Source organism: Ranitomeya imitator, chromosome 4 (assembly GCF_032444005.1).
Source record: "Ranitomeya imitator isolate aRanImi1 chromosome 4, aRanImi1.pri, whole genome shotgun sequence".
In the NCBI taxonomy this organism is placed as follows: domain Eukaryota; kingdom Metazoa; phylum Chordata; class Amphibia; order Anura; family Dendrobatidae; genus Ranitomeya; species Ranitomeya imitator.
The window spans coordinates 284088478-284160566 of NC_091285.1; the positions used below are offsets into that span (position 1 = coordinate 284088478).

Genomic DNA, 72089 nt, shown 5'->3' on the forward strand with positions numbered 1-72089 from the left:
ATCGCTGGTCGGATCTAGAAGTCCAGAACTTTATTTGGTCGTCAGGTCGGCGTGTATCGTCATGTTTGACATCAAAAGCAACGATGCCTGCAATGTTTTACATGGAGCTAACAACCAGTGAGAACGATAAGCGAGTTGCTGTTAAGTCACTGGATCGCTCCTGCATCGTTCTGGAGTTGCTGTGTTTGACGTCTCTGAAGCGACCTAAACAGCGACGCTCCAGCGATCGGCTCGTTGTCTATATCGCTGCAGCGTCGCTGAGTGTGACGGTACCTTAACTTTAAAGGCTGTGTGACACCTGAGAAGCCTCTTGTGCTGCAGGAGATCTGATATCAGTGTTTTGGCTTCTCAGGCTCATTGCCCCTGAACGTGTCACACCTTTGACGATTAGTATTTGCTGTTTTATTCCTCCCAATTGTTTTTTTTAGCTTGTTTTATGAATAGCTAGTGCTACATTTGTGGATTTGTCATAGAAGGCTTTGTTAGAAATAAGAGTGTGCTTCACAGGCACATTGCGCCCCCTAAATCTTGAAATGGCGAGGAGAATATTTGACTTGTCCAATGCCCTTCATGTTGAGCAAGTGCAAAATATACTGCTTGATGATGAGACAGACCCCTTACAGCTAGAAGATTTAGGGGAAGAAAGTGACATTGATTCAGAAGATGATGTGGAAGAATGTCCAGATGTGTCTGATACAGATCAAGATGGAGAGAGTGAAGAGGATGCTCAAAGACATAGAAACATTACTTTTCTGGTTATTATAATTTTTTTTTTTTTTTTTTTTAACACCTGATTATGTATATTCTCGTTTATTACATTCCTATTAAGGTAACTGATCACTTTTAGAGCATTGAAAATCTAGCCAATTTTCTAGCCTGTGCCGGACAGGCGCAATGCCCCTAAACTTGTTATGAAACATATTGCCCCAGATGGAGGGTTAATCTAGGCAGTATGGATTCCTGTACTGTTTTTGGTTTTGGTTTTTTATACCCTTTAACTATTTTTCAATGAAACATGTTCACTTCTGCTTTAATGTATTACCTTAGAAATGCTTCCCATGATGGGGTCTTGATGAAATTCTGCATGTGGATAGATAATCGTCTAAAACACTAAATATATAGTTTGCATTGAAAAAGAAGAAAAAACACAAATCAATGTTCATGATGACAAGTTATTTATTTGGCTTCTAGTATACCCCAACTTTTTACATTCAACCAACGGATCACATTTCTCTAAATACACAGTGTCAAATACTAGCCAATGGTTCAGCTGTCAGATGCAATACAGACAAAGAAATCCAGCAAGGTTTAGATACATTCAATCTTTCTTAGCTCAACCTGTTTGCGTCTGCAGTATTAAGGTTATTCATTGGGCAGTTTCATCCGTGCACTAAATTATCTAACATATCTACAGAGAGACCGCGTATCAGCTGATCATTGTAACTGGTCTGTACGTCTTGAAGCTATGGCGGTAGTTCCACACTTGTTATAGGGCAAAAATTCTTTCGTTCTCGTAAACAATTTTGCCTTTAACAACCACATATTCAATTAATTCTTGGTGTCCTCCAAACTGGTAAATCACATGTTCCCATCTACAAATAAGCATGTTACGATCAATATTAGCATGGACCGTCATTCATTTTATCTGAAGACATTTGGCATCACAATATTTCACTTGTACTTTAGAAGCAATGTAGTGTGTTCAATTAAAAAAAATAAAAAAGTTGAAAAAACCTTTCAATACCACCTAAAGAAAAACTTATTTACGTTTTTGGAGTACATATACCTTTTGTTACACTCCTCCCCCCCCCTCTATTGATTACCTATTCTAAAATATAGGTTCTCAAAGTTGGCACTAATCAAAATTTCCATTTCATGTTGTCTATGGCAGTGATCTGTGACTGCTGAAATGGGAGGAGGCATACGAACTCTTCCCAGATTGCATTAGTGACTGATGTCATTGTTGTGGCAAGGCTCATGGGACGACGTCACTTCAGGTCAGCTGTTCAAAAGAAGAGCCATCAGGCAAGGGGCGGTTCTCCCCCTTTGATTTCAATGGCCAGACCCCAGTCAAGGCTGATGAAAAACCAGGAGTGGAACAATCAGAGGAAAAGTACAGGTCCTTCTCAAAAAATTAGCATATAGTGTTAAATTTCATTATTTACCATAATGTAATGATTACAATTAAACTTTCATATATTATAGATTCATTATCCACCAACTGAAATTTGTCAGGTCTTTTATTGTTTTAATACTGATGATTTTGGCATACAACTCCTGATAACCCAAAAAACCTGTCTCAATAAATTAGCATATTTCACCCATCCAATCAAATAAAAGGGTTTTTTAATAACAAACAAAAAACCCAACAAATAATAATGTTCAGTTATGCACTCAATACTTGGTCGGGAATCCTTTGGCAGAAATACGTACGCTACTCACCTGGTAGCAGTGTTTTTTCAGGAGCCATGACAGCACAACGAGAGAGGGGATCCGCCCTTCAGGGACAGGAAACCTCAGACATAAAAGGGCGGCACCTCACTCCCCCGCCAGTTGGTTTACAGAGTATGAAAGGACCTTCTAGGTTAGTAGCACATAAACAATATTAATATATGGTACAATTCACCCAGTGAATAAACTTAGGAATTTCTCTAAAGGAAGTGTTAAACCCATAAACAAAGAGGGTAGGGAATATAAGGGTGCTGTCATGGCTCCTGAAAAAACACTGCTACCAGGTGAGTAGCGTACGTATTTATTCAGTCGCCATGACAGCACAACGAGAGACTTTCAGAGAAGTGAAAAGGTGACTAGGGAGGGATAATAGCTTCCAGCACCCTTCTCCCAAACGTGAGGTCGGAGGAGCCACCTAGATCTAATCTATAGTGTCTAAGAAAGGTGGATGGAGAAGACCATGTGGCCGCCTTACAGATGTCCTCAATCGATACTTCTGCTCTCTCAGCCCAGGATGTGGCCACCGCACGAGTAGAGTGAGCCTTTATACCTTCTGGGATTTCCACGCCACCTGCGGTATAAGCAAGAGATATCGCCTCCCTAATCCATCTGGCTAGGGTATTTTTTGATACTTTAAGTCCCTTCCTAACCCCCTGGTAGGATAAAAATAAAGCGTGGTCTTTTTTCCAGGTGTCTGTTACTGAAATGTATTTGAGAAGGCACCTACGTACGTCCAAACAATGAAATCTCTGCTCCTTATTGTTAGAGGGATTAGGACAAAATGAAGGTAGGATCACCTCCTGGGATCTATGAAATTTTGAGGCAACCTTTGGAAGATAAAGAGGGTCAGGTCTCATCACCACTCTATCTTCCAAAAATTGCATATACGGACGCTGCCTGGATAATGCCTGAAGATCACTAACCCTTCTTGCCGATGTAAGGGCAACTAAGAGGGCTGTTTTGACCGACAGGATCTTGATCGGGACAGAGTCAATGGGCTCGAACGGAGCTTGTGTTAGAGCCGAGAGCACAAGATTTAGGTCCCATGGAACTATTCTCGGTTTAATAACCGGCCTGGATCTGGTGACCGCTTTGAAAAACCTTGTTATCCAGTGATTATTGGCTATGTTGGAATTATATAGTGCCCCTAGAGCTGAAACCTGAACTCTAAGGGTGCTGGTGGCTAAGCCTAACTCTAGGCCCTTCTGTAAAAACTCTAGGATTTGAGCAATATCAGGTTTTTGATCGATCTGTGCTCCTGAACTTGATAGGAACTTCCTCCATACCCTAACATAAATGTTAGTCGTGGAGGCTTTCCTACTTTTAAGTAGAGTATCTACAAGATTCTGGGAGAATCCTTTTCTTTTCAGAAGTGACCTCTCAAGTTCCACGCTGTCAGGTGCAAGTTGGTTACTCGCGGATGGAAGACTGGACCCTGGGAAAGGAGGTCCGGTATTTCTGGGAGGATCCATGGCTGGGAAATGGACATGCTTCTCAACCATGGGAACCAAGACCTTCTGGGCCAGAATGGGGCTATTAAAACCACTCGGGCTCCGTCTTCCCGAATTTTTCTCAGAACTAGAGGAATGAGATTCAGAGGAGGGAAAGCGTAGGCGAGATTGAAATTCCAGGGGATCAGAAGAGCGTCGACTGCGTATGGATTGTCCCTTGGGTCTAGGGAACAGAATTGATGGAGTTTCTTGTTTTCTCGACTGGCAAACAGATCTATCTCTGGATATCCCCACAACCGCACGATCTGGTTGAAGACAGCCGGTTTTAGAGACCAGTCCCCTTGTTTGAGCTCGTTGCGGCTTAAGTAATCGGCCATGGTATTTAGATTTCCCTTTATATGAAGGGCCGTAAGGGAGAGCAGGTGATTCTCGGCCATCTGAAAGATATGATTCGTAACGTTCATTAATGACCTAGATCGTGTACCTCCTTGGTGGTTCACATAAGCAACGGTCACCTGGTTGTCAGAGAGTAGCCTAACATGTCTACCCTGCAGAGGTATAAGAAACCTATCTAAGGCGCGTTCCACCGCCATCAATTCCTTCAGATTGGAGGACGTGTCTCGCTCAGAATGGGACCACAGACCCTGAACGCAATTGCCTTCCCAGTGTGCTCCCCACCCCGTGGGGCTAGCATCCGTTGTTATTACCCGTGATATTTGATATGTCCAAGGTACCCCTCTACGCAGATTAGGGATGTGTGTCCACCACCTTAGTGAACCCGTGGCCTCTACAGATAGGGAAAACTTTTTGTCAAGGTTAGCGCCCAGACGCCGAAAATTATGCAGAACATCCCATTGCAGAGCCCTGGAGTGAAACTGAGCCCACATCACCGCCGGAAAACAAGAGGTAAGTGAACCTAAGAGTGACATAGCACTTCTTAAGGAAACTACGGGATTACTAATTGCTCTGGAGGCCAGCCGGTGAATAGTATCAACTTTTGAGTCTGGCAGGCGACATTCCTGCTGAGCTGAATCCACAGTAAGACCCAAGAACTGCTGTGATGTCGAGGGCTGAAGACGCGACTTTTTGAGATTGATAATCCATCCTAAGTTGTGTAACGCCGCCATCACTTTCCCCAACTGTTCCTTACAGTGTATCTCTGAGCGCCCAACGATCAATAAATCATCTAGATAGGGAATTACTAGTATATTTTGCTCATGAAGGTGTGCCATAACCTCCACCATAATCTTAGTGAACACCCGAGGTGCGACTGCAACACCAAAGGGGAGTGCCCGGTATTGAAAGTGCTCCACTGTGCCGGCAAGAGAAATTGCTACCCTGAGAAAGCGCTGATGAGTTGCATGTATCGGGACATGATAATAGGCGTCTTTCAGATCCAAGACAACCATGAAGCAATTGTGAAAAAGAAGCTTTATTGCCGATTTCACAGATTCCATTTTAAAGGATGGGACCAGCAGGAATACATTCAGACCCTTCAGATTGATGATGGTACGATAAGATCCATCTGGCTTCTTTACCAGGAATAAAGGGGAGTAAAACCCCGTACCTTGTTCCTCCGTAGGTACTTTAACGAGAACCCCCTTTTTTTGGAGATCTCGAACCTCTGACTCCAACGCCAACTGTTCTGCGGGAGAAGAACGGATAGGAGTTAATTTGAATTTGTCCAGGGGGGTATGGTGAAATTGGAACTTTAGCCCCTCTTTAATGATACTGAGTATCCATGGACTATTGGTGATTTTTACCCAGGCTGGGTAGAAGGCCAAAAGCCTACCGCCCACCTGGGCCGCCAGTCATTGATGCTTTTTAAAGTCTGTAGAAGAGTTAAACATGTAACCTCTACCTCTTCTCCTGTAAGAGTTGTATCTGGTCGATTCTCTATTTGAATCCCTGTCCGATCTTCGGCGATATGGCCCTCCTCTGTTATAGTCCCGTCTATAGAAGGGTCTTGTTAGGAGAGGGAAACGCTTTTTACTGTCGCCTGCTTTCTCTAGAAGCTCATCCAGTACCGGGCCAAACAAATGAACCCCCTCACAGGGGATGCCACATAGTTTTGATCTGGCCTGCAAGTCTCCTGGCCAGCATTTTATCCAAAGAGCCCTACGGGCCGCATTGGACAGTGCTGATGACCTTGCCGCTAGCCTAACGGAATCGGCTGACGCATCCGAGAGGAAGGCTGCTGCATCCTGAATCATAGACATGGATGATAGGATCTCGGCCCTAGGAACCTTATCCTTGAGCTGGTCTTCTAGATTACCCAGCCATACCATCAACGACCGGGCAGTGCAGGTGGCCGCAATCGCCGGTCTCAGGGAACCCGCTGATGTTTCCCAAGCTCCTTTAAGGAATACCTCAGCCTTCCTATCAAGCGGGTCTTTTAGGCTCCCCAGATCCTCAAACGGGAGAGACGTCTTTTTACACGCTTTAGCCACTGCCGCATCTAATTTCGGAACCTTGTCCCAGGATGAAGAAGCTTCCTCCTCAAAGGGGTATCTTCTTTTGAACGCTGGTGGGAGAGACCCCTTCCTTTCGGGTTTTTTCCATTCTTTCGTAATCAGAGACTTAACTTTATCGACTACGGGAAATACTCTTCTGGATTTGCGATCTATGCCTTTAAACATTATATCCTGGATGGAACTTTCCGCCTGGGTCTCCTCAATGCCCATAGTACTGTTGACAGCTTTGACTAAGCGGTTAACCCTGTCCAGTGATAGACAGGTTCGACTAGTTTCCGCGTCCTCTGATGATGATGACGGATGGGAATCTGAACTCACACCACCCGTGTCTGAATCCACATCCGAGGCTGGGGATAATATTTCCCTCCTGTTTTTTGAGACTGTCTTCTGAGACCTTATGGAATCTCTGACCTCCTGTCTAACCAGATCCCTAAGAGTAGACGTAAGGTCAGGGGTCTCGTCCTTAATTAATTGTTGAATGCAGATGCTGCACAATTTCTTTTTATGTCCATCCGGAAGAGGTTCCGTACAGATGGCACACTCTCTATGTTTGGATTTGGACACAGATTTCCTCCCCTAATAAGGAGAGAGGGAATACAAGGAGGGACAGCTATCAGAAATGTACTTTCACGAAGCTCACTTACCCATCCCTGCAGCGAAAGGTACCGTGATCGGGGGGTCCTTCTTAGCCGGAGATTCCTTACGGCCAGAGGACTTAGTTGACTTCTGAGTTTCTTTGGCTCTACCAGCGCGACTACTGCCACTAGAACGCCGCTGGGAACTGCTCAAAGGTTGTTCAGGTGACTGCTGCTGCTCACCGCCCAGCTGCGGTGTTCCTTCCAGAGACTCCATTCCAAAATGGTGGACAGGAACAATGTTGAGCCTCAGTGCAGCGTTTAAATGTATCCCCCTGGGTACCACCCCCGGATGGGGGGTCAGCAGGGACATCCCTCGGTGCACCGCTCATTGGTACTGCCCCCGCTAGCGCCCGTAGAGCGCCAGACACCCTGAGGCCGAAATCCCCCCCCCTGCGACGCCGGGCGCCGCCATTAGCCAGAATAAGACGCTACTGCGCATGCGCGGCCGCGTCATCGCCCCGCGCCGCACCCGCGTCATCAGGACACGCCCCTTCTGGACGCGGCCGCGGCGCTGAGAGCAGACGCGCCGACAAGGACGGCAGCGCTCACCTAGCCACCGCAGACGCCAGCACCAGCGGCGGACCGACCCCAAAGGCTCCGGCAGATGCGCATATGGGCCCCATGTACCAGGTGACTAGCGGCATCACAGAAGTCAAGCCCTCCGCTTAGGGCTGCTTCCTCCTGCTGTCACCTACACAGACAGTCCCCCTGCCGTGTGGTGCTTCCATCCCCCTGATCAGGCCGAGGTAGGGGACCCCCGCTACCTGCATCGGCCTGTCAGGAGTGGGATAGCTTCTATCTTCGACCCTCTTCTCTGGGCCTGTCTGAAGAGGTTCCGCTGTCAGGGACAGGAAACCAACTGGCGGGGGAGTGAGGTGCCGCCCTTTTATGTCTGAGGTTTCCTGTCCCTGAAGGGCGGATCCCCTCTCTCGTTGTGCTGTCATGGCGACTGAATAAATGACTGCTTCAATGCGGCGTGGCATGGAGGCAATCAGCCTGTGACACTGCTGAGATGTTATGGAGGCCCAGGATGCTTCAATAGCGGCCTTAAGCTCATCCAGAGTGTTGGGTCTTGCGTCTCTCAACTTTCTCTTCACAATATCCCACAGATTCTCTATGGGGTTCAGGTCAGGAGAGTTGGCAGGCCAATTGAGCACAGTAATACCATGGTCAGTAAACCATTTACCAGTGGTTTTGGCACTGTGAGCAGGTGCCAGGTCGTGCTGAAAAATGAAATCTTCATCTCCATAAAGCATTTCAGCCGATGGAAGCATGAAGTGCTCCAAAATCTCCTGATAGCTAGCTGCATTGACCCTGCCCTTGATGAAACACAGTGGACCAACACCAGCAGCTGACATGGCACCCCACACCATCACTGACTGTGGGTACTTGACACTGGACTTCAGGCATTTTGGCATTTCCTTCTCCCCAGTCTTCCTCCAGACTCTGGCACCTTGATTTCCGAATGACATGCAAAATTTGCTTTCATCAGAAAAAAGTACTTGGGACCACTTAGCAACAGTCCAGTGCTGCTTCTCTGTAGCTCAAAAGTGGCTTTACCTGGGGAATGCGGCACCTGTAGCCCATTTCCTGCACACGCCTGTGCACGGTGGCTCTGGATGTTTCCACACCAGACGCAGTCCACTGCTTCCTCAGGTTCCCCAAGGTCTGGAATCGGTCCTTCTCCACAATCTTCCTCAAGGTCCGGTCTCCTCTTCTCGTTGTACAGCGTTTTCTGCCACATTGTTTCCTTCCAACAGACTTACCATTGAGGTGCCTTGATACAGCACTCTGGGAACAGCCTATTTGTTGAGAAATTTCTTTCTGGGTCTTACCCTCTTGCTTGAGGGTGTCAATGATGGCCTTCTTGACATCTGTCAGGTCGCTAGTCTTACCCATGATGGGGGTTTTGAGTAATGAACCAGGCAGGGAGTTTATAAAAGCCTCAGGTATCTTTTGCATGCGTTTAGAGTTAATTAGTTGATTCAGAAGATTAGGGTAATAGGTCGTTTAGAGAACCTTTTCTTGATATGCTAATTTATTGAGACAGGTTTTTTGGGTTATCAGGAGTTGTATGCCAAAATCATCAGTATTAAAACAATAAAAGACCTGACAAATTTCAGTTGGTGGATAATGAATCTATAATATATGAAAGTTTAATTGTAATCATTACATTATGGTAAATAATGAAATTTAACACTATATGCTAATTTTTTGAGAAGGACCTGTATAATAGAAACATATGCACCACTTCTGCATTTATCACCCACTCCTGGTTTTGGCTGAGAAATACTGATGTAAATACTGACCAAATACTGATAGTGTGACGCCAGCCTAAAAGACTGATTGTTTAGTTACAATTTTTTGCACTTATTTGGAGACTAATTGAAGTATCAATGATGTTGGAAGTGACTGTACTAGCAGGATGGAGCATACGGAAAGGTTTCTCCATACATTCCAATTTTTGACCATTTGTAAAAATGATGTGTGGAGAGTGGGGGAAGCAAAGGTGAACAGAATCCAATGGTAAGAACTAATGCACTTTTACACACTGTGCATGTTATAGTGGACCTTCTTATATTTTTCGTTTTAGTTATCCAAAACATATTTTAGCTACTGAATTTAAAGAGGGAAATTTAATATTTAACATCATTTAAAAAAAAAAAAAAAAAAAAAAAAAAAAAAAGTGTATGAGAAAGGATCAACTTTGTCCTGCGCTTTGTTTTTGTGAGGAGATGCAGCTGCCAAGTCACTCAAACAAAAAAAAAAAATGTTACCATAAAATCAAGTTCTAGATTGAAGATGCTAATACAAACCGTGGGGCATTGATGATAACCACATCTCCTTGTTTTCCAACCTCTAATGAGCCATGTGTATGAGATCTTCCCAAAGAGTAAGCAGCATTGATGGTGGCAGCAGCCAGAGCCTCATTCAGAGACATCTTCAAATTGACACAGGCAAGGTGCATGACCATGGGCTGCAAACCAAATATCCAATGACATGTTAAAGTTGGAGAAGCATGTCGTCTACAAACAAATTACCAAGTATAAAGTAAGGAAAGTAAAGATAAAACTTGCATAAAGATGACAATTGGTCTCCATGGAGAAAGGCCACATACGGTAATTCACATTAAAAGGGAAGAAAATATAAAAGAAAAGGATATAAAACTGTTGCCTACCTCCACGTTGGTCAAAGAAAAAAAAAAAAAAAAAAAAAAAAAAAGCAATAAAGACCAATAGGTAAAATATTCAATAAAACAATTTTATTAATACTGATTAAAACAAATTAATAAAAGCTGAAGCAGGTATTGGAGCACGTAACAATGGATATAGTAAAAATATCACTTGACCCTGGTAGGTTTTTAAAGTATTGCATAATGCCCCAAAATTAATCAATATATAAGATTACATGATAGCACCTTAACACTACAACTTAGGTCAAAGAAACCAGTGAAAATAAATACAGTGACAGCTTATTAATATATGATACAAGTTTAAAAATAAATGTGCAAGAATAAGTGCATCTCGACATGCCCCCTGGAAGAAGGCACAGCGCCGAAACGTGCATAGGAGACCTGGCAGAACGTTTCCCTTAGGTAAATTACGCCCTACTGAGATGTTTTAACCCCAGGAGCTTTTTTTTGTTTTTTTTCACTCCATTTCTTACAAGAGCCACAACTTTTTTTTTTATTTTCTCATCAATATGGCCATGTGAGGGCTTATTTTTTGAGGGACAAGTTGTACTTTTGAACGATACCATTGGTTTTACCATGTCGTGTAACAGGATGGGAAAAAAAAAAAAAAAGCAATCCCACACTTGTTTTTTGTTTGGCTTTCTTGCTAGGTTCACCAAATGCTAAAACTAACCTGCTATTGTGATTCTACAGGTCTTTATGAGTTCATAGACACCAAACATGTCTAGGTTCTCTTAGCTAACTGGTTTAAAAAAAAAAAAAAAATTGCGTAATTTCCCAAGACCGGTAGCGTATCCATTTATCATTATCTGGGGTTGGGTGAGAGCTTATTTTTTGCTTGCTGAACTGACATTTTTAATTCTACCACTTTTGGGCAGATATGCGCTTTCGATTGCCTGTTATTGCATTTTAATGCAATGTTGCGGTGAAAAAAAAAAAAAAAAAAAAAGTAAAAAAGTAAAGTCATTTTGGAGTTGATTTTTTTTCTCGCTACGCCGTTTAGTGATCAGGGTAATTTTTTTTTTTTATTGATAGATCAGGCGATTCTGAATGCAGCGATACCAATATGTGTAGGTTGATTTTTTTTTGTTTTATTTTGATTGGGGCGAGTTTATATTTTTTTTATATTTTTAAACACTTTAATTTTGGCATGCTTCAGTAGTCTCCATAGGAGGCTAGAAGCATGCACTACTCGATCGCCTTTGCTACATAAGGTGATGCACAGATCACCTCTATGTAGCCGAATTACATCATTGCTATGACTGCCGACCACAGGGTGGCGCTCATAGCAATCTGCCATCAACAACCATAGAGTTCTTGAGAAGACCACTGGTTATGATGGCAACGCACCGATGACCCCCAATCACATGACGGGGGGGTATTCAGCAGTGCGATTACTTCAGGCAGCGCTTCTTAAATGCTGCCGTCAGAGTTTGACAGCGGCATTCAACTAGTTCATGGGTGCAAAAACAGCTGACATGTTGCGGCTTTGAGGTGGGCTCACGGCCGGAGCCACCTCAAATACTATTCCGTCAGCTGGCAGAAAGGGGTTAATATATTCTTATGACACTAGCGTAGCGCATTTGCTGTTTACATTGTCATACCAAACCATTCAGCACCGTTTGCACTTTATATTTTACTTCATCTGATCACACTAGCAGTATTTGGTCAGTATTTTACATCAGTATTTGTAAGCCAAAACCAGGAGTGGAACAAATAGAGGAAAAGTATAATAGAAACATTTGCACCACTTCTGTATTTATCACCCACTCCTGGTTTTGGCTTACAAATAATGATGTAAAATACTGACCAAATACTGATAGTGTGACGGCAGCCTATGACTTTCAGGAAAAACTTTTGCACATTTTTAACCCCTTTCAGATCCCCTGCTTTGAAGTGGGCTCCGGCGGTGAGCCCATAAAGCCGCGACATGTCAGCTGTTCAAAACAGCTGACATGTGCCCACATTAGCGGCAGGTGAAATCATGATCCACCCGCCGCTATTAACTAGTTAAATGCCGCTGTCAACGTGGACAGCAGCATTTAACTATTGCTTCCGGACACGCTGCTGGAAATGCGCTCATCGCTGACCCCCATCACATGATTGGGGGGTCAGCTGATGCTGGCTTGCTGTGAGCGCCACCTTGTGGTCAGCGCTCATAGCAAGCCTATAATTAAGCTTCCCAGAGCCATACCTTTCAATTTTCCGGCAATATGGCCATGTGAGGTTTTTTTTTTTTTTTTGAGGGACAAGTTGTACTTTTGACCACCATTACCTGTAGTGTCTCCATTTTTCACAATCTCTGGTTTAATGAGGTCTTACCTTTTGCACGCTGAGCTGACATTTTTAATGATACCATTTTGGTGCAGATACGATCTTTTGATCACCGTTATTGCATTTTAATGCAATGTTGCGGTGACCAAAAACAACGTAATTCTGGTGTTATGCATTTCTCTTGTTACGCCGTTTAGTGATCAGGTTAATTTTTATTTTTTTATTTATTTTTTTATATTGATCGGGCGATTCTGCATGTGGTGATACCAAATATGTGCATGTTTGATATTGAATAGGGCGAAGGGGGGAGATTTGATTTTTTTTTTTTTTTTTTTTAATTAAACACTTGACATGCTTCAATAGAGACTAGAAGCTGCCATAACCTGATCGGTTCTGCTACATACAGGCGATAAGATCAGCTCTATGTAGCAGAATTGTCTGCTTGCTATGAGCGCAACTCCGCAATCCAGTATTCACAACCATAGAGGTCTGCAGGAGAACTCTGGTTGTCATGCCGGTTGTCATGCCGATCCATCGGTGACCCGTGACATGGGTTATGGATTGGCGGATTTCTGTAGCCATTGCCGGAAGCACGTTTTAAATGCCGCTGACAGTTTGATAAAAGCATTTAAACAGGTTAACATTCACAGGTGGATCGCGATTTCACCTGCGGTTGTTCCAGGCACGTCAGCTGTTTTAAACAGCTGACATGTGGGCTCAGCGCCGGAGCCCACATGGGGGAGACACGACATGCGCTGAACATAAATAAAATGTACATTAAATATGTTTATTGTTCAGGTTGATTAAAAATGCAACAACCTACATTTTTTATGGCTTTTACAAAATAAGTAATGGAAAAATGCTTTACTACATTTTCTCTTCTAGGGGAGTTTTAATACTATTCAGAAATTTGATCTAATACAATGCCTGTGACTTGGCATTTGGGTTAGGGGTTATGTATTGCAATGTGTAAAAATTTAAACTCGTGTTGTGTCCTGTAGACTTACCATAGAGTAGCAGTATGCATTGGGATTGAAGTCACTGCCTAGAGAGACTATGACTCCAGCATTAAGCATGTCCCTTGCGCGAGGCTGCTTAAGTCTAAGAATGAAAAATAGACATGATGAGCACCAAAATGATTAATATACATTTCACAATTAGAAAAGTATGCCTAGAAGTCAGTACTACCAAGCCCAATGTCTTATTTTGCATGATCTTCAATAACTCCTAATACTCTGATACTATAGGCAGAGGCTCTCAAACTCTGCAAAGCATGTGCTTGATTTAAAAAGTGTACCAAAAATTACTTCAGATGATTCAGGACAAAACTACATGGTTGTTACCTCAGGATGTAGGCAGTTGTAGGCAAAAGAACGGCCGAACATCTTGCAGCAGCCAGTGCAGTGATCCCTTCATCACTTATTTCTTCTAAATGACTAACCGCAAGTGCTTCCAGCTCTGCACCCAACTGGAAAACATACATGAAGTGTCACAGTATGTGGAAGGAGAGAAGGAAAAAAAAAACAAAAAACAAAAACCCTACCTTTATTTCATTAAAAGTGAGTCGGTCAGTAGGATCAATTTATAAATTTATTAAAATGATACCTCGATTCCTGTCATGTCTTATGCCAAAGAAATACGTACGCTACTCACCTGTTAGCAGTGTTTTTCAGGAGCCATGACAGCACAACGAGAGAGGGGATCCGCCCTTCAGGGACAGGAAACCTACAGACATAAAAAGGGCGGTACCTCTCTCCCACGTCAGTTGTTTCCAGAGCATGAGAGGACCACCTTGGTTAGTAACACAGATGCAGCATATACATAAATATATTTTATTATGTCAGTGAACATGGAATTTAACGCAAAACCAACAGGGTGTTGAAACATCCAAAACTTAGGGTAGGGAATCTAAGGGTGCTGTCATGGCTCCTGAAAAAACACTGCTACCAGGTGAGTAGCGTACGTATTTATTCAGTCGCCATGACAGCACAATGAGAGACTTTCAGAGACGAAAGATTTAGGGGGGGGATAATAGCTTCCAGCACTCTTCTCCCAAACGTAAGGTCTGAGGAACTACCCAGATCTAATCTGTAGTGTCTAAGAAAGGTAGAAGGAGAAGACCATGTGGCCGCTTTACATATGTCTTCGATCGATACTTCTGACCTCTCCGCCCAGGAAGATGCTACGGCTCACGTGGAGTGTGCCTTTATACCATCTGAAACTTCGTTGCCACCTGCGGTATAAGCGAGAGAGATCGCCTCCCTAATCCACCTGGCTAGAGTGTTTTTAGATAGGCTACAAACAGGGAGTTGTCTTTTTTCCCGGCATCTGTCACTGCAATATATTTAAGGAGGCATCTTCTTACATCTAAGGAATGAAAACTACGTTCCTTATCATTAGCAGGATAAGAGCAAAATGAGGGTAGGACTACCTCCTGTACTCTGTGGAATTTTGACGCAACTTTAGGAAGATATAGGGGATCGGGCTTCAATATTACCCTATCCTCCCTGACCTGCATGTATGGTGGATGTCTGGAGAGTGCCTGCAGATCACTAACCCTTCTAGCCGATGTGAGTGCAACCAACAGGGCTGTTTTAACTGAAAGGATTTTTACAGGGATGGAATCAATGGGTTCGAATGGGGCTTGCATTAGGGCAGAGAGTACCAGATTTAGGTCCCATGGGACTAACCTTTGTTTAATAATCGGTCTAGATCTAGTGACTGCTTTAAAAAAAAAAACCTAGAAATCCAGTGATTACTGGCTAAGTTAAGGTTATATAATGCCCCCAGCGCTGACACCTGAACTCTAAGAGTACTTGTGGCCAAGCCCATCTCTAGGCCTTTTTGTAAAAATTCGAGAATCTGGTTTATACATGGTTTTTGGTCAATTTGAGCCCCTGAATATGATAGAAATTTTCTCCACACTCTAACATAAATGCTCATTGTAGAGGGTTTCCTACTTTTAAGGAGTGTATTTACCAGATTCTGAGAGAATCCTTTTCCCCTCAGTAAGGACCTCTCAAGTTCCATGCCGCTAGGTGTAAGTTGGCTACTTGAGGATGGAGGATTGGCCCTTGGGAGAGCAGATCTGGTAGCTCTGGCAGGATCCATGGTTGGCAGACAGACATCTTCCTCAGCCAAGGAAACCAAGCCCTCTTGGGCCAAAATGGAGCTATCAAGATTACCTGGGCCCTGTCCTCCCGAATCTTCCTTAGAACTAAAGGAATTAGATTTAGAGGGGGAAAAGCATATGCGAGCCTGAAGCGCCAAGATATCAGCAGAGCGTCCACAGCGTACGGGTTGTCTTTTGGATTTAGGGAGCAGAATTGGTGTAATTTTTTGTTTCCCCTGCTGGCAAAAAGGTCTCTCTCTGGACAACCCCATAACTGAATGATTTGATTGAAGACGGCTGGATTTAGCGACCACTCTCCCTGTCTGAGTACGTTGCGGCTTAGATAGTCTGCTTTGGTATTGATACTTCCTTTTATATGAAGTGCCGTCAGGGAGAGAAGGTGTACTTCGGCCACCTGAAAGATATGATTTGCGACCTCCATCAATGAACTGGATCGCGTGCCACCTTGACGATTAATGTAGGCCACAGTTACCCGATTGTCTGATAATAGCCTGACGTGTCGACCCTGTAGGGGTACAAGGAATTTATTTAATACATGTTTTACCGCCAACAGCCCTTTCAAGTTGGAGGAAGAGTCCTGTTCAGACTGAGGCCATAGCCCCTGAACCCAATCCTCTCCTAAGTGAGCCCCCCACCCCTTGGGGCTAGCGTCCGTAGTCAATACTCTAGACACATGATTTATCCAAGGGACCCCCCTGCGTAGATTCGAAGTGTGAGTCCACCAACCAAGAGAATGTATAGACTCCGCAGAAAGGGTAAATTTACTGTCGAGGTGAGCTCTTAGACGATGAGAATTGTGTAACACGTCCCATTGTAGAGTCCTTGTGTGGAACTGTGCCCAGAGAACCGCCGGGATACAGGACGTAAGAGAACCCAAGATCGACATCGCACTTCTGACCGACACTAAGGGATTATTTATTGCTCTGGTGACCAACTGCTTAACCTTAGCAACCTTTGCGTCCGGCAGGCGACATTCCTGCTGACTAGAGTCTATAACATATCCCAGGAACTCTTGTACTTTTAGGGGCTGAAGACGCGACTGACATTGATTATCCAGCCCAACTCGTGTAACGCACTCATGACCCTCTGTAGTTGGTCTTTGCAATGCGACTCTGAATGACCGACAATTAGCAAATCATCCAGGTAAGGGACTATTAATATATCCTGTTCATGCAAGTGCGCCATAACCTCCACCATGATTTTTGTGAACACCCGGGGTGCGATTGCGACTCCGAAGGGAAGTGCCTGATATTGAAAATGTTCTATCGTGCCGGCTAGTGAAACCACCACCCTAAGAAACCTCTGATGATCTATATGTATTGGAACATGGTAATAGGCGTCTTTGAGATCTAAGACAACCATAAAACAATGGTTAAAGAGTAATTTTATTGCTGTCTTGACCGACTCCATTTTGAAGGAGGGCATCAACAAAAAAAAATTGTTCAGGCCTTTCAAATTGATAATGGTGCGATATGAACCATCAGGTTTTTTGATCAGGAACAGAGGGGAATAAAACCCCCTACCTTCCTCGCCCGTAGGGACTTTGACTAGAACTTTCTTCCGTTGGAGTTCCCGGACCTCAGACTCCAGCGCCAACTGTTCTGTAGAGGAGGAACGAACAGGTGTCAACATAAATTTGTCCCGAGGAGTATGGTGGAAGTCAAAGGTTAGGCCTTTCCCCACAATGCTTAGAATCCATGGATTGTTTGTAATCCGTACCCAGGCTGGGTAGAAGGCCGAAAGCCTACCCCCCACCTGGTCCGCCAGTCATTGCGGTTTTTTAACATCTCGTGAAGGATTAAACATAAATCCTTTACCCCTCCTTCTGCTGCTGTTGTATCTGTTAGAGTCTCTATATGGCCTTCTGCGGCTAGACCATCCTCTATTATAGTGTCGTCTGTAGAAGGGTCTTCCTAGGAAGGGAAAGCGTTTATTATCCCCCGCCTTTTCCAATAGCTCATCTAGGACCGGTCCGAATAAGTGAGCTCCTTCACAGGGAATGCCACAACTGTGTTCTGGCTTGTAAGTCCCCTGGCCAACATTTTATCCATAACGCTCTTCGGGCTGCGTTAGATAACGCTGAGGACCTGGCGGCCAACCTGACCGAGTCTGCCGATGCGTCCGAAAGGAAAGCTGCTGCATCCTGGATTATAGGCATAGAGGACAATATTTCTGTCCTAGGGACTTTATCTTTGAGCTGATCTTCGAGGTGACCTAACCATACCATCAAGGATCGAGCGGTACAGGTGGCTGCTATAGCTGGTCTCAAGGACCCAGCTGAAGTCTCCCAAGCCCCTTTAAGGAAGGTATCAGCTTTCCTATCTAATGGATCCTTCAAGTTTCCCAAGTCGTCAAAGGGGAGAGATGTTTTCTTGCACGCCTTAGCGACTGCCGCATCCAGTTTCGGAACTTTATCCCATGAGGATAAAGCCTCCTCCTCAAAGGGATATCTTCTTTTAAAAGCTGGCAGAAGCGAACCCTTCCTCTCTGGTTTCTTCCATTCCTTTGAGATTAGTGATTTGATTTTGTCAATCACTGGAAAGGCTCTTCGGGACTTCCGCTCAATACCTTTGAACATAACATCTTGAATGGAATATTCCGACTGGGTATCCTCTATCCCCATTGTACTGTTAACTGCTTTAACTAGATGGTTAACCCTATCCAGGGACAAGCAGGCTTGACTGGACTGTTGATCTTCAGAGGAGGAAGTAGACGGAAGGGACCCTGAGCTCAGCTCACCCGAGTCCGAATCTACATCAGATAAAGGGGAAGATTTTCTAACTTCCGCTCCCCGAGACCTGGATCTCACAGAACTTTTAATTTCCTGTCTAACCATCTCTCTTATTATAGAGGTTAGATCAGGAGCCTCCTCCTCTAGCAGGCGTTGGATACATGTTTTGCATAACTTTTTCAAATGCCCATCCGGAAGCGGCTCTGCGCATTCGGCACACTGCCTATGTTTAGCTTTAGACGAACTTTTTCTCCCCTAGTAAGGAGAGAGGAAAAGACAAGGGGAACATAACCATCGCTAAGTGAACTTTCACGAAGATCACTTACCCCGCCAGTAATGAGTGGTACCGTAGATGGGGGGGGTCCTTCGTAGCCGGCAAATCCTTACGGCTTGAGGACTTTGGTGTAGAAACTCGAGCCTCCTTAGCTCCACCAGTGCGGCTACTGCCACTAGACCGACGCTGGGAGCTTTTCCGAGGCTTTTCTGACTGCTGCTGCTGGCTGCCGTTAGTCCCTTCTGGCGACTCCATAATGGAATGGGCAAGGAACATCAGCCATCCCAGCTTGCAGCCTTAAATAATGCCCCCAAGGTACCGCCCCCGGATGGGGGTTAGCAGGGAATCCCAGGTGTCAGCCATTCGATTGATGGGGACCATTGTTCGCACTGCGCTGCCCTCCCCCGAAGCCCCGACGTCCCCGCAGCTGGGCGCCGCCATTAGCCGGAGAACGGCTCCACTGCGCATGCCCGGCCGCGCCGCGTCATCTGGACACGCCCCTTCCGGACGCGGCGGCGGCACCCAGCAGACACAAGGACCCGGACGGCAGCGGCACTCCACTGGACCAACGCCGCACCCCCACAAGGCACCGACTGGCTCCCGGAAACCCAGCAGCGCAGCGCGTCATCCGGCACACACTCCCCAGGTACTCCTTTATGGCCACCATAGAAGCCAGCCTATATGGCCGGGGTCACACTAGACCGTAATACGGACGAGTGCAATGCGATAAAAAAAAAAAAAAAAAAAAAAATAGCATAGCACTCGTCCCAATGTTAATCTATGGGGCAGCTCCCATCATCCGATATTTTCTCGGCCGTATTCAGGATCCGAGTGAAATCGCAGCATACTGCGATTGTCAGCGTTTCTCGGCCGAGAATCGCTAATGAAAGTCTATGGGGGTGAGAAAAAAAAAAAAAAATAGCACAGCACACGGACCATCAGTGTGACTTGCGAGAAATTCTCAGGCATTGGGCAGGTGACAGGAAAGGCTCAGCCATTATTTGCTCATTTTGCAAGTGTGTGAGAAAATCTCACCATACGGATGTCACACGGATCATTTGATGCGAGAAAATCGCATCCTCGCACTGCACACGGATCACTGTTTTGGTAACATTTGTGCGATTCTCGCCCGTCAAAGACAGACCGTTTTTTTTATACGTTGTGTGTGTCCCCGGCCTATGACTGAGGCTGCTTCCTCCTGCCGCCACTTACACTAAACAGTCCCCCTGCCGTGTGGTGCTTCCTGCCTCCTGATCAGGCCGAGGTAGGGGACCCCCGCTACCTGCACCGGCCTGCCAGGAGTGGGGATATCTTCTTAGCTTCGACCCTCTTCTCAGGGCCTGTCTGAAGAGGTTCCGCTGTCAGGGACAGGAAACCAACTGACGTGGGAGAGAGGTACCGCCCTTTTTATGTCTGTAGGTTTCCTGTCCATGAAGGGTGGATCCCCTCTCTCGTTGTGCTGTCATGGCGACTGAATAAATCCAGGTTTTTCTTAATATGGAAATGATCTGTTAAGTGCTATCGGCTGGACACATCTCCCAGAGAATCTGCCTCAGTGTGAGACATTAGATCAGGAGAGCAGACCGTCAGTCATTACATGTCTCACACTGGTAATGCCCCCTTTCATTTAATATACGCTCTGGAGGCAGATTCTCAGGGAGATCCGTGTCTGGCCCATAGATCTTAATAGCTCATTTGGGTTGATCCTATGACATTCAGTTTAAGCGAATGATAACACATGACTAATAGCAAAAAAAAAAAAAAAAGCCACTTTCAAGACTAAGTCACACCATGCTGTATTGTAGGGTTACATCTGAGCTGCATGTAGCACACTACAAAATTTTTTAAGTAAACCAGAGTGCTGACACATGTGGAACTGTAGGCAATGGAGAGGTTTACATTTAGTTAGGTTGTGATTATTAACTTCAAACAGAAGTAGTTTATTGTAGGGAGGAAAACCAAGTTGATGGCCTCCTGCGTATCTGGGTTGTAACCGTTGGGTCTGTTACCAGTGTTGCAAGGGGCAGACATTACTGACCGGAGCACTTCAGGGCACATGACTGATGGGGCGAGTCGGACAAATAGCTGTTTTGAGTGGGAAGACCAAACACTTAGCGGGGACCGAGCTTGTGAGCAGTAAGACTGTTAACTCCCTCTTCACGGACCCACGCCCGCCAGCTGTGCCTATACCCCCAGCTAGTAAGACTGCCGATGCTTCCTACCCTCAGTACAGAGACTTCCTCACCAGGATAAAGTGCAGAGCTTCACTTCGCTCACCACTGGAGGCGCCGCTTAGTCCCATCTTTGTGGTGCCCGAGGACCGGCCCAGGCCTGTGTGCTCCTACTGCAGCCTTGCTCACTGAACTCTGCTTCTGTGCTGCCTACCATCACCCCTGCCTCACCATGCACATAGATCAGGAGATCACGTGCCGAAGAACCCAGAGGATTCATCATCACAAGGAGAAAGTACATTGCTCATCTGCGGGACCGCCGTGGGATCTTCCAGCTGCCTTCCTCCAGTGCCCAGAGACTGATAAGTTAACCTGTTACATTCTATTGCATTTCACTTTCCCCCCAATCACGTTCCTTACCCTCCTGCTCGTACCATTATTGTTCTTATATTTAAAGAACCTGTTAACCCTTGTTCTGCGTCCTACGCACCTGCTAGCATCCTACATTACGACAATAAATATACTTTTACAGAGGAGTGTTTTATATGGGCATGATGTATCAATGCAATTGTTTTTGTCGAAGACACCAATGGGAAGTAGTCAGGTCATCTTGTGGTAGATACACTGTCAGGAGCTGATCTGTACAATCCTTTAAGGACCATTAACAAGAGCCAATATGTTAACAAAAGGTAGTTCGTAATCAGGAATTATCCTTGCCCACCTAAAAACCAATCATGCTAAACACTTGTCAGTTCGTGGTTTGGAATAGTTATGATAGGAAGAAAAAATAAAATACAAACACTGAAGTACTCAAAACTCAGATACATACCTCTGTCCGTAACTTTGTTTTTTGTTTTGAAACCCAATAAAAAGGTTTAAAAAAATAATAAAATAAAGTGTGTGCGTATACAGATAGCCTAATAAGTCAGTGAACAAGCCATGTGCACACGTTGAGTATTTGCGTGCAGAAATTTTGGCATCTCTTGGCAGGAAAAGTGTCTGAGCTAAATAAACTTTTTTTTTTAAATGTTTGTGATGCAATTTCTTGGTTCAACACCACCTTTTTCATGCTAATGCAGTGTGGCATCACTAGGGCTTGGCGTCTGACAGCAGCTGTCATTGACACCTAGCTCTAGGCTTAGTATTGAGAAGGTGTCAGCCCGACATCTACAGGTTTTTTTGGTTTGTTTTCTTATTTTAAATTAAATTAGTGTGGGCTCCTGCATAATTTAATAACCAGCAGAGGGAAAGCTGACGGCTAAGGGCTGACAGTATTCTGGGTAGGAGCCAATGGCCATGAAAAAGGTTCCCAGGCCATTAACCCTTTACCCCCCCAAGGGTGGTTTGCACGTTAATGACTGGGCCAATTTTTACATTTCTGATCAGTGTCTGTTTATGAGGTTATATCTCTGGAACGCTTAAACGGATCCTGATGATTCCAACACTGTTTTCTCGTGACATTGTACTTCATGATAGTAGTAAATCGCTGATCTGATGACACTTTGCTTTGCACTGCAGAGCGGCTACCCGATGCCTGCTCTGAGCAGGCGCTTGAAAGCCACCTCCCTGCAGGACCCAGGTGGCAGTTTTGGATCTGGGCCTGCAGGGAGGAGGTAGGAGACCCTTGGAGTAACGCGATCACATCACGTTGTTCCAAGGGTCTCAGGGAAGCACGCAGGGTGCCCCTCCCTGCGCAATGCTACCCTATGCCGCCGGAACGCTGCGATCATCTTTGATCAGTGTTTTGGGGTTTGTGCCGGGAGTGGTCTGACCGCTCCTGGCACATGTGCCGGATGTCAGCTGTAATAATCAGCTGACACCCGGCGGCGATCGGCCACGCTCCCCCCTCCGTCCATGGGAAGTAGGGCCCACCCCACATGGACGGAATAGTATGTCTAATGGCAGAAAGGGGTTAATATCAGCTCATAGCTGTTTGCTTAGACTTTGCAGGGGGGACACCAAAAAAAAAAAAAAAAAAAGACATAGGGTCCTCCTATAAAAATCTAACCAGGAAAGGCTAGGCAGACAACTGCGGGCTGATATTAATAGCCTAGGAAAGGGCCATGATATTGGCATTAAACATCAGCTCCCAACTGCCCCAGAAAAGGCACATCTTACTCTGTAGCAGTGGCAAGTGGAGTTCATAATTGTGAGGTTGATGTCACCTTTGTATTGTCACGTGACATCAAGCCCACAGGTTAGTAATGGAGAGGCGTCTATAAGACACCTATCCATTAAAAACCCCATAGTGATATTTTATATGGAAAAAAAAAAATTATATATATTATATAAAATCCACAGACACCCAGAATAAAGTTCTTTATTTAAAATTACAGACTCCTTTAATAAATTTTAATTACACGATACTTACGGAGCACCTAATCCACCCAAGATAACGTTTCCTCCATCAAAAATAAACTACAATATTCCTCACCCATCTGCCGAGAAGGTAATCCATAATGTCAAATGACGATCTTGATGACTGGTCTCAAAGACAACCGGCGATACACACTGGGAGCAATTACCTCCTGTCAGTGTATCACTGAGCTGCCGTGAAGTTCATCCACTCTGGTGATTTCCCTTATGCACCAATGCTGTGTGAGAACTCTCACACAGTAGTGCCATAAGTGAGCACCAGAGCTGATGAACTTCGGTCAACTCTCACAGCAGCTCAGTGATGGATGTGTTTCTCGCGAATGGAAACAAGCCCTGTGTCTCGCATGTGGAAACGAAGCTCTGGTGCCGGCACTCCGGAGCGGAGCGTGCGGCTGCATGTGTTGCTATGCAGCCGCACGCTCTGCTCCGGAGTGCCGGCGCCAGAGCTTAGTTTCCACATGCGAGAGGCGGACGTGTTCCTCGCAAGTGAAAACAAGCCCATACACTAACAGGAAGTAATCGCTCCCACAGTATCGCTGGCAGCCGGGTAGAGCTGTATCAGGAGATGTGACTGTTCTACACGTGATATTGCCATGGGACAAGGGATTACGTAGACTACAGCGGACAGGTGAGTATATGTTGGTTTATTATTATACATTAATTCTAGGAGACGGGGCATCAGGGATTTGTTTTTTTTGTTTTTTTTTTTATTTATGTGACTATGTATGCAATTATTTTACTCTTTATCTTCCTTCAACTGTAAGCACAGGCAGATGATGCATCTCCCATCAATGGCACCTGCTGTCTCTTAGTGACAGCAGGTGCTGCCCGATGGGGGCTGTAGTCTCATCATCCCACGCCTGCAGTAAGTCTTCTACACCCAGGTCACAGTTACAGCGTTACCCTGCAGTGCTCTGACCGGTGGCAGCGTTACCGCCAATGAGAACCACTGCACCGGTGTTTCCCACGCTGTCACACAGATGCCAGTGTGGGAAACACCATAGGAAGACTAAAATGTGAAACAGAAACAGCAAATGCAAAGTTTTTTTTTTTTATACTCCATCCTTGCTGTGCATTTGACTGACTACATTGAAGTCAATGGGTAAAAAAAAAAAAAAAAAAAAAAAAAAGAAAGCTGCAGAAGTGCACAAATAATTGTCATGCTGCGGGAAAAAAAAAAAAAAAAAAAAAAAAAAGCGTGGAAACGTTGCATTTATTCTGCAGCATGTCAATTCTTTGTGCAGATCCGCAGCTGTTTACATCTGCTCCATAATAGGAATCTGCAGGTGTAAAACCGCAGGAAATCTGCAGTGTGGTTTACTTGCAGATTTACCAAAATCAGTCTGGAAAAATACGCAACGTGTGCACTTGGCCTCACATTCTGAACCAGTGTACAACACTGTATAGGCAACTATAGTTATTCCTGAAGAAACCTCAGTTTGATAAAGACAACAAGAGCAAAAGGTGTCAAGTTCATTAAGAAAAATACAAAAAAATAAAAACGTTACAGAAATACCTCTGCTGCATGCATCGGGTTAAGTTCATCTCCATGAAAGTTCAGATGCAGGCCAATGTCTTTCCCAGCAAGAAGAATCCGTCTTGTGGACTCCAGGTCAAAGACTCCTTTTTCACAAAAGACATCGATATTTTCCACATGTATTCTGCCATTTATAGCCAAATGCTTCAAGGCAGGAAGATGAAGGTCTATGATGTCATCTGCGGCTTCTTTTGCAGTTTTTCCTCTGACGAATAATTAAAGAGCACATGGATAAGTAACTATTAGGCTAACATTTGGCCTGGGCTAAATGGTGACTTGCCGGGACACAAGTCACATAGCTAGTGTTTGCTAGGTGTCACCATTACATTGCAAGTCAATAGGATTACATTACGACAAGCAGGTCGCAAAAAATCTGGCAGCCTAAGGGCCACAATACGACAACCTACTCTTGTATGGAACTGCGATACCTAGCAACCTTGGCTGTGTGACTTGTATGTTCCCATGTAGCCCAACCTTAAATAAAATATTAGCCTTTCTGAGACCATGGCCACAGTCTGTACATCAGATTCAGTTTTGTTAAGTTTTACGTAGACGTTTTCTGGGAACTTCTATACAGAACATAAGGAACTTATATTTAGTGCCGTATACATTAACATGCTTTTAATACTCACTTTGGTACTGAATGAGCCCCACAATATGTGCAGGAAATGCCAATTTCCACCTTCCTCTGAGCTTGTTCAATCACTCTCAGCATCTTAAGCTCCGTCTCCAATTTTAACCCATATCCACTCTTGCACTCAACCAACGTGGTTCCGGCACGGCGCATGCGTTCCAGGCGCTGTTGAAAGCTATCGAACAGCTCTTCCTCTGTAGCCGCTTCTGTGTGTTGCACTGTAAAATTTATTCCTCCTCCAGCATGATGTACATCCATGTAAGTAGCACCTGCAAGCTTTATATATAAAAAAAAAAAAAAAAAATATATATATATATATATATATATATATATATATTTTTGCTTTGTTCTTCTATAAAAAGGACTCTGTAAGCAGTCAGTCATACATGGCATATAGGATTTTCAGCTCATGAATATTTTGCTCGTAATGTTTAAACAGTGGCACAATAGTGCTCTAGCCCTTATGCTTCCGTACTATGGAGCGGTCATCTCATGCAATTTTTCTAGAGCAATCTAGTGGGGTGATTGGATGAGGAAGGGAAGGGTTTTAGGGGGGGGGGGGGGGAAATAAAAAAAAAAAAAAAAAGTGTACAACGTCCGCATACACCTGCATCCAAGGCACATTAGGGTCTCTTGCAACCTAATGGCTGTCACATTACAGCTCCATGCTTGAGCAGCACACTCATCATTTGCCCAGTGTAGCTGCTGTCCTCCTTAACTACGTGTCCTACATTGTGTTCTTTGCCTCCAGTTAAATATTTCTCAAGCCCTATTCGGAAGCGACATTTTAAGGGGAACCTGTCACATTGAACGCGCAGATTGCTAGCAGCAGATGAACCGGAGAAGCTCAAGAGATTGAAAGTTAATTAATAGTACACATGAAAAGCAACTGTGTAATATCTCATCATGGAAATCTTTCTGCCAGAACATATCAGTAATTACGAAAATTCTCAATTTTGAGGTAAAATCTTTAGTCAGCAAAGACAGACTCCCATTAATCAGATCGGAGATGGCGGCTGCTACTGATGAGATTCTATGTAGACGGAGGAGCTAGAGACGGAGCCTCTCATACATACACGAAACAGACATCTCTTCTGCTCTATAACACGCTGCCAATACAATACGTGACATCTCTGACCAAAAATAAATATATATTCACACTTTTGGCCTTTATCTTAAAGGTGTTGACTTTCCCTTGCAGTGCGACCAGGCTTCCAAGAGCTACAGCACTGTTCATATCTTCATTAACTTATCCAAAATGTACAGTATGCTGGAAGATTAATAAATAACAGTAGATTAAAGCTTACTTTCATAGCAAATTCATGTACTCTGTCACCTGCCCACACAGGATGGGTGTGAGCATCTACAAAGCCTGCAAAACAAATGGAACATTGGAGACATTAGTGCAGAGAAAACCAAATACATTAGATATTGAGGTCTATCGCACCATTTTATAACGGGCGACTGTCCAAATTATCAGGCGCACACCCCATTTCCTGAAAGGCATCCTCTATGTAGCACGAAATCCTCATGTGGATGACAAGGGCAGCTACAAGAGGAGGTCCGAGAGTGGTCGCCCAACGATGGGATCATAGAGGTATAGTCCGTGTCTATGAAACAGATGGTCACTCAGTACAGCGCCATTTCATGACTCATTCCATTTGAGAAATCTGTACCCCTGGGTTTATTATGTATTAATTATTTCTAGATTGAGCATGGCGAAGGCCAGGACGACGACACACAAAGTTACCTGCAAAGTGGTAATCTGAAAGCAAAATGTTTTGGTGTGTAATTATAAAGCTAGGATCACACGTTGCGTTTTTCAGCCTTTTTTTTTTTTAAATTTTCACTTTCATTTTACAGTACCAGCAAGGTCTATGAGATCTCAAAACTAATGCTCACAGCTCTTTTTGCCAAACCCTAGGGTTTTGCAGAATGGAGCATGTCACTTTCAGCGTATTTCACCCATTGAAAGCAACGGGTGGTTCGAAAAAAATGCAGGTATTAGTTTTTGCTGCCAAAAACATGCTGACTTTTTTTTTTTAAACAGGTTTCTCACTGCCGAGAGCAAGTTTTGCATGGGAGGAAAAAAAAAAAAAGCATCAAAAATGCAGAGGGTGAACATACCCCAAGATTGGCTACAGGGAGAAAATTAAGTTTTATTCTCCCTGCAGCCATTCCCTTCCAGTCATCTGGGCGCTGCAGTGAGCAGTTGCAGTCACTGCTCACTACACAGTAAAGCCAGGTTCACACAACAGTATTTAAAAAAAAAAAAAAAAAAAAGCTAAAAATCACAAGTGAAACAGAAAATATGAAGGCAACAAGTGCATTTGCTCTGCAGATTAGACCCACTTGGCTTCAGCTTTCAAATACTGCAGTGTGAACATGGCCTTAGGGCGTGGTGACCGCTCCCCCAGGGACATCCTGCCCTGTATACACACATTGAAGGGCTGGCGGGCACAGCACGCTCACTGTGTGGTGGGCAGTGATTAACAGTTCCTAGCACCTCCCCGAGCGCCTAAGAACCAGCTCCAATCGCTTACCTGGTAACACACATTTTCCTGAGCAGTCAATCACAGTCTCAAACTCTTCATGACAAAATTGATTATGCATGAAATTTGTGGGTCCTATAGCCTTGATGAAGCCGTCTCTACAAAACAACATTGTTATGTTTGGAGGTTATAAACCTTTAAATAAATAACTAACTACTTTATTAACGAAGAGTATTAAAGATCTTGAGTTCGGTCATAATTTATGGTCTTTATATACACAGTCGCCATGTTATACGAGGTTTGCTTTCCTAGGGAACACAGTTTTCCCCTTGCAGCACCCATTTACCATCCTAACAAAAAAAAAAAAAAAAAAATTATATATAATGTATGCAAAAAACATGGCTGCTGAAAGCAAACTGGATTTTGCAGCAGAACAGAGTATGGTCAACATAGCAGTTGTGTATCATACACCAAGATATGGTAGTTATTGAGGCAGCCTCAAATCTTTTTTGAACAATGGGGCATATTGGGGTAAATGACAGCTGTGTAGATTTCATAATGGTATTAACCCCCCCTTCCTAAAAATGTTTATTTTTTAAACACTCATTAAATAGGGTGTTTTTCATGGTTTACCCCCCCCTTCTAGCTCAACATCGGGGACATGAGATTAAGACTGTATACTCACAATATGCAAGAATTTTTTTTCTCCTCTGAAAACAAATAATGCAAGTACCCCATTTTACTTAATGGGTCCAGAAGATCTGCAGCATCAGAAGCTCACCAGAGTTCATCATGGGAACATAGCGTGAGACAGCAGGGAATATAGAATGCAGCGGATTCAACGAGAATGGCGTTTTGGACAAGTCTTCATCCAGAGTGCACCAAACTCATTACGAAGCGTGAACTTCTTACGGAATTTGGCACAACATTCAGCGGTTGTGTGCTACCATCAGAAATGAAGTTCAGGCATGGACTGGAGGCGTACATTTCTACCTTAATTTACACCCTATTTGTGGCAGATTTGTAGGGCCGTGTACAGCACAAACTGGTGAATTGCTTTAGGTTTTTGTTTTGTTAAACTTCTAATAGAGTACTAGGGAAAGTTAAACATTTACTAGGATATGAATTAGGTTTTGTCTCTTGCAGCACCTTATTCTACAGATGAGGAGCATTTACATTGATCCAACCCAGAGGACTATAGTAGCTCATTACCTTGTGTTAATGCGTAAAGAATCACCACACCAATACATATGTATATGGCTTCGCATAATTTGGAGGTCATTTTACATATATTGCCCTTTATTTATGTTTTTCCTGGTTTAAGCAGGTATAATACATACATAAAGGCATTTTTGGCTTTCTGGACTTACTTGCCCACCACCATGCTGGCTTTCTCCAGTATGGCTAGCTGTTGCATTCCCTCCTTGAGCAGGTACTCTTCTTCTTTCTGACAGACAACAACCAGTTGTTCTGCATTTTGCAACAAAAGCCTAAATTTGCCAGGCATCTTGGTAGCTGCAGCCCGATAGAGGGTTCTGTCCTAAATGGTGAGTTCAGACAGAGCCTGTTTGCCCTGTACAAAGGCTACTGCACTCAGCAACAATGACGGACAGGTGAGCTTAGTAACCTCCCATGTATTTATATTGGTAGGAGAATTACATGTTTTCCATTTGTCCCTTCAACATCTTTCTAATTAACCCACTTTATTTTTGTTTGCACATGACTTTTAACACTTTAGTAAGTGATTATTAACAGTGTAAAGTAAGCGTATAAGACCCCTTTTTGGGTTATCCTAAATAGTTTGTATGGTGCGCCCTCTCGTGTTCAAGAATGTTGCTATTGGTACATTTTTATTTTTTTTTTCTCTTTGCTTCACACCAGGGCCAGACTCAGTCAACTAATTTTGATAAAAAATGTTGTGACTTTTGGCATTTTTACACCACTCCTGCCAGGCTCCCCCTGTTTTATTTAAAAGCAAATGGGGCTTAAAAAAAAAAAAAAAAAAAAAAGCAAATGGGGCTTAACATGAACATGGCCAAGCACGTCTGATAAAGTTATAATTTTTGCTCAATAGTGGAGTAAATTACGGCAGAAATGTATGTTGGTCCCTACCTGACGTACACTTTCAGTGCGGAATTATGGCAGTTGAAAAACGCACCAAATGCATAAATTAGAGGCGTTTACTATTAATGAATTTGGTGCAACTAAGGCTACCTTCACACTAGCGTCGGCCCGTCGCAGTGCGTCGGGCCAACGTACCGACGCATCCTGTGACAACGCAGCACAACGGGGGCAGCGGATGCATTATTACAACGCATCCGCTGTCCCATTGTGAGTTGTGGGGAGGAGGGGGCAGAGTTTCGGCCGCGCATGCGCGGTCGGAAATGGCGGACACAACGCACCAAAAAACGTTACAAGCAATGTTTTTCAGTGCCGACGGTCAGCCACAACATGACGCAACCGTCGCACGACGGTTGCGACGTGTGGCAATGCTTCGCAATGCGTCGCTAAAACAAGCCTATGGAGAAAAAACAGCATCCTGCAAACAACTTTGCAAGATGCGTTTTTTCTGCAAAACGACACATTGCGATGTGTGTCGTACGACGCACGTCGCAATTAGAGCATTCATTAGAGCATTAATGACTGCCAATGTGCATTAAAATGGCTGTCCTTAAGGATCCTTATTCCAGATCGCCATTTTAAAACAGCGGTCATGACATAGGGTATACGTGAGTTCCGTGACCTGGAAAAAATTACCCCAACCCCCTTAAACAGATCTCTTAACAATCTAAAGAATAAACTTCTAACGTACTCAAAACAGCAGACGGAGACATATGTTGGATTTAATTGGCCACAGCAGCCATTTTATTAAATAAAAGATAACAGAACTTTTATGACAACCCAGAATAGGAGGGGCGGTCCTCGAAGCCCCAAAGTTATAAAAAACTCAGTATCCCAAAAACTCCACAATGTTCAGCCCAGGATGAGTCTTACCCCCAGCCGTAAAGCACCAGCTCAGGGATAGATAACAACCAATCCTGGTCCACCGAACCCACCCCCATGCCAGGGGTCCATAAATCCACCTCACGCGGAATAACCGTACCGCGCCTTGTTAAATTCTCTCATGGGGTGTCCAGGACCTCTCAAGATCCCCACCCCATTGAACCACGATTTACCATTTCCACCGACTTCGAGGACCTCCACCCCCGCCAACTGCCGTGACAATACCCTGACAGCATTCACATAACAAAATAAATACATTTAGACGCCTCTTAAAACAATACTCCAAAAGCCCACATATGCCGACTTCACCCCCCCCATTACCCTAACCAAAAAAGGGAGGGTGGGCGGGAGATTCCTCACTTGTCACGCAGGCACCTAAAATGGATGCCTGCGTGAGGAGCGTGCCCCTTTTTATGTGCCCCCTCCCCACAGTCCCCTAGTTCCACCCCTTATTTTCAAAAAATGCCCCTAAAGCCACCCCTCAAGTTCCCAGTTAACCCCTTACCACCGTATCCCTTCTAACTGCTCCAGCTCCCCAGGTCCCACGTAACCCCGTCATGGCGGCCTCCCTTTACGTGCCGTGGGCCCCCAGTACGGCCTTTCTGGAATGAGTGAATAGTGCCCCACCGCAGGCGCCAGCTGACACTCTGGGGTATTGGCTGTGGCCAGTTTTGGAACTGATCGAGGCCGATTAACCCTTTAAATGCCACTGTCATTTGCGATAACTGATCATAATCGCTGGTGCAGATTGTTGCCATGTTAGGCTGCCGTCACACTAGCAGTATTTGGTCAGTATTTTACATCAGTATTTGTAAGCCAAAACCAGGAGTGGAACAATCAGAGGAAAAGTATAATAGAAACATATGCACCACTTCTGCATTTATCACCCACTCCTGGTTTTGGCTTAGGCTACTTTCACACTAGCGTCGTTTGGCCTCCGTCGCAATGCGTCGTTTTGGAGAAAAAGCGCATCCTGCAAAGTTGCCCGCAGGATGCGTTTTTTCTCCATAGACTTTCATTAGCGACGCATTGCGACGGATTGCCACACGTCGCATCCGTCGTGCGACGGATGCATTGTATTTTTGCAGTCCGTCGGGACAAAAAAACGTTGCATGCAACGTTTTTTTGTCCGTCGGTTCCGCTTTTTCCGACTGCGCATGCACGGCCGGAACTCCGCCCCCTCCTTAAAAGGGGCAGCGGATGCGTTGAAAAACTGCATCCGCTGCCCCCGTTGTGATTTTATTTCACAGTATGAGTCGGTACGTTGGCCCGACGCACTGCGACGGGCCCGTACCGACGCTAGTGTGAAAGTAGCCTTACACATACTGATGTAAAATACTGACCAAATACTGAATGTGTGACGGCAGCCTAAGGCTATGTGCACACGTATTCTGGTCCACTGTGGATTTTTCTGCAGCGGATTTGATAAATCTGCAGGGCAAAAACGCTGCGTTTTTGCTGCAGATTTATTGCGGATTTACCGCAGTTTTTCTGCAGATTTCACTGCGGCTTTCTATAGGAGCAGCTGTAAAACCGCTGTGGAATCCGCAGAAAGAAGTGACATGCTGCGGAATGTAAACCGCTACGTTTCCATGTGTTTTTTTCCGCAGCATGTGCACAGCGTTTTTTGTTTCCCATAGGTTTACATTGTAATGTAAACTCATGGGAAACTGCTGCGGACCCGCAGCTGCGGAAACGCTGCGGATCCGCAGCGTTTTCCGCATCGTGTGCACATACCCTAACTCTGATGTCATCTGATGACCCCAAGGTACAGAGGTATGTAAGATCCAGCCATAAGCTGCGGCTCACAGGCACAGTCAGTGAGTCACTGTCAGGTCTCATGCACTGCAGTACACGAATAGTACAATGCATGAGATGAGCAATCAAAGTAAAACAAATATTCATGTCCCACAGTGGGACTAAAGGTACCGTCACACTTAGCGACGCTGCAGCGATACCGACAACGATCCGGATCGCTGCAGCGTCGCTGTTTGGTCGCTGGAGAGCTGTCACATAGACCGCTCTCCAGCGACCAACGATCCCGAGGTCCCCGGTAACCAGGGTAAACATCGGGTAACTAAGCGCAGGGCCGCGCTTAGTAACCCGATGTTTACCCTGGTTACCATCGTAAAAAACAAACAGTACATACTTACATTCAGCTGTCTGTCCCTTGCCGTCTGTTTGCTGCACTGACTGCTGGCCGCAAAGTGAAAGCAGAGCACAGCCACAGCGGTGAGTCACCGCTGTGTGACTCACCGCTGTGCTGTGCTTTCACTTTCACTTTGCGGCCAGCAGTCAGTGCAGGAAATAGACGGCAAGGGACAGACAGCTGAATGTAAGTATGTACTGTTTGTTTTTTTACGATGGTAACCAGGGTAAACATCGGGTTACTAAGCGCGGCCCTGCGCTTAGTTACCCGATGTTTACCCTGGTTACCAGTGAAGACATCGCTGAATCGGTGTCACACACACCGATTCAGCGATGTCTGCGGGGAGTCCAGCGACGAAATAAAGTTCTGGACTTTCTTCCCCGACCAGCGACAGCACAGCAGGGGCCTGATCGCTGCTGCCTGTCACACTGGACGATATCGCTAGCGAGGACGCTGCAACGTCACGGATCGCTAGCGATATCGTCTAGTGTGACAGTACCTTAAGTGAAATAAAGTAAAATAAAATATTGAAAGAGAATAGGGGTAGCCAAAGACGGACAGTATCTATAGATTCTCATCTGGGAAACTTATAATCAAAATGTAATTTGAAACAATCTATAATAGACCATTCCCAGTAAAATTTATTCTGCCCTAGTAGCGGATCAAGACAGTTATCAAAAACTATATACTAAGGAGGGGGGGAGGAAATAAATCCAAAAAGATAACTATATGTCTTTAGTAAAATTGCTTTATTAAAGTGCAAGGCAAAGAGACAGTGATGACAACAGAGTCATCCAATAAACATAAAAACAATCAGTGCATCTGGGACACTAGGACAACTACTTGCCAACCCATAATAGAGGAGTAACTCGCCACATCAGCATAAAGGGTTTAAAGTTACAGGGCCAATAGGGGAAGAAAAGCCCTCAATCAAAGAAGGACTAATATGCAGAAAGACCGCCATGTATTATATAGGATAGTACCATATCCAGCATGTCATATAACATCACGTGATAGTTAAAGGCTAAACAGAGCGGTAAAAAGGATTAATACATCACCCCAAAAGAAGGCCGGTCCTTGGCAGATGTAGTGTCTCAGTGTCCGCCGCAACGCGCGTTTCGGAACACCTTCGTCAGGGAGCGCTCCCTGACGAAGGTGTTCCGAAACGCGCGTTGGGGCGGACACTGAGACACTACATCTGCCAAGGACCGGCCTTCTTTTGGGGTGATGTATTAATCCTTTATAATACATGGCGGTCTTTTTGCATATTATTATTTCACACTTTTTTGTTAAGTATATAATTCCACATGTGTTAATTCATAGTTTTGATGCCTTCAGTGTGAATGTACAATTTTCATAGTCATGAAAATACAGAAAAATCTTTAAATGAAAATGTGTGTCAAAACTTTTGGTCTGTACTGTATTTAGGAACGTTCCCCTGAAATAGGGTCCAGAGCTCCCTCTTCTGGCCTGGAGTCAGAACATGTTGTATGTATGTGTTACCTGTTAAAAGGATCCTTGTCGCTTCCAGGCATGGCATCACCCTCCCCGAGAGGCAGGCAATACCACTATGGTACCCGGACTCCTGGGGTGCCACACAAAGACTCTGTAAAAGGGACATGGCTCCCTTCCCCTCAAATAAAATCAAGTAAAATCTGTGCTCCCAAATCCAAATGCCCCTCTCCTACTGAGGTCCTCAGTGCCTAAACCACAGTAAGCAGCTGTGGCGCCCCTGAGGGTCCAGTCGCCACAGAGTACTGCACCTCACCCAGAGGTGTGGTATTCCACTCTCAGGTAAGGAGAGGACACTGCACAGAACCCTAACACCTGCATTCAACACTATATACTTCAGTCAGGGCACCTGGGCGTACCCTTAGGGAGGAAGGCCTCATCTCAGTCTGGATAGCAAAGGGTGTTGGAGGAGTGGGTGGGGTAGGTAGAGTAGGGGAGGAGCTTGGTAAGCAAGAGTCAGGTAGATTGTGAGAGAACTGGAGCTGAGCAGACGTGTGAGTCTGCAGCTCCTGAGAAGGCAGAGAATCTGCAGGGAGAAGGAGAGTAGAGCAGACGTGAGAGAGAGAGTGAGATGAAGTAGAAAGATCAAGACAGACTGAAAGGAGTTCCCAAAGAGAGGGAGCTGAAGGAAAGTGAAGCTAAAGAAAGAAGAGAAGGAAGGGGTCCCAGAGGCACGGGTAGTGAGAAGTCCACCCATGGGGCTCGTATTCACGCTGACCATAGTCAGGTGGAGGGACCAGGTCGCAGTCAGGGGACCGTCCCATTCACGGGAGAAACTGAGGACTCAGCTAGATAACCGGAGGCTGTGGCTTTTGCAAAAAGCACAGCCACATCTGCACACATTCGCTGAAAAGGCAGCCGTATAGGGTCCAGGGGGACTTAGAGCTCACCGCCCGACAAGATCTGTGGCTGCTGGCTTGGGACACTGTGTGGCAGTCGCAGGGCAGGAGAGGCAAAGCCAGGGCAGAGAGACGGCCAGGAAAGGACATATGAAAGAGGGTTCTGAAAAGTGCATCTAAATTGCTTGAGAGCTGGCTGGATCACCTACTTGGAGGACACAGCATCCTGGCTGGGGCAACTAAGAACTGTGAGTAAAGCATTGGAAACTGCACCTTGCTGTGTCCTCACACTTATTTACTGCGTCATCCTCCCAGCACTACATCCACCATCAGCATCTTCATCTTTTACTACCTTAGTGCCCTGGGACTAAAGCTCTACCTGTGGAGAGCTGTGCCAACTCTGCTGCCTCACCATCAGCCCCAGTGGTCTCTAACACCTTTATTGCCGAGTACCACAGGTGGTGTCACGAACAATTTCCCTTAAAACTTTTTATTTTTTTTCCTTTTATTTCACTTTTATTGGACATCCAGGGCCACGGACCTGGTCACTGCTGTCGGACGTGGCCGAGTATCCCACGGTCCTGGCGGGCACTCCACAGCCACATGTTTGGCATTATTATAGTGGGGAGAGGACACGGGTGTGTATTGCCAGAATACGAGCTGGGCACAATGTATGGGGGTGCTACACTAAATGGAGGCTCTACATTGTATGAGGGCACAATGTATGGGCACTAAAAGACCATATTTGCAAATCTCTAGAAAGAAAAGCACGTTGTGGATGTTTCAAAGCAGTCGCTACAGCCGTAGATGAATTAAGTGAGAGGTGTAATTTCTAAAATGGTCTCATTGTGGTGTTTTTCTGCTGTTTTGGCACCTTGGGGGCTCCACAAATGTCGCCCGCAAGGTATTATAGGCCTCAAAAAGCCAAAGAGTGCTCCTTCCGTCTCAGCCCTGACATGTGGCCTGACAGTAGTTTCTGACAACATATCGGACAGCAACGCATTCGGGAGAAATTGGGCAATAAATTGTGGGGTCCAGTTTCACCTATTAACCCTTGTGTAACTGACACATTTGCAACAAATAAAAAAATCATATTTTTACCACTAAAATGTTATATTCACACGTCATAATGTTATAATATTCTCAGAGTCACCTGTGGGTTGAAAGTACTCACTACGCCCCTAGATGAATTCCTTAAAGGGACTCTGTCACCTGAATTTGGCGGGACTGGTTTTGGGTCATATGGGCGGAGTTTTCAGGTGTTTGATTCACCCTTTCCTTACCCGCTGGCTGCATGCTGGCTGCAATATTGGATTGAAGTTCATTCTCCGTCCTCCATAGTACACGCCTGCGAAAAGCAATCTTGCCTTGTGCAGGCGTGTACTATGGAGGACAGAGAATGAACTTCAATCCAATATTGCAGCCAGCATGCAGCCAGCGGGTAAGGAAAGGGTGAATCAAACACCCGAAAACTCCGCCCATATGACCCAAAACCAGTCCCGCCAAATTCAGGTGACAGGTTCCCTTTAAGCAGTGACGTTTCTAACACCGGGTCACTTGGGGGAATGGTTCTGTTGTTTTGGCATCTCAAGGGCTTAGCTAATGGAGTCCACAATCTACTCAAATGGAATCTGGATTCTAAAAGCCAAGTAGCGAACCTTCCAATCCGATCCCTGTCGTGTGCTCAAACCACACATGGGGTACTGCCACGCTAGGTAAAAATTGCATACCAAATTATGATGTCCATTTTACCCCTAGTAGAAAATATAAATTTGATGCCAGAGTAGTATTTTAGTGGAAAACATTTTATTTTTTGCTTTCACATCTAAATGTTATAAACTTTTGTGAATCGTTCGTAGGTTAAATTCCCAAGGATGAATTCCTTGATGGGTCTAGTTTCCAAAATGGAGTCACTTGTGGGGGTTTCTGCTGTTTGGTACCTCAGGGGCTCTGCAAATGCGACATGATGTCTGCAATCTATTCCAGTGAAATTTCCAAATACCAAATGTCGCTTCTTCCCTTCTAAGCCCTACCGTGTGTTAAAACAGTACTTTTCGACTACTTGCGGGGTATTGCCACTCTCACAAGAAAGGGGGTAACAAACTGTGCTGTTTTCATGTTACCTCTTGCAAACAACATTTTTGTGTTTAACATGACGACCTAATGTTATCAAAGTCTGTGAAGTACCTGTGGGTTCAAAATGCTCACTATACCCCTGGATAAAATCCCTGAGGGGTTTTCTGCTGTTTAGGGACCTTTGGGGCTCTGAAAATGCGACATGGTGCCCACAATCTATTTGATCAAAATTTCTATTCCAAAATTCAAATGGTGCTCCTTCCTTTCCGGGCTCTGCCATTTGTAAAAACAGAGGTTTCTGACCACATGTGGGGTATCAGAGCACTCAAAAGAAACTACATAACAAATTGTGGGGTCCATTTTTTATGCTATTTCTTATGAAAGTGAAATAAATGGGGCTAAAGCAACGTCTAGCACCTGAAGAGTTGAAAAAATCCAGAAGTATTTGAGGGATGCATTTTTTTTTAAATGTTAGCACAATATATACTGTAGGTCTCTAAAAATGTGATTAGATTTTAGATGGCTTGAAAATTTAGTAGCAATTTCTCATTTTTTATGAAATTTACAAAACCAAACAAAATAAAATGACACTTGAAAAATGCTGCAGATGTAAAGTAGACATATGCTATATATAAATAAATAATAATAATAATAATAATAATAATAAATGGGAAATGTTATTTATTAATTATTTTGTATGGCATGACTAACTGGTTTAAGGATCTAAAGAGTGAAAGTTTTAAAATTGCAAAATTTTTCCCAAAATTCTGATATTACCACTAACATAAAGTACAATGTGTCGCAAAAAAATGAATCTCAGAATCAGTGGGAAGCGTTTTAGATTTATTACCTCATAAAGTAACACTGGTCAGACTTCAAAAATTGGCCTGGTCAGTAAGGTTAAAATTGGCTCCGTCACTAAGGGGTTAAGAATAGTGTATAAAATGCCAATTGGGGCGCAGCAGTACACAAACTTTTCTGGTGCAAGGGCCATATTATCAGACTGTACCACTCCCAAGAACCTGCACTTAACCTGTCACTTCCTCTGTTCCTTGATCACCATCATGTTTTTGTAGGAAAATAAAATGTTGGCGAATGTTACATACTTAGTATATATGTACATACATCCAGATTTTTGAGTATCTCCCCTGTCCCAACCAACACCCTTCCATCTCTACTTGGTATGGTCTGCCTACTTTGCATAGAGATATAGCGCTAGAGGTCAAATGACAGTTAAACTGTCTGCTTGGAGGAGACAGAGGAAAGGCCAGGTGTATGTGGGTTACAGCACATTCTTCTAGTAAGTGGCTTTTAGCAGCAAATGTTTCATTTCATCTGTCTAAGGTCTCATTCATGTATGAGAAAAACAAATCAATTCTTTTGATCAGATGTTCATCAAAGTTTGATCACTGTCATAAGTTCTTCTCAAGAAAAAAAGAAGTTTCTCCAACTTCTCCTTTCTGACTGTCCATGAAAATTGGGCCACAACTGGATGTTAACAGAGTGCAGTCTGTTTTTTTTCCACAGACTCATAGACTTCATTGCCGAATTATATCTGACCCTCTGATCACAGTTGAACAAGTCCCTTCAAATTTCTACTAAATATCACAGACAAGTGAATGGCCCCATAGATCATCAAGGTATGAGTGATATCTGTGGAAATCATGGATTCCACTCGTACAAGAGTATCAGACATCTGCATAAGGCCTAAAGCCAGTGCGTCATGTGAAGAGAGCTGCATGGTGCAAAGCATTTGTATTTAAGGACCGCTAACGAACCCATGTTTACATGTAGATTTACAATATAATGCATTATGTCACAGCAATTGTCTTTCATTCAGTGACTGAGGGCAGATATTAATAGCCTAGAGAGGGACCATGGTTATTGGCCCCCCTGGCTAAAAACATCTGCCCCCAGCCACCCCAGAAAAGGCACATCTGTAAGATGCGCCTATTCTGGCACTTAGCCACCCTCTCTTCCCACTCCCGAGTAGCGGTGGGATATGGGGTAATAAAGGGTTAATGTCACCTTGCTAAAGTAAGGTGACAGTAAGCCAGGTTAAAGGGAACCTGTCACCTGAATTTGGCGGGACCGGTTTTCGGTCATATGGGCGATCTTGCCTTGCACAGGCGTGTACTGCGGAGGACAGAGAATGAACTTCAATCCAATATTGCGGCCAGCATGCAGCCAGCGGGTAAAGTAAGAGTAAATCAAACACCTGAAAACTCCGCCCATATGACCGAAAACCGGTCCCGCCAAATTCAGGTGACAGGTTCCCTTTAATAATGGAGAGATGTCAATAAGACGCCTATCCATTATTAATCCAATAGTAATAAAGGGTTAAATAAACACACACACGTTATGAATAAAGTATTTTAATGAAATAAATACACATGGTGTTTAAATATCTTTATCGTATGCTGTTAGGAGTCGAGTTCCCGCTGCTGCACAGGGGGAATCTCGAACCATGTCTGCTGCAGTCTTTCATTCTGCAGCAGCCACAGTGGAGCCTGCTCAGTGGAAACGTCGGTCCCAGCGTTTCGCTCAGTCTGATTCTGTGCAAAGGGTTCATGCTGCCTTTCCAGTCTCTGCCATTGTAGCCTGAACTGATCAGCGGTGAGCAGACATCTCTGGGACTATGTCCTGCTTTTTCCCTTCTGAGCATGTCCAAAGGAAGACCCCTCAGTGGAGGTCTGGGGTCACATGCTCAGGTACTGCAGCAGCTCCTATTTTTCCTCTAGGACGGTCCTGAAGTTGCTCAGTTACTGTAGCAGTTCTCATTGGTCCTCTAGGAAGGTCCTGAACTTGCTGCAGCTATAAAAGGTTTGCATGGCCATGCGCTAGTATACTCTTGTTTACGTGTGTGTGTTGTGAGTGAAAGTCGCTCTTTAAACATCCCCTCCCTTGTGTTAGGGTTGGTGGAACGCACCGAGTATATATATGTATAAATAGGTGCGTTCGCAACCCAGGGTCCACCGTGCAGGAGAGGAACCTGCTGCTGGCAAATGGCGGCACTATAAGCAAACTCTGTTAACTCCACAGAGTCGTTAGAAATAAGATGCTGTGCCCTGTTAGCGTCACAGTGGAACACAGCTAACTGCTGAGCTGATGGCAGCCAGTGGTCATGCACCCAGAAAAGCACACAAACGCTCCTCAACGGAGGTGCCGGTATTCTAGGGGCTTATTTCAGCCGGGTCCCTGAATACATACATACAGGCGTGACCACAAATAACAAGCTCATGACATGAGGTGATACTAGCGCATGGCCGTGCGGCCATGCAAACCTTTTATAGCTGCAGCAGCTTCAGGACCTTCCTAGGGAACCAATGGAAGATGCTACAGTACCTGAACAACTTCAGGACCTTCCTAGAGGACCAATGATAGCTGCTGCAGCACCTGAGCATGTGACCCCTGACCTCCAATGACAGGTCTTACCTTGGGCATGCTCAGTGTGCGCAAGGCAGGACTTAGTCCCAGAAAAGCCTGCTCGCCGCTGACCAGTGCAGGCTACAACAGCAGAGCCTGGAAAGGCAGCAGTAACCATTTGCACAGTATCAGACTGAGCGAGACGCTGGGACCGATGTCTGCGCTGAGCATGCTCCACTGCGGTTGATGTAGAATGGGAGACCGCAGCAGACATGGCTTGAGTTTCCATCTGCACAGCGGCAGGAATTTGACTCCTAACACCTTGTGTTTGAATGCTCATGTAAGGAGGATGATTGTAATCTAGCGCCTGACTTGTTACCAACACTAGTACACAAACAGCATCTATTACTGTGACAGCTGTGCGCTATCTTTGCGCTTTCCTAACCAAAGTCTGGGTGGTTAGTGGCGTCCGCCATAGCAGCACTGCATGCACTCTTGTGCTACTTTATTATTATTTCTGTTACGTGCGGTACTGCGGCCCTGTGACACAACAGGGTTCACTTCTTTCAAACAGGGTGAAACTAACCCGTGTGTGAATCCTCATTGTACCGCCATATAGTTCGTCATTGCTTAGCAGCAGGTTCCATCTCTGCACGGTGGACCCCGGGCTGCGAATGCACCTTATTCCTTTTCTCTAATTATTTAGTGCGTTCCGCTAGCCCTACCATACGGTCAATTTAACTGACGACCCTCGATCTTCTGAAAAAAATGGAAAAACAAAAAAAAACACCAATATCCCATACCTGTCCGCTGTACAGTCATGTCCCACGATGTAAATCCTTCTGAAGGGGTTAAATAATTTTACAACCAGGAGCCTGCTAATGCAGCTGCCCCTGGCTGTAAAAACTGGGGAATGAATGGATTGCAGCTTCGTTGACTTGCGGTGCTGCACCCCCTGGTGGCATAAACTCATATGAACTCTAGCTTTGAAGCTTTTTTTACCCATACAAATGAACAGGTGATAGAAACATGTCAAGAACACTGAAAAAATGCATTGTGTGGACATACCCTACAGTGAAAGCATCATGTCTCTATCATGGGTTACTCCTTGCTTTATTGTACAGCTGTGCATCCCATGACTAGCAGCTACAGATACTGAAGCTTAGTTTATGAGGATGGCATCTCTTTGGACATGACTAGTTGTCATCAAATCCCCCTACCTTGTGATATCATCATAGGAGGGGGTCTTACAGGGGAACGACTACAACATAGCTCAACAGTGTAAATTAGATTATTATATTCATAACTGGCACATTAACATCACATACTGTCCCAAATTGTGGTCAAATTTTTAAAAACATTTTAATGGTATAAAATGTAAAAAATTACTAAGTTTTAATATTTTCCCAACTTTTAAACAATTAGGGAGCAGCTGCTGAAAGTTTTCATTAAAATCTAGGGTAGTGCTAGTTCGGATTCGATCACTGTAAATGTGAGCGGGATCACTCCTCCCTATCTGAATGTTTGTGAAAAGTCAGATAAAATCAATCAATAGCAACAAAAAGTTGCAGTGTAGCCTAGGCCTTAGGCTGGGGTCATACTTGCGAATGTGATGCGAGAAACTCACATCAATTCCGGACACTGTCGCCGGCACTCGGGACCGGAGTGTGCAGCTGCATAGAAATACGTACAGCCACACACTCCAGTCCTGAGTGCCGGCGGCAGTGCCAGAAATTGATGCGAGAGACTCGTGCGAGTTCCTTACATTACACACGCAAGTGTGACCCCGGCCTTAAAGCTAATGTCCAGCATTAGGTTACAAGTCTGCAGTCACTATATGTGACTGGAGACTTGTGAATCCTCTCATTGCATGTATGTGGTCACAAGCTAACACAGCCTTGGTTAGTTCAGGTGAATTGAGTGAAGCCAGACATGTCTAGTTGGAATGTGTCTGTAAGGCCGGGGTCACACTTGCGAGTGTAATGCAAGAAACTCCCGCACTCGGCCCTGTAGCGTGCGGTTGCTTGTATTTCTATGCAGCTGAACGTTCAGTTCCTGAGTGCTGGTGGCAGTGCCGAGTATTGATGTGAGAGATTCGTGTGAGTTTCTTGCATTGCACTCGCAAGTGTGACCCCGGCCTAAGTATTCAAATTGCATACATGCTGCCAAAAGACTGCCTGCTTCTGGCGCCAGCATCAGGGATCCCTCACAGCACGCAGTGCATGTACAAGTCTGCAGTCACATAGAGGGAAGCCTACGGCCACATAACCCCTTTAACAAAATACATCAGTTACACAAAACACAATCATGTCCAGATAGTTTGCTACAATGTATCAGTGCAGAGAAATGCCAGGATACTCAATAAATGATCCTACATCAGCCACACCACAGTTCTGACCAATGTCAATTTATGAGGTAATACCTCTGGATCGCTTCAACAGATCCCACTGATTCTGAGATAATTTTTTGTGACATATTGTACTTCAAGTGCAACACCCCAGGTTCCAGGTTGTTACAGTGGCATTGCTTTCCTCACGGGGAGAGTGATGTCATGCTTGGAAGCGATGAAGGATCTCTTTCATCAGGTAATCACAAAGATGCAACATTTTCATACTCCTGGCCAGAAGGGGGAGCTCTGATCCAGCTTGTTGGTGGCTCCCCTATATATATATTCTGGTCTGGAGGGGAAGTGAGTTAGTGCGTGCCAGACAGCAGACTGATGCAGTCTGAGGCAGAGAGGGAAGAGAGGAGCCGTGCAGTCACGACAGGTGCTGCAGCTCCTGGAAAGAGAGAAAGGAAAACAGAACAGATTGTAGAGGATGTGGAGGAGAAAATAGACACAGCCGAAGTGAAGTGCTGGGGAGAAGCTGCGACTGAGCTTCTTCCACACTGAAGCGCATGAAACCGGTAGCCGGAAGACCGAGGTTGTGCAGTACTCTACATCTCACAGCAAAAACTGGCGCGGCAGCAGATTGCAAGTTACCTGTCCACCATACACCTGAAGACACAGTAACACATATAGCCCAGGTCGTAATAGAGATCATGTAAAAAGGCTTGAGTTACCTGTCATACGGGTATTGTCCTACCTAAAGGGGGACAAAGAGAACATGTGAGGACCTTGTGTGAGGCCTAAGGCAGCAAGGGACTACACCACAGGTCTAGAGGAAAGGCTTCCAACTCCACCTGGTAAAGGGGATTCCAGATTCACTTCCAAGCCGGCTGGTCCATCGACACCAGTGATCCGGTACCCTGGACTGTGGATGCCTGAACCCTTCAGTAAAGCGGTAAAGAGACTGCAACCCCATGTCCTTCGTTTCTTTCCGGCACCATCCTTGCTAAACACATCGGGAGCCCTGGGGACCCAGCTTCACCTGTGGGAAGCCATACCATCCCAGCTGCCATAACATCACCCCAGCGGACCCCTTTAAGCAGTGTCAGTCACCCCTGACCGAGTACCACAAGTGGCATCACAAACAAACTTTATTCAAACCCCTTTAAAGACCGTCCCTTTTACTTGGGCACCCAGAACCACACACCGGGTCACCGCCACCGTGACCACCCCTTTAATAATGACCGGACCCGGTACTGAGTACCCCACGGCCCTGCTGGGTGTTCCACATGATAGTGTTAAAATTTCTTTGATATGACTTCCATTTGTGAAAAAAATAAAAAATGTTGAAAATTTTGTAATTTTCAAACTTTTAATTTTTATGCCCTTAAACCAGAGAGTTATGGTGTACAAAATACTTAATCAATAACAATTTTTGAAACATAATTTTTTTTGTTAGGAAGTTAAAAGGGTTAGGGTTCCCACAAAATTTACAAAACCATTTATTTTGGGATCATATCACATTTGAAGTGACTTTGAGGGGCCTATATGACAGAAAAAAATCTAAATTGAAGCCATTATAAAAACTTGTTTTCACAAAAATTTATTTTAAGCCCAAATTTCCTTGTTTTCACAAGGGAAACAAGAGACCAATGTGGGAGAAAGGTACTGTTTGGGTCGACGGCAGGGCTCAAAAGGGAAGGAGCACCATTTGACTTCTTGAAAGCAAAATTGGCTAGAATCAAAAGTAGATGTCATGTCCTGTTTGGAGAGTTCCTGATGTGCCTAAACAGTGGAACCCCCCACAAGTGACCCTTTTTTGGAAACTAGACCACTCAAGAAACTTGTCTAGATGTATGCTGAGCACCTTGAATCCCCCAAAAAATCCCAAACTTTGAACCGTGAACATTTTTTTTTTTACACCCAAATGTTCTTTTAGCCTCAATTTTGTTATTTTCACAAGTGAACAGGAAAAAATAGACCCGAAGAATTGTTGTGCAATTTCTTCTGAGCACACCTATATCCCATATGTGGGGAAAAGGTACTGTTGGGCGCACAGCAGGGCTCGGAAGGTATGGAGCTCCATTTGACATTTTGAACTCAAAATTTGCTGGAATCATTAGTGGACTCCATGTCCCATTTGGAGAGCCCCTGATGTGCCTAAACAGTGGAAACTTCCCACAAGTGACCCCATTTCGGAAACTAGATTCATCAAGGAATGTATCTAGATGTGAGGTGAGCACTTTAAACTCTCAGGTGCTTCACATAAGTTTATAAAGTTGTGTGTTGGTGTCATGTTGTGTTTGGAGAGCCCTTTGTGTGCCTAAAACAGTGGAAAACCACACAAGTGACACCATTTTGGAAACTAGATCCCTCAAGGTATTTATTTAGACATGTGGTGAGCAACTTGAACCCCCAGGTGCTTCACAAAATTTTACAACATTGATCTATGAAAACAACATTTTTTCTCCACAAAACTGTTGTTTTATCGCCAAATTGTTTCATTTTCGCAAGGATATCAGAGGAAAATGGACCACAAAATTTGTTGTGCAATTTCACCGATACCCCATATGTGGTCAAAAACTACTTTTGAGGCACATTGCAAAGCTCAGAAGTGCCATATTGGACTGGTTTGACGATGCCATGTCACATTGCATTGGGAAAGCACCTGAGATGCCAGAACAGCAGAACCTCCCCATATATTACCTCATCATACAAACTACACTCCCAAATGAATTCATCTAGGGGTGCAGTGATCATGTTGGCACCCCATGTGCCTCATAGAGTTTTACACTATTGGGCGGTGAAGAAAGAATAATTACATTTTTACCATTACCAAATGTTGTTTTAGCCACAAGTTTTTAATTTTTAAGGGGTAATAGGAAAAAATGTACCTCAGCATGTTGTAAAAAAATTAGTACATCAAAACCCTACGTTTAAGCGGGAAATATTTTTCATACACAGCTCAGAAGGGAAAGAGCACCGTACTATAGTGCAGATTTTACTGTTGTGTTTTGTGGAGTGCCATGACCCACTGAGAGAGCCCCTGAAGTGTCAAAACGGCAGAACTCCTCATAAGTAACCCCATTTTACAAACTTCACCTCTTGCTGAATTATTCTAGGGATGCAGTGATCATATTGATACTACAGATGTGTCACAAAATCTTATACCATTGGGCAGTGAAGCAAAAATAATTACATTTTTACCACCAAAATGTAGTTTTAGCCCCAGATTTTACATTTTCACAAAGAGAAATGGGTAAACATGGCACCAACATTTGTCCTACAATTTCGGCTGAATGTAGAAATACTCAGTATGTGGTTGTACAGTACTGATTAGCCATACGGTGAGACTTGGGAGGGACGGAGTGTTACTTGCCTCCTTGAGAGCAGATTTTCCTAAAATAGTTAGCGGACTCCATATACAGGGTGGGCCATTTATATGGATACACCTAAATAAAATGGGAATGGTTGGTGATATCAACTTCCTGTTTGTGGCACATTAGTATATGGGAGGGGGACAACGTTTCAAGATGGGAGGTGACCATGGCGGCTTTTTTTAAAGTCAGCCATTTTGTATCCAACTTTATTTTTTTTAATGGGAAGAGGGTTATGTGACACATCAAACTTATTGAGAATTTCACAATAAAAACAATGGTGTGCTTGGTTTTAACGTAACTTTATTCTTTCATGAGTTATTTACAAGTTTATGACCACTTACAAAATGTGTTCAAAGTGCTGCCCATTCTGTTGGATTGTCAATGCAACCCTCTTCTCCCACTCTTGATACACTGATAGCAACACTGCAGAAGAAATGCTAGCACAGGCTTCTAGTATCTGTTGTTTCAGATGCTGCACATCTTGTATCTTCACAGCATAGACAATTGGCTTCAGATGACCCCAAAGCAGGGCCGGACTGTGTTATCAGGACACCCATACTGTTAAGAGTTGTTGTGATGGAGCACACAGTCGCTGACTCCATCACTTACCCCAGTAGGCCACGGGTATCATCAGACATATTGGTCTTGTAGTAAATCTCGTTTTCCCTCTATCCAGGGTAATATTGGTCAAATCGGGAGACCTTGGTGGCCATTCAACTGGCCCACGACGACCAATCCACTTTCCAGGAAACTGTTCATGTAGGAATGCTGGGATCTGACACCCATAATGTAGTGGTGCACCATCTTGCTGGAAAAACTCAGGGAACATGCCATCTTCAGTGCATAAAGAGGGCAACACATCATCATGTAGCAATTTCAGATATCCAGTGGCATTGAGGTTTCCATTGATGAAGAATTGCCCCACTATCTTTGTACCCCATATACCACACCATGCCATCAATTCTTGTGTTCCAATTTTTGTGTTTCCTGTAAAGCGGATTGGTTGTCATGGGCCAGTTGAATGGCCACCAAGGTCTCCCGATCTGACCCCCTTACAAAAAAAAAATCCTAAATAAAGAAAAAAATTAAAAATATTGTTCCAATAAATACATTTCTTTGTCTAAATAAAAAAACAAAACAATAAAAGTACACATATTTAGTATCGCAGCTTCCATAACGACTTATAAAACTGTCCCACTAGTTAACCCCTTCAGTGAACACCATAAAAAAAGAGGAAAAAAACAACGCTTTATTATCATACCGCCTAACATAAAGTGGAATAACACGCGATCAAAAAGAGGGATCTAAAAAAAATTATACCGCTGAAAACGTCTTCTTGTCCCGCAAAAAACGAGCTGCCATACAGCATCATCAGCGAAAAAATAAAAAAGTTATAGTCCTCAGAATAAAGCGATGCAAAAATAATTATTTTTATATAAAATAGATTTTATCGTATAAAAGCGCCAAAACATAAAAAAAATATAAATGAGGTATCACTATAATCATACTGACCGGAAGAATAAAACTGCTTTATCAATTTTATCAAACGTGAAATTATATAAACGCCCCCCTCCAAAAGAAATTCACGAATTGCTGGCTTTTGTTCATTCTGCCTCACAAAAATTGGAATAAAAAGCAAACAAAAAATGTCACATTCCTGAAAATGGCACCACTAAAAACGTCAACTCGAACCACAAAAAACAAGACCTCACATGACTCTGTGGACCAAAATATGAAAAAATTATAGCTTTCAAAATGTGGAGACGCAAAAACTATTTATTCCAATAAAAAGTGTCTTTTAGTGTGTGTGACAGCTGCCAATCATACAAATCTGCTAAAAAACCCGCTATAAAAGTAAATCAAACCCCCCTTCATCACCCCCTTAGTTAGGGAAATATAATAAAATTTTAAAAATGTATTGATTTCCATTTTCCCTTTAGGGTTAGGGTTGGGGCTAAAGTTAGGGTTAGGGTTGGGACTAAAGTTAGGGTTAGGGTTGGCGCTAAAGTTAGGGTTGGGGCTACAGTTAGGGTTGGGGCTACAGTTAGGGTTAGGGTTGGGGCTACAATTAGGGTTAGGGTTGGGGCAACAGTTAGGGTTTGGTTTGGGGCTAAAGTTAGGGTTAGGGTTGGGGCTAAAGTTAGGATTGGGACTACAGTTAGGGTTAGGGTTGGGGCTAAAGTTAGGGTTGGGGCTACAGTTAGGGTTGGGGCTACAGTTAGGGTTAGGGTTGGGGCTACAATTAGGGTTAGGGTTGGGGCAACAGTTAGGGTTTGGTTTGGGGCTAAAGTTAGGGTTAGGGTTGGGGCTAAAGTTAGGGTTAGGGTTGGGGCTAAAGTTAGGATTGGGGCTAAAGTTAGGGTTGGGGCTACAGTTAGGGTTGGGGCTACAGTTAGGGTTAGGGTTGGAGCTAAAGTTAGGATTGGGACTACAGTTAGGGTTAGGGTTGGGGCTAAAGTTAGGGTTGGGGCTACAGTTAGGGTTGGGGCTACAGTTAGGGTTAGGGTTGGGGCTACAATTAGGGTTAGGGTTGGGGCAACAGTTAGGGTTTGGTTTGGGGCTAAAGTTAGGGTTAGGGTTGGGGCTAAAGTTAGGGTTAGGGTTGGGGCTAAAGTTAGGGTTGGGGCTAAAGTTAGGGTTGGGGCTACAGTTAGGGTTGGGGCTACAGTTAGGGTTAGGGTTGGGGCTACAATTAGGGTTAGGGTTGGGGCAACAGTTAGGGTTTGGTTTGGGGCTAAAGTTAGGGTTAGGGTTGGGGCTAAAGTTAGGATTGGGACTACAGTTAGGGTTGGGGCTACAGTTAGGGTTAGGGTTGGGGCTACAATTAGGGTTAGGGTTGGGGCAACAGTTAGGGTTTGGTTTGGGGCTAAAGTTAGGGTTAGGGTTGGGGCTAAAGTTAGGATTGGGACTACAGTTAGGGTTAGGGTTGGGGCTAAAGTTAGGGTTGGGGCTACAGTTAGGGTTAGGGTTGGGGCTAAAGTTAGGGTTGGAGCTAAAGTAAGGGTTAGGGTTGGAGCTAAAGTTAGGGTTGGGGATAAAGTTAGGGTTAGGGCTACAGTTAGGGTTGGGGCTACAGTTAGGGTTAGGGTTGGGGCTAAAGATAGGGTTGGGGCTAAAGTTAGGGGTGGGGCTAAAGTTAGGGTTAGGGTTTGGATTACATTTATGGCTGGGATTAGGATTGGGATTAGGGTTAGGGGTGTGTTGGAGTCAGGGATGTGGTTGGGATTAAGGTTAGGGGCATGTTCAGCTTAGGGGTGTGGTTAGGCTTATGGTTAGGGTTTGGATTAGGGTTAGGGGTGTGTTGGAGTTAGGGGTGTTATTAGGGTTGGGATTAGGGTTAGGAGTGTGTTGGGGTTAGGGATGTGGCTAGGATTAGGGTTAGGGGCATGTTCAGGTTAGGGGTGTGGTTAGGGTTATGGTTAGGGTTGGGATTAGGGTTAGGAGTGTGTTGGGGTTAGGGATGTGGTTGGGATTAGGGTTAGGGGCATGTTCAGGTTAGGGGTGTGGTTAGGGTTATGGTTAGGGTTGGGATTAGGGTTAGGGGTGTGTTTGGGTTAGGGTTTCAGTTAGAATTGGGGGGTTTCCACTGTTTAGGCACATCAAGGGCTCTCCAAATGCGACATGGCGTCCGGTCTCAATTCCAGCCAATTCTGCGTTGAAAAAGTAAAACAGTGCTCCATCTCTGTGAAAAAATATGATTTTTTATTTTTACAGCTCTACATTATAAACTTATGTGAAGCACTTGGTGGGTCAGTGTGCTCACCACACATCTAGATCAGTTCCTTAGGGGGTCTACTTTCCAAAATGGTGTCACTTGTAGGGGGGTTTCAATGTTTAGGCACATCAGGGGCTCTCCAAACACGACATGGCATCCCATCTCAATTCCAGTCAATTTTGCATTGAAAAGTCAAACAGCACTCCTTCCCTTCCGAGCTCTGCCATGCGCTCAAACAGTGGTTTACTCTCACATATGGGTATCAGCGTACTCAGGAAAAATTGCACAACAACTTTTGGGGTCCAATTTCTTCTGTTACCCTTGGGAAAATAAAAAAATTGGGGGCGAAAATATCATTTTTGTGAAAAAATATGATTTTTTATTTTTACAGCTCTACATTATAAACTTCTGTGAAGCACTTTGTGGGTCAATGTGCTCACCACACATCTAGATAAGTTCCTTAGGGAGTCTACTTTCCAAAATGGTGTCACTTGTGGGGGGTTTCAATGTTAAGGCACATCAGGGGCTCTCCAAACGCGACATGGCATCCTATCTTAATTCAAGTCAATTTTGCATTGAAAAGTCAAATGGTGCTCCTTCCCTTCTGAGCTCTGCCATGCACCCAAACAGTGGTTTACCCCCACATATGGGGTATCAGCGTACTCAGGACAAATTGTACAACAACTTTTTGGGTCCAATTTCTCCTGTTACCCTTGGTAAAATAAAACAAATTGGAGCTAAAGTAAATTTTTGTGAAAAAAAAGTAAAATGTTCATTTTTTTTAAACATTTCAAAAACTCCTGTGAAACACCTGAAGGGTTAATAAACTTCTTGAATGTGGTTTTGAGCACCTTGAGGGGTGCAGTTTTTAGAATGGTGTCACACTTGGGTATTTTCTATCATATAGTCCCCTCAAAGTGAGTTCAAATGTGATGTAGTCCCTAAAAAAAAATGATGTTGTAAAAATGAGAAATTGCTGGTCAACTTTTAACCCTTATAACTCCCTAACAAAAAAGAAATGTGGTTCCAAAATTGTGCTGACGTAAAGTAGACATGTGGGAAATGTTACTTGTTAAGTATTTTGCATGACATATCTCTGATTTAAGGGCATAAAAATTCAAAGTTGGAAAATTGCAAAATTTTCAAAATTTTCGCCAAATTTCCGTTTTTTTTCACAAATAAATGCAGGTAATATCAAAGAAATTTTACCACCAACATGAAGTACAATATGTCACGAGAAAACAATGTCAGAATCACTGGGATCCGTTCCAGAATTATAACCTCATAAAGGGACTGTGGTCAGAATTGTAAAAATTGGCCCCGTCATTAACGTGCAAACCACCCTTGGGGGTAAAGGTGTTAATCACTTTCTATTCTGATTTTCGTGAGGCAGAATGAACAAAAGTCAGCAATTCAGGATTTGTTTTTTTATGTCGTTCTGCATGTGGTAAAGTCAATAAAGTAGCGATACCTCATTTATCTTTAGAGGTCTGCCTCTTCTGAACACTAGGTCTTTTCTGACCTTCCTCCAGGATACTGTCTTTGTCCTCTCACTTTAGCCCCACCCACTCTGGACTAGTCCTAGTTAACCCTAAAGGTACCTTCACACATAACGATTTCGTTAACGATATCATTGCTCTTTGTGACGTAGCAACGATATCGTTAACAAAATCATTATGCGTGACAGCGACCAATGATCAGACCCCTGCTGGGAGATCGTTGGTCGCTGGGAATGATCAGGACCTTTTTTTGGTTGCTGATCACCTGCTATCATCGCTGAATCGGCGTGTGTGACGCCGATCCAGCGATGTGTTCACTGGTAACCAGGGTAAACATCGGGTTACTAAGCGCAGGGCCGCGCGTAGTAACCCGATATTTACCCTGGTTACCATTGTAAAAGTAAAAAAAAACAAAAACAGTACATACTCACATTCCTGTCACGTCCCCCGGCGTCAGCTTCCCGCACTGACTGTGTCAGCGCCGGCCGCAAAGCAGAGCACAGCGGTGACGTCACCGCTCTGCTTTACGGCCGCCGCTTACACAGTGCAGGGAAGCTGACGCTGGGGGACGTGACAGTAATGTGAGTATAAATTTCAAAATTTCCAGTTTCATTTTAGTGACCAGCATCAGTCACAAACAATCATAAATACCTCCATGTAGCTATCAATGTAAATCAAGAGGACAAATGGAGTTTTTGTTAAAAAAGGTATACACATAAACTTTATTAACAATGATACCACACATACAAACACGCACTCGTCATGTACTGACAGTGCAAACACAGACACAAACATTAAAAGACACCAGAGTAATAGGTCTATAGCATATAGGTAATGAACATATCACCACACGGTATAAGGTAGAAAGGTGCAGGCAAAAAAGGTAAACCCCACTAGAGATTCCCACAGTCTCAATCTTATGCGGAATGCACCATAGGTATGGTGTGTAAATAGCCAGGGAAACTCGACCACATGAAGTGCCTCACATCAGACACTATCCGGGTAACAGGAAGGGGGGGGTTGAAGGTAAAAAATGCCTCACCGTGCTGCAAATAGACCACTGTACACGCCCCGACGCGCGTTTCGCCTCGCTTTCTCAAGGGGTAGTATGCTCTTTTAGTGCCAATCAAGTCCTTAAATAGTACGCAAATTAAAAACAGATGTCCGGTCCCATGCTGATGCCCTGAGCGTCCGGCGCATGCGCATGCCGCCCTCCGGGTCCACCCGTCCCCACCCGGACATATCCGGCCCCGGGAGTCGGCGGGCACCAGTTAGTCCCGCCTTCGCCCGCTGCAGGAAGTCGCCGGATGGAGGGGGGCGGAGCCGCGATGGAGGCACGCGCACCGCAACAAGAGACTAGTGCGACCCAGCTCCACCACTCATATCAATTACAGCAAAACAACGCTGCATGCGTAAGTAAGGAGGCGTCACCCCACATCACCAGCAAGGATCCATAATGTTACAATAGTCCATATCCGTTCTGTATCTTCATGTGAAGCATATGTGGGTACACAAGCTGGAACTTAGTATGGGGGGCATCTTCTCATAGATGGATGTACAATCGGATCCAACAATTCCCATGAGCGGCTGTGTATTATTCCATCTCCTCACTCCATATGTGAATAAATACCGATCACTAAATGCATGGTGCCAGATCGGGACAGGGCATCAATCACCAGAGAAATATACTAGTGAACCTAGATGTAAAAAGATAAGCATTAAAAACAACATAACTAAAATGCAGGGATAAAGGGAGACAGGGGAAATAGGGAGACAAAAGATGGTAATTAACCCCTGAATACGCATGAGTCATATTTTATAGATAAGGACCAAAATTAAGAGCTTCATTCAACCCAGCAGGTTTTACGGTCCCCAGTGTGACAATCCACATTAGTTCACGTTGTGCCAGTAGTTTCTTTATGTTGCCACCCCTAATGCTCGTGTGTATGACATCAGTCCCTCTAACCTTAAATTCCTTGGGATCACTGTTGTGTACCAATCGGAAGTGCCTAGGGATAGTTTTGAGAGTTGACACATCTTCCACTGTTCTACCTGCACTGATGTCCCTAACGTGCTCCCTGATCCGTGTCCTCAATTCTCTTGATGTTAATCCCACGTATATGAGGGGGCAAGAACATGTGGCATAATAGACTACATTCCTAGTACCACAGGAAATGTATTCTCTAATGTCAAATATTTTTTGATCCACAGAACTGAAGGTAGAGGTTTGATGCGTATTAGCGCATGCCACACAGTGACCGCATTTAAAGAAACTTTTTTTAGGGTGTGTACCACCAAAGAAATTAGGGGTAGGAGCAACATAATGACTTTTAATAAGTAAGTCGCTGAGATTTTTAGAGCGACGGGGGGTCATGAGGGGTCTATCGGTGAGGAAGGGTTTCAGGGAGGGCTCAGCACTGAGAACAGGCCAATGTTTGGTTAAGATGTAGCGCATAATGTCCCACTCATGGTTAAATACTGAAATAAATCGTATATTTTCATCCTTTCTGTCTCTTTGTCTCTTATGATATAATAATGAGTCCCGAGATACCGACTTAGCTCTATTGTAGCCATTTTTGATACATCTTTGGCTATAACCACGTTGTTCAAATCGTCTTTTCAAGTCTAAGGCTTGATTTTCAAATTTTTGGTCTGTAGAGCAGATCCGCCTCACCCTTAGAAACTGTCCAACCGGGACGGCCCTAACTGTGGAATGGCTATGTGCAGTGGTAGCATGTATCAATGAATTGACCGATGTTTCCTTACGGAAGCCATCAGTCTGGATGGTGGAAGAAGAGTCCACCTCCAGGCTGCTGTCCAAAAAATCAATTTTCACTGCATCATATCTGTATGTCAATTTAATATTAAATCTGTTGTCATTAAGCATAGCCATGAACTCATCCAACTGCTGCACTGTCCCCCGCCACAAAAATAAAACATCATCGATATAGCGTAACCAGCACAGCACATGGTCAGCGGCCCCCGCCCCTGAAACACCAAACACCAACCTCTCCCAGTAACCCAGGAAGAGGTTGGCGTATGCGGGGGCACAGGCCGCACCCATGGCTGCGCCACGCTTCTGATGATAAAACTGGTTTTTGAAAGTAAAAAAATTATGTGTGAGGGTAAAGTGCAGCAGTTCTAGGATGAGTTCACACAGTGGGCCGTCCAAGTTGGAGGTCTCCAAGAAGAAGCGGACCGCTCTAACCCCATCATCGTGACTGATACACGTGTACAATGTCTCTACGTCCGCAGTCACGAGGATGGTCTCTCTGTCCACAAGGAGGCCGTCAACCCTAGCAAGGACGTCCGTTGTATCCCTTACATGAGAGGGTAACGTCTCCACCAAAGGTTTTAAGTAAAAATCAATAAATTTACATATAGGGTCACAAAGACCACCTATTCCAGATACAATCGGACGTCCCGGTGGGTTGACGGCGTCCTTGTGGATTTTAGGAAGTAAATAGAGCGTCGGTACCTTCGGGAACTGCACTGTAAGTCCATCCAAAACTTTTTTATTGATAATGCCTGAATCAAAGGCCTTGATTAGGATCTTTTGGAGCCGTGCGGAGAAAGACACCACCGGGTTATAACCCAACTTTGTATATACCTGACTGTCCCGTAATTGTCTAAATGCTTCACGTTCATATTTCGTGATTGGCCAGACCACGATGTTCCCTCCCTTGTCAGCCGCTTTGAACACCACGTCATCAAGAGATTGTAGTTGACGTATAGCTTCCCTCTGTTTGTTGGTTAGGTTGTCGCAGCGACGGCGTGAGGATAGAGTTTTTATTTAATTAGAGACCAATTTGGTGAATATCTCTACTGCCGGGCAAAGTGACAAGGGAGGGAACCTCGTGGATCTGGGTAGAATGGAACTGGGAAACCCACCTTCATCATTTGGGGTTTGCTCATCAAGTAGTTCTTCCAAAATACGTATGGTGTCCCTCTCCGCAGGGCTCCAACCCTCCAAATCATTGGTACCCCTACAGTGCAGCTTCTTTAAGACCAATTTTCGCGAAAAGAGATGAAGATCTTTCAATGCTGTAAAATAATTAAAACCATTAGTGGGAGAAAAAGAGAGGCCCTTACTCAGTACCTCTATTTGGCTGACAGTTAATACATGATCTGATAAATTAATTACCTGCAGGCCTCCCTGAGACCTGTTTCCCACCGATGTGCCCTCTGCTCCCTTTTTTGCATTTTGTCTAGTATTCATTTTTCTACTGGTCCCGTTGACTGTAGGTCCGTCATTAGAGGCTTCGGATCGATTTTTAGTGGCAGTTTGTTGTGTCTCTCCTCTCATCGATCTCACTGAAGCCGACCGTGATCGTGATCGGGATTCGTTTCTAAAAAACGAACGTGACCTTTCACCTGGATTTCTCCACCTGTACATTTTATTCTCATTTTTATCATTAATGTCCCGTTGGAATTTTTTTGATTTCATTAGCTGTATTTCCTCAGCCCATTTTTGTGTAATATCCTGTATCTCAACATTGAACTTTATGAGGGCATCAACCGGCATGTCTTTTTTTATGTTGCTTTGTAACTCCTCCATTTCTTTTTCAATATTCTGGAGAGATTCAGCATTCATTTCTTTTAGTATTTGCATGAAACCAAATGAACAGTTTTCCCATCTCTCCCGTATGTCCAAATTCTCCACTGGAAATGAGGGGAACACTTGTACCCGCAATCCCCTTGGGATCAAACCCTTCTGCAGATATTTATCTAGGAATGCATGATTCCACCATATTTTTGTCCTTTTCCGTATGAGGTCCTTAAATTTATTTGTCATCTCCACTAATCCCCTATCATTCCCTTCAACACCTGCAACACTGGTGTCTTTACATGCATCATTCAATTGTGAGAGCCATGCTCCGTCGCGGGCTCTGAAGTCCATTAATATAGTACTGGAACCTACTGTGAGAAACACAGACAACAGTATAAATTTCAAAATTTCCAGTTTCATTTTAGTGACCAGCATCAGTCACAAACAATCATAAATACCTCCATGTAGCTATCAATGTAAATCAAGAGGACAAATGGAGTTTTTGTTAAAAAAGGTATACACATAAACTTTATTAACAATGATACCACACATACAAACACGCACTCGTCATGTACTGACAGTGCAAACACAGACACAAACATTAAAAGACACCAGAGTAATAGGTCTATAGCATATAGGTAATGAACATATCACCACACGGTATAAGGTAGAAAGGTGCAGGCAAAAAAGGTAAACCCCACTAGAGATTCCCACAGTCTCAATCTTATGCGGAATGCACCATAGGTATGGTGTGTAAATAGCCAGGGAAACTCGACCACATGAAGTGCCTCACATCAGACACTATCCGGGTAACAGGAAGGGGGGGTTGAAGGTAAAAAATGCCTCACCGTGCTGCAAATAGACCACTGTACACGCCCCGATGCGCGTTTCGCCTCGCTTTCTCAAGGGGTAGTATGCTCTTTTAGTGCCAATCAAGTCCTTAAATAGTACGCAAATTAAAAACAGATGTCCGGTCCCATGCTGATGCCCTGAGCGTCCGGCGCATGCGCATGCCGCCCTCCGGGTCCACCCGCCCCCACCCGGACATATCCGGCCCCGGGAGTCGGCGGGCACCAGTTGGTCCCGCCTTTGCCCGCTGCAGGAAGTCGCCGGATGGAGGGGGGCGGAGCCGCGACGGAGGCACGCGCACGCGCACCGCAACAAGAGACTAGTGCGACCCGGCTCCACCACCCATATCAATTACAGCAAAACAACGCTGCATGCGTAAGTAAGGAGGCATCACCCCACATCACCAGCAAGGATCCATAATGTTACAATAGTCCATATCCGTTCTGTATCTTCATGTGAAGCATATGTGGGTACACAAGCTGGAACTTAGTATGGGGGGCATCTTCTCATAGATGGATGTACAATCGGATCCAACAATTCCCATGAGCGGCTGTGTATTATTCCATCTCCTCACTCCATATGTGAATAAATACCGATCACTAAATGCATGGTGCTAGATCGGGACAGGGCATCAATCACCAGAGAAATATACTAGTGAACCTAGATGTAAAAAGATAAGCATTAAAAACAACATACCGGTAACTAAAATGCAGGGATAAAGGGAGACAGGGGAAATAGGGAGACAAAAGATGGTAATTAACCCCTGAATACGCATGAGTCATATTTTATAGATAAGGACCAAAATTAAGGGCTTCATTCAACCCAGCAGGTTTTACGGTCCCCAGTGTGACAATCCACATTAGTTCACGTTGTGCCAGTAGTTTCTTTATGTTGCCACCCCTAATGCCCGTGTGTATGACATCAATCCCTCTCACCTTAAATTCCTTGGGATCACTGTTGTGTACCAATCGGAAGTGCCTAGGGATAGTTTTGAGAGTTGACACATCTTCCACTGTTCTACCTGCACTGATGTCCCTAACGTGCTCCTTGATCCGTGTCCTCAATTCTCTTGATGTTAATCCCACGTATATGAGGGGGCAAGAACATGTGGCATAATAGACTACATTCCTAGTACCACAGGAAATGTATTCTCTAATGTCAAATATTTTTTGATCCACAGAACTGAAGGTAGAGGTTTGATGCGTATTAGCGCATGCCACACAGTGACCGCATTTAAAGAAACCTTTTTTAGGGTGTGTACCACCAAAGAAATTAGGGGTAGGAGCAACATAATGACTTTTAATAAGTAAGTCGCTGAGATTTTTAGAGCGACGGGGGGTCATGAGGGATCTATCGGTGAGGAAGGGTCTCAGGGAGGGCTCAGCACTGAGAACAGGCCAATGTTTGGTTAAGATGTAGCGCATATTGTCCCACTCATGGTTAAATACTGAAATAAATCGTATATTTTCATCCTTTCTGTCTGTTTGTCTCTTATGATATAATAATGAGTCCCGAGATACCGACTTAGCTCTATTGTAGCCATTTTTGATACATCTTTAGCTATAACCACATTGTTCAAATCGTCTTTTCAAGTCTAAGGCTTGATTTTCAAATTTTTGGTCTGTAGAGCAGATCCGCCTCACCCTTAGAGTCCACCTCCAGACTGATGTCCAAAAAATCAATTTTCACTGCATCATATCTGTATGTCAATTTAATATTAAATCTGTTGTCATTAAGCATAGCCATGAACTCATCCAACTGCTGCACTGTCCCCCGCCACAAAAATAAAACATCATCGATATAGCGTAACCAGCACAGCACATGGTCAGCGGCCCCCGAAACACCAAACACCAACCTCTCCCAGTAACCCAGGAAGAGGTTGGCGTACGCGGGGGCACAGGCCGCACCCATGGCCGCGCCACGCTTCTGATGATAAAACTGGTTTTTGAAAGTAAAGAAATTATATGTGAGGGTAAAGTGCAGCAGTTCTAGGATGAGTTCACACAGTGGGCCGTCCAAGTTGGAAGTCTCCAAGAAGAAGCGGACCGCTCTAACCCCATCATCGTGACTGATACACGTGTACAATGTCTCTACGTCCGCAGTCATGAGGATGGTCTCTCTGTCCACAAGGAGGCCGTCAACCCTAGCAAGGACGTCCGTTGTATCCCTTACATGAGAGGGTAACGTCTCCACCAAAGGTTTTAAGTAAAAATCAATAAATTTTACTTCCTAAAATCCACAAGGACGCCGTCAACCCACCGGGACGTCTGATTGTATCTGGAATAGGTGGTCTTTGTGACCCTATATGTAAATTTATTGATTTTTACTTAAAACCTTTGGTGGAGACGTTACCCTCTCATGTAAGGGATACAACGGACGTCCTTGCTAGGGTTGACGGCCTCCTTGTGGACAGAGAGACCATCCTCATGACTGCGGACGTAGAGACATTGTACACGTGTATCAGTCACGATGATGGGGTTAGAGCGGTCCGCTTCTTCTTGGAGACTTCCAACTTGGACGGCCCACTGTGTGAACTCATCCTAGAACTGCTGCACTTTACCCTCACACATAATTTTTTTACTTTCAAAAACCAGTTTTATCATCAGAAGCATGGCGCGGCCATGGGTGCGGCCTGTGCCCCCGCGTACGCCAATCTCTTCCTAGGTTACTGGGAGAGGTTGGTGTTTCGGGGGCGGGGGCCGCTGACCATGTGCTGTGCTGGTTACGCTATATCGATGATGTTTTATTTTTGTGGCGGGGGACAGTGCAGCAGTTGGATGAGTTCATGGCTATGCTTAATGACAACAGATTTAATATTAAATTGACATACAGATATGATGCAGTGAAAATTGATTTTTTGGACATCAGCCTGGAGGTGGACTCTTCTTCCACCATCCAGACTGATGTTTTCCGTAAGGAAACATCGGTCAATTCATTGATACATGCTACCACTGCACATAGCCATTCCACAGTTAGGGCCATCCCGGTTGGACAGTTTCTAAGGGTGAGGCGGATCTGCTCTACAGACCAAAAATTTGAAAATCAAGCCTTACACTTGAAAAGACGATTTGAACAACGTGGTTATAGCCAAAGATGTATCAAAAATGGCTACAATAGAGCTAAGTCGGTATCTCGGGACTCATTATTATATCATAAGAGACAAAGAGACAGAAAGGATGAAAATATACGATTTATTTCAGTATTTAACCATGAGTGGGACAATATGTGCTACATCTTAACCAAACATTGGCCTGTTCTCAGTGCTGAGCCCTCCCTGAGACCCTTCCTCACCGATAGACCCCTCATGACCCCCCGTCGCTCTAAAAATCTCAGCGACTTACTTATTAAAAGTCATTATGTTGCTCCTACCCCTAATTTCTTTGGTGGTACACACCCTAAAAAAGGTTTCTTTAAATGCGGTCACTGTGTGGCATGCGCTAATACGCATCAAACCTCTACCTTCAGTTCTGTGGATCAAAAAATATTTGACATTAGAGAATACATTTCCTGTGGTACTAGGAATGTAGTCTATTATGCCACATGTTCTTGCCCCCTCATATACGTGGGATTAACATCAAGAAAATTGAGGACACGGATCAGGGAGCACGTTAGGGACATCAGTGCAGGTAGAACAGTGGAAGATGTGTCAACTCTCAAAACTATCCCTAGGCACTTCCGATTGGTACACAACAGTGATCCCAAGGAATTTAAGGTTAGAGGGATTGATGTCATACACACGGGCATTAGAGGTGGCAACATAAAGAAACTACTGGCACAACGTGAACTAATGTGGATTGTCACACTGGGGACCGTAAAACCTGCTGGGTTGAATGAAGCCCTTAATTTTGGTCCTTATCTATAAAATATGACTCATGCGTATTCAGGGGTTAATTACCATCTTTTGTCTCCCTATTTCCCCTGTCTCCCTTTATCCCTGCATTTTAGTTATGTTGTTTTTAATGCTTATCTTTTTACATCTAGGTTCACTAGTATATTTCTCTGGTGATTGATGCCCTGTCCCGATCTGGCACCATGCATTTAGTGATCGGTATTTATTCACATATGGAGTGAGGAGATGGAATAATACACAGCCGCTCATGGGAATTGTTGGATCCGATTGTACATCCATCTATGAGAAGATGCCCCCCATACTAAGTTCCAGCTTGTGTACCCACATATGCTTCACATGAAGATACAGAACGGATATGGACTATTGTAACATTATGGATCCTTGCTGGTGATGTGGGGTGACGCCTCCTTACTTACGCATGCAGCGTTGTTTTGCTGTAATTGATATGGGTGGTGGAGCTGGGTCGCACTAGTCTCTTGTTGCGGTGCGCGTGCGCGTGCCTCCATCGCGGCTCCGCCCCCCTCCATCCGGCGACTTCCTGCAGCGGGCGAAGGCGGGACCAACTGGTGCCCGCCGACTCCCGGGGCCGGATATGTCCAGGTGGGGGCGGGTGGACCCGGAGGGCGGCATGCGCATGCGCCGGACGCTCAGGGCATCAGCATGGGACCGGACATCTGTTTTTAATTTGCGTACTATTTAAGGACTTGATTGACACTAAAAGAGCATACTACCCCTTGAGAAAGCGAGGTGAAACGCGCGTCGGGGCGTGTACAGTGGTCTATTTGCAGCACGGTGAGGCATTTTTTACCTTCAACCCCCCCTTCCTGTTACCCGGATAGTGTCTGATGTGAGGCACTTCATGTGGTCGAGTTTCCCTGGCTATTTACACACCATACCTATGGTGCATTCCGCATAAGATTGAGACTGTGGGAATCTCTAGTGGGGTTTACCTTTTTTGCCTGCACCTTTCTACCTTATACCGTGTGGTGATATGTTCATTACCTATATGCTATAGACCTATTACTCTGGTGTCTTTTAATGTTTGTGTCTGTGTTTGCACTGTCAGTACATGACGAGTGCGTGTTTGTATGTGTGGTATCATTGTTAATAAAGTTTATGTGTATACCTTTTTTAACAAAAACTCCATTTGTCCTCTTGATTTACAGTAATGTGAGTATGTATTTTTTTTTAAAACTTTTACAATGGTAACCACGGTAAACATTGGGTTACTAAGCGCGGTCCTGCGCTTAGTAACCCGATGTTTACCCTGGTTACCCAGGGACTTCGGCATCGTTGGTCGCTGGAGAGCTGTCTGTGTGACAGCTCTCCAGCGACCACACAACGACTTACCAACTATCACGGCCAAGTCGTTTCGCTGGTCGTGATCGTTGGTAAATCGTTTAGTGTAACGGTACCTTAACCATCTCTGTTAACCTCCTGCTGCTGGGCAGAACACAAACTATCACTAATAACGTATTGTTGCTAAACACATACACAACAAAATACACTGCAACAATACACGTGTCTTCAAGAGGAAACATGGGCAGGACTACCATCTTCTTACTCTGCACTCTGAATATTGTAAGTATATTGTAATGGTGAGCAGTAACAGAGACAAATTGCAGCTCACTGCATAGCATTGGACTACAATAAAATGGCTTCTAGCTTCACCTACAGATTAGAACTGCACATGACAGGGCCATGTGCAGCTAATACAGCCAAAGCATAGGAGATTGGGTCGAAGACCCATCCTACCCTCCTATCAGGGGCGGATTATCAGAGGGTCAATATGGGCGGTAGCCCAGGGCCCAGTGGTCTGGGGGGGCCCTGGGCTACCGCACTGTTGACCCTCTGATCATCTGTTATTCGAATGCCGCTGCCGGCGGCCGCCGCCGGCATTTATGTGCCCGCCCCCGGCCCCCTGCCGTAGCCGGTGGGCAGAGAGAGGGGGCCCGCATGGGGCCCCTTCTCATCTGCTCACCGGGCCCCTTCCGGCGCTGCCTGCGGCGGTTTCCTATTGACGTGCGGGCAAGCGCCCGCACGTCAATAGTTAACACCAGCCGCCAGCCAATTGGAGGCTGGCGGCTGATGTCGGCCGCAGGCGCACACGTCGCCGGCGTCTGACGTCATTGTCAGTCGCCGGCGAGTGTGCTCTGTTGGAGGGAGCTCACCGCGGCGCTGGAGCGAGGACAGGTGAGGAGACTTTGTTTTTTTTGTTTTTTTTTTTACAACGGTGGACTGGACACACTGAGGGCAATGCTGGAGGACACTGGGGCAGATGGCTGGAGGACATTGGGGCAGATGGCTGGAGGACACTGGGGCAGATGGCAGGAGGACACTGGGGCAATGCTGGAGGACACTGGGGCAGATGGCTGGAGGACACTGGGGCAATGCTGGAGGACACTGGGGCAATGCTGGAGGACACTGGGGCAGATGGCTGGAGGACACTGGGGCAATGCTGGAGGACACTGGGGCAATGCTGGAGGACACTGGGGCAGATTGCTGGAGGACACTGGGACAATGCTGGAGGACACTGGGGCAATGCTGGAGGACACTGGGGCAGATGGCTGGAGGACACTGGGGCAATGCTGGAGGACACTGGGGCAGATGGCTGGAGGACACTGGGGCAGATGGCTGGAGGACACTGGGGCAGATGGCTGGAGGACACTGGGGCAGATGGCAGGAGGACACTGGGGCAGATGGCTGGAGGACACTGGGGCAGATGGCTGGAGGACACTGGGGCAGATGGCTGGAGGACACTGGGGCAGATGGCTGGAGGACACTGGGGCAGATGGCTGGAGGACACTGGGGCAGATGGCAGGAGGACACTGGGGCAGATGGCAGGAGGACACTGGGGCAGATGGCTGGAGGACACTGGGGCAATGCTGGAGGACACTGGGGCAGATGGCTGGAGGACACTGGGGCAATGCTGGAGGACACTGGGGCAATGCTGGAGGACACTGGGGCAATGCTGGAGGACACTGGGGCAGATTGCTGGAGGACACTGGGGCAATGCTGGAGGACACTGGGGCAATGCTGGAGGACACTGGGGCAGATGGCTGGAGGACACTGGGGCAGATGGCTGGAGGACACTGGGGCAGATGGCAGGAGGACACTGGGGCAGATGGCTGGAGGACACTGGGGCAGATGGCTGGAGGACACTGGGGCAGATGGCTGGAGGACACTGGGGCAGATGGCTGGAGGACACTGGGGCAGATGGCAGGAGGACACTGGGGCAGATGGCTGGAGGACACTGGGGCAATGCTGGAGGACACTGGGGCAATGCTGGAGGACACTGGGGCAGATGGCTGGAGGACACTGGGGCAGATGGCTGGAGGACACTGGGGCAGATGGCTGGAGGACACTGGGGCAGATGGCAGGAGGACACTGGGGCAATGCTGGAGGACACTGGGGTAGATGGCTGGAGGACACTGGGGCAATGCTGGAGGACACTGGGGCAAATGGCTGGAGGACACTGGGGCAATGCTGGAGGACACTGGGGCAATGCTGGAGGACACTGGGGCAGATTGCTGGAGGACACTGGGGCAATGCTGGAGGACACTGGGGCAATGCTGGAGGACACTGGGGCAGATGGCTGGAGGACACTGGGGCAGATGGCTGGAGGACACTGGGGCAGATGGCTGGAGGACACTGGGGCAGATGGCAGGAGGACACTGGGGCAGATGGCTGGAGGACACTGGGGCAGATGTCTGGAGGACACTGGGGCAGATGGCAGGAGGACACTGGGGCAATGCTGGAGGACACTGGGGCAGATGGCTGGAGGACACTGGGGCAATGCTGGAGGACACTGGGGCAATGCTGGAGGACACTGGGGCAGATGGCTGGAGGACACTGGGGCAGATGGCTGGAGGACACTGGGGCAGATGGCTGGAGGACACTGGGGCAGATGGCTGGAAGACACTGGGGCAGATTGTTGGAGGACACTGGGACAATGCTGGAAGACACTGGGGCAATGCTGGAGGACACGGGCAGATGGCTGGATGACACTGGGGCAATGCTGGATGACACTGGGGCAGATTGCTGGATGACACTGGGACAGATTGCTGGATGACACTGGGGCAGATTGCTGGATGACACTGGGGCAGATTGCTGGAGGACACTGGGGCAATGCTGGAGGACACTGGGGCAATGCTGGAGGACATTGGGGCAGATTGCTGGAGCTGGAGGACACTGGAGCAATGCTGGAGACACTGGGGGAAATGCTGGACTTACTGGGGCAGATTTCTGGACACACTGGTGGTAATATTCTGGACACACTGTCTGGGGGCAATGCTGGACGCACTGGGGCAGATTGCTGGACACACTGTCTGGGGGCAATGCTGGACACACTGGGGGCAATATGCTGGAGACACTGGGGCAGATTGCTGGACACTGGGGCAATATGCTGGACATACTGGGGCAGATTGCTGGACACAATGGGGGCAGGACTGGAGGCATGGGCAGAATGTAGACACGGGGCATGATTGGAGACACGGGGCAGAATTAAAGACATGGGGCAGGATTGGATCATGTGGCAGGATGGATACGATGGAGACATATGGGGCAGGATGTGGAGATCATATGGGGTAGAATGGATACTCATGAGGGCAGGATGCGAGAACATATGGCTGGAGCCAGGAATGAGACACACGGGGCCAGGATGTGGAATATTATTACCATAGGGGCTAATTTAGGGATATTATTACTGCAGTGATGTATTTATTTTATTTTTTGAGTATACTGTTTTAAATGGGGGGCGGTCCTGTTACTGTGCAGAGTGACACTATATCACCTTTTTTTCTTCATGTGGTGTAATGTAGAAGTTGTGAAAATTAAGTAATGTGTTCTGCAAGCGGAGCTCGAGATAACTGTGTTATTTCCTGCAGAAACGAGTCCTGGCTGGGAGAAATGATGGCGGTCTGTGCTGGCTGAAAGATGAAGGACTTCACCTAGAGACGTCACTGGTGAGTCAGTGTTACCTATACACTGACACTATACAATGTATACTATATTGAGCTCCTGTGTATAATACCACCAGTGATCTCTGTATTACCTCTACACAGACACTGCATACTAAGTACAGATCTCCTGTGAATACTGGCACTTATGGTGATAGTATTGTGTTGTTGTTTTTTACTGATCAGTATTGTAGTATTCAGTCACTACGTGGTGGTAATATGTGGTCTGGAAATGGTGTTGTGGTATTTGTCCCTTGTATGTGATATTATTCGATCACTGTGGTTGTAATTTGTGGTCTGGTCATGGCGCGGTGGTATTTGATCCTTGTATGTAATATAATTCGATCACTGTGGTTGTAATTTGTGGTCTGGTCACGGTGCGGTGGTATTTGTTCCTTGTATGTGATATTATTGGTCAAAATATACCTAAATTGTATTGCAGATTCTAACAAATATTTAATAGGTTACAGTAGAGTAGGGCCCGGCCATTTTTCTGGAATAATCTGGTTCGGGTATATCATGACCCCCGTCACATGACCCCGGTCACATGACTCCCGTCACATGACCCCCGTCACATGACCCCCGTCACATGACCGGGGGGGGGCCCACAGTGTCTGAACAGCCCGGGGCCCTGGCTACCCTTAATCCACCCCTGCCTCCTATGGCCTGTATGTGCCATATGTGTTGTATGTAAGTGTCGTGATGTGACAACCTGCATGCAAGCAAATACAAATGACAGGCTGTGGTGGCTCATGAAATAATAAAAAAATATATATTGATTAACTTTATACTGTTTAAATATAAATATTAACATAATTACAAATCATTAATAAAAAAAATTGTGATACTTTTTTAAGTATATATTTGACTCCTTCATTGGTTGAAATGTGGTGTTAATGAATAATAAAAAACCTCCATTGTTTTGTTACAATTCAGGTATATTATTTATTTACTGTACACAGGCCAAAAAATATCTTTACGAAGGTCACAACCAGCTCATGTCCCTAAGCTTTCATTTTGCTGGACAGAGAACCCAATCTGCTGCAATTTTTCAGACAACCATACAACTAGACATTCTGGCTGCAGGCTCTACAAGGAGGAATTCCCTGCATCCCTGCAAATAGCTATACAGTTCCCGATGAAGTTAATGGGAGCAATGTAAATGGATATGATGCAGGTTCTCCCTTAGAGACGTGACATCCAACTCTAGTATGACCTACATAGATCTCATGTGTAATATCTTGTGAGTATAATGTCCTAATATATTTGCAGACTGAAGCATGACCAAATATGCAGCAACCCTTCCCTATCTTCCTGATCGTCAGACAGGTATGTTAATGTATATACTCTAATGGGCACCTCAAAAAATACAAAATTTGGAATGCCAAACTATGTGTAAATAATACTACGTACAAAATAGGATCCTGATCCCAAAATGAATTATTACATAGTAATTAGTAGTGTGTGAACCTGTGGATGTGCGGGCCCGGCGGGTTCGGCCGAACATTTAAAAAAGGTTTGGTTCATGTACCAGAAAAGCACCCGAACACGGACCCCATTCAGGTAAAGGGAGGGCCCGAAAATATGTTTGCCACGCTGTCATCTGCATGACAGAGTGGCAAACACAGGCTCTGGTTGACAGTAAGATCACTACTGCCACTCAGAGAGCTGTGTTACCAACACTGACAAATGACAGCGTTAACCAGCAGCTGGGCTCAGCTGTAAAAAGTTTACCTCGGGTCACAGGTGTCGGCTAATGAGAGTGTACTACTCCCATCAGCCTACACTACCTGTCACTGAAAACAGCGAGAGCAGGTGCCACTGATTGGAGTATTTATCAGCTGACACCTGTGCTATAAATTAAAAAAAAAGTATGTGGGGTCTCTTCTATTTTTGATAACCAGCGCAGGCAAAACTGACAGCTGCAGGCTGAAACCCTCAGCTATCAGCTTTATCGTGGCTGGTTATCAAAAATAGAGGGATCCCCATATTGTTTTTTAAAATTATTTGAATAAAAAATGGCATGCATTCCCCCCATTTTGACAACCAGCCAAGCTAAAGCAGACAGGTGGGGCTAGTATTCTCAGGCTGGTAAGTGACCATGGATATTGCCCCTCCAGCCTAAAAATAGCACCCCTCAACCACCACAGTGGTGCTTCCCTTTGCCCTGATGTGGTGGCAAGTACGAAATTTGTTGTGGGGTTGATGTCAGCTGCTTTATGGCCGCTGACATCAACCCCACAGGTTAGCAATGGAGAGGCATCTATAAGACGCCCCCATTACTATTCCCATAGTTAGATTGTAAAAAAGACACAGCAAGATTAAAATCCTTTATTTGAAAGAAAAATAAAAAAGCACAGTTATACTCACCTTACACGTATTGCATTGAAGCCCATATCAGCTGTAAAAAACCCCAGAAAATAATCAACATAAATACTCACCTTATGCCTAATTCATCAATGCCCATGTCCCCTGTAAAAAAAAGAAAAATTAATAAACAACCATACGCCTCACCTGTCTGACCTGAGGAAAATCCATACTGTCCCATGACGAACAGGATGATTTGGATAGCGGCCACATCATTGAGTGTAATTGCTCCTGTCAATGTCTAGCGCTGAGCTCTCATGAGAAAGTTCACCAGAGTTCAAAGCTGAACCCCGGTGATCTCACTTACGGCACCGCTGCGTGAGAACTTTCTCACGCAGCGTGCGTTAATTGATAAAAATAAACTATTAACACTTCTAATTTTGACAGCATTATTACTTTACAGCATTTATTCCACACCTGCCTAAAGCTTTTGCATAGTACCATATGTCTTTAAACAGTAAGTATATCATTAATGTGAAAACCCGCCCAAAATCGCATAAAATGATAAAGAAAGTATCATATGGCAGAGTGGAAGCAAATAAGACAAATATATAAAACAGAAGATTATACGGGATACAATGATTATGTGAAAAATATCATAACTGTGCGGTCCATGCGAAAATACAGTCTACAAGCATTTCATTGCATTTTTGAAGAAGGGCATTTAAGATTGTAGAAGCCAAGCTGATTCTAATTCTTACTTTAAAACTTTAGACTAAAAATGATTAAAAGGAAACCTTTCTTCCTCATATTCTTTGTAGTGTACATTTTTGTGAAAAAGCCTTTCTATTACATCTTTAATCCCCTGGGGTAAACTGTGCACCAATAAACTAGTAAAGTGGCTAAAGTCTGATGCAACTGGAGCATCCAATGTGATCAAATCTGATGATGGATATGGAATAAATGTGTTTTTTGTTTAATTAATGATTACAAAGTCATTTGGTTGATGTTATTTGATATAATTTTATCACTTTTACCTTTATATTATTGTCTGGATAAAGATCAAAATATCTTTTCATAGCTCCATTTAAGAAGCAAGATGATCTTATCTCAAACCCCTTTGTTTGCCCGGACTTACTTATTTATAGAAGTAAAGAGGTAGAAGAAAAGGTCAGTTGAAATTCGTCCTTTTGGATGTCAGTGTGTACTGTTGTATTAGTGATACTATTATTATTGGCTTCTTATGATATTGTTGTCTAATTATGCAGAATTCATGAATGATCACATACAGCACATCATTCATATAGAAGAAGCATGTTGAGTGTGAACATACTAAAAATGCTCCATGCAATCTTAGTATGTCATCTTGTAAGCATAAAGGAAAAGATGAAGATGTAAGCCCTTTTTACTTAATTTGCACCATTTGTAGCTAATAATAATCTTTATTTTTATATAGCGCTAACATATTCCGCAGCGCTTTACAGACATTATCATCGCTGTCCCCGACGGGGCTCACAATCTAAATTCCCTATCAGTATGTCTTTGGAATGTGGGAGGAAACCGGAGTACCCGGAGGAAACCCACGCAAACACGGAGAGAACATACAAACTCTTTGCAGATGTTGTCCTTGGTGGGGTTTGAACCCAGGACCCCAGCGCTGCAAGGCTGCAGTGCTAACCACTGAGCCACTGTGCTACCCATAGCTAAAAAGTATCTAGATAATCTCACCAGCCATTATGATGTATGTTTACTAGAAATGTATGAATAAATTAAGAGATGGGTATTACTATTTACCTGCAGACATGGGGTTAATCTGCAGGTTACTAGCGTTCTGAAGCTATCTGGCACTGAGAGCCCCGCTGCTAGGAGGAAATGAACTTTATTCCTCCTGGCAGTCTGAGGCTTTTCGGCTTGTGCAGACGACCATCCTATCGGTCTGACAAAAGGTCGGATCGCACTTGCCCTCATGTTATTCTATGGGGCAGTGCACAAGTCCATTTTTTTCCTTGGTGAGAGCCAGTCCGGTTAGGAAATCGGAGTATGCGCAAGTTTGATCCAATATTCAGATGGCACACAGCCATGCAAGTCAATATGTGCGTGGAAACATCAGAGCGCACTCAGATGACATGTGAGTGCAGTCCGATTTTCATCAACTGACACAATGGGAAAGATGGACAACATTTGTTCTCCATCTTTTCATCATCCAATAGAATAGAACCGTGCTATGCTCAGTCTCTGATCAAATTTTATCCAGAGCTTGATTAGAGTGTGATTTGCGTAATTGACCTGATTCTCTCGATTGAGAGAATTTACGCTCATGAGACCCTAGCCTTTCAGTCATAGGGATGCGGCCGTTGTGCTTTCATTCATTAGAGCCTGCTGTCAGTTAGTGAAGGGTCGCGGTTACAGTCGTTGCTCACAATGTACTGAACCGTGACTGAATCCACGCCGACCACACCCCTATGACTGAAACCCTGAGGCTGCCGGGAGGAATAAAGTTCATTTCTTCCAAGCAGCGGGGCTCTCAATACACTCACCGGGCAGCTTCAGAATGCTATGAACCTGCAGATTAACCCTATATCTGCTGGGTAAAAGCATTTTTTTTACATGAAAGGTTCCCTTTAAACAGCATTGAGTATGAATGTATCAGTAACCAGGGGTTTTCAATTACATCAGTACTTTGGCAGGAGCTGTGTGTTCCTGTTTTCTGAGCTGAGCACTTTCAAGCAATATTTTAAGCTTTCTCTGGAGATCTACGGACCTACAGTGGGGGAAATAAGTATTTGATCCCTTGCTGATTTTGTAAGTTTGCCCACTGACAAAGACCTGAACAATCTATAATTTTAAGGGTAGGTTAGTTTTAAAATTGAGAGATAGAATATCAAAAATAAAATCCAGAAAATCACATTGTATAAATTATATAAATTTATTTGCATTTTGCAGTGAGAAATAAGTATTTGATCCCTCTGGCAAACAAGACTTAATACTTGGTGGCAAAACCTTTGTTGGGAAGCAGTCAGACGTTTTTTGTAGTTGATGATGAGGTTTGCGCACATGTCAGGAGGAATTTTGGTCCACTCCTCTTTGCAGATCATTTCTAAACCATTAAGATTTTGAAGCTGTTGCTTGGCAACTCGGAGCATCAACTCCCTCCATAAGTTTTCTATAGGATTAAGGTCTTGAGACTGACTAGGCAACTCCATGATCTTAATGTGCTTCTTTTTGAGCAACTCCTTTGTTGCCTTGGCTGTATGTTTTGGGTCACTGTCTTGCTGGAAAAAACAGCCATGACCCATTTTTAATGTCCTGGTGGAGGGAAGGAGGTTGTCACTCAGGATTTTATGGTACATGGCTCCATCCATTCTGCCATTGATGCAGTGAAGTAGTCCTGTGCCCTTAGCAGAGAAATAATTGGAGGACACAGGGATTGCAGCTTCCTTTACCTTTTACTGGTGAATTGCAGGTGCAGTCTGGGGCACAGGTTACAGGTGTTGATGGGGTCCGGGCAGCCTGTTAGTAATTTGGGTTCCACCTAGCCGGGTGGGTTCGGAGGGCTTCCTTTTACCCTGTACTCTCTGTCCCTCACTGCCTGAAGGTTTACACAAGTTCCTCTCAGTCTCTGCTACTCCTAACCCGCATGGTTGACAGCATGAGCCTTACATGGGCACTGTCTTCTCACTGGCAGCCCAAGGCTCCTGGCTCGCTGTGGTGCCTCCAGGTGTCAGATGGGCCAGGAGACCTGCAATCTCCTGTCCTCCGCTTCTAGTTGCTGGACCTTTAGTACCCGTGCAACCACGGACTCCGGTGTCTGGTTTCTTTTGCGCTTAATTCTGGGAAGAGCTCAGTCACAGCTCCACTCCCAGTCTCTCTCCTCACATG

The 72089-nt window shown here is 44.9% G+C and overlaps 1 protein-coding gene across 1 annotated transcript; it reads right to left on the bottom strand.

The window, feature by feature from the left end:
- Positions 1-1161: 1161 nt before the first annotated feature.
- On the bottom strand, positions 1162-29378 carry AMDHD1 (amidohydrolase domain containing 1). Its single transcript, XM_069762026.1, has 9 exons — positions 29200-29378; positions 27881-27987; positions 26645-26709; positions 25336-25613; positions 24683-24908; positions 13825-13949; positions 13489-13582; positions 9831-9991; positions 1162-1592 (listed from the first exon to the last, which is right to left on the bottom strand). The coding sequence occupies exons 1-9, from the start codon at positions 29334-29336 to the stop codon at positions 1487-1489; spliced, it is 1299 nt and encodes a 432-aa protein (XP_069618127.1). The 5' UTR covers positions 29337-29378; the 3' UTR covers positions 1162-1486.
- Between the last annotated feature and the right edge of the window lie 42711 nt (positions 29379-72089).

Bases quoted from the DNA above. Each gene is read 5' to 3' on its own strand.
- AMDHD1 (XM_069762026.1), bottom strand. From the start codon at position 29,336: ATGCCTGGCAAATTTAGGCTTTTGTTGCAAAATGCAGAACAACTGGTT. The intron at 27,988-29,199 runs GTAAGTCCAGAA...GTTGTTTTGTAG, and splicing joins GCCAGCATGGTGGTGGGCAA to AGACGGCTTCATCAAGGCTA. The intron at 26,710-27,880 runs GTAAGCGATTGG...TTTGTTTTGCAG, and splicing joins AGGAAAATGTGTGTTACCAG to GCTTTGTAGATGCTCACACC.